Source organism: Ovis aries, chromosome 24, assembly GCF_016772045.2.
Source record: "Ovis aries strain OAR_USU_Benz2616 breed Rambouillet chromosome 24, ARS-UI_Ramb_v3.0, whole genome shotgun sequence".
Classification (NCBI taxonomy): Eukaryota; Metazoa; Chordata; class Mammalia; order Artiodactyla; family Bovidae; genus Ovis; species Ovis aries.
In genome coordinates, this window is record NC_056077.1 from 33,810,165 (window position 1) to 33,875,364 (window position 65,200).

The 65,200-nt window shown below is 47.2% G+C and overlaps 2 long non-coding RNA genes across 2 annotated transcripts; one reads left to right on the forward strand and one right to left on the reverse strand.

Annotated features, from left to right (window-relative positions):
- Positions 1-5,139: 5,139 nt before the first annotated feature.
- On the reverse strand, positions 5,140-14,729 carry LOC121817874 (uncharacterized). Its single transcript, XR_006057966.1, has 2 exons — positions 14,572-14,729; positions 5,140-5,641 (listed from the first exon to the last, which is right to left on the reverse strand). It is a non-coding gene; the product is annotated as an uncharacterized LOC121817874 (long non-coding RNA).
- A 15,117-nt stretch (positions 14,730-29,846) lies between these two features.
- Positions 29,847-46,774, forward strand: LOC121817875 (uncharacterized). The gene is made up of 3 exons (XR_006057967.1): positions 29,847-30,070; positions 35,230-35,296; positions 44,850-46,774. It is a non-coding gene; the product is annotated as an uncharacterized LOC121817875 (long non-coding RNA).
- The last annotated feature ends 18,426 nt before the right edge of the window (positions 46,775-65,200 follow it).

A 65,200-nucleotide genomic window follows, 5' to 3' on the forward strand; every position in this document is an offset into this window, starting at 1 on the left:
GGCCCCACATAGGCTTCAAGGGGAAAAATACTGCCAGAAGAAAAAGAAAGGCTTGCCTGGAGCCAGTGGCCCGGACACCGCCTGCCAGAGCAAGGGGATGGCATATAGCATCTTAGGACACGGCCTGCCCTGCACACGTGGTGACCATTCTCTCACTCAAATCCAGTGCCCCTCTGGCCAGCGGCTCATCTGCCCCGTGGGACTGCGGGTTCCCAACACGGTTCTCCCGGAGAAACCAGGCAGGGGCTAGATCTCAGAGCTGATGCTGAACACACTCCATCCCACCAGACAGACGTGGGAGGCGCCCCAAAGAGTCCAGCGCTGCTTGAGCGGAGCGGCGATGAGGTGACCTCTGACTCCTTGCCAGCAGGCCACTTAGCGGCAGCCGCCGGCACACCGGAGACAGCCAATCCATCAGCACCGGCCATGTGAGGGGCCGGCATCCAGCCACGCCGTGAGGGGAGCCATCGGTGGGGGACCAGACGCAGCTCAGGGCCCTGCCTCGGAACTGGGAGGGAGCCGAGGTGGCCAGCCTGAGGGAGCCACCTTGCTCGGTGACAGGCTCAGGGTGCTCAGAGCCAGCTTGAGCCCCACTCCGCTCGCCACTTACCCACTGTGCGTGGCTGCAGGCGGGACCCCTCACCACTGACCTTTATGTTCTTTCTCCTTGAAATGGTCTAGGTTGTACTTTAGAATCCCCGAGGAGCTGTGGAAAAATTCCAGGGCCAAGTGGAATCCTTCCTCAGAGATTCTATCGGTCTAGTGATGGGGTCCAGGTGTCAGGATGTTTAAAAAACTTTCCAAGTTTTCATTCTAATATGAAACGCACATTGCGAACCCCTGGGAGAGAGGCTGGGGACTCCCCGGTCCTGCCTGTCTCTACACGTTGGCCCCCAAGCACCACAGACTCAGCACCCCCAGGTCTGAACGCACCTTCCCCTCCCCATTGGGATGTGTACCCCAGGAGCATTTGCTTGAGCTGGAAACATAGTGGTTGTTTTTGGTTCCTCAACCTCTCTCGCCTCAGTCATCCTCAGGTCTGGCCAAGTGCCTTTTAAACGCCTCTTGAGACGAGCCAGTTTTCTCTGCCCCAGCGCCTCCTATGACTTGGGCAACGCAGATCTCAATTCTCCCTTTATGGGACTTAGAGTTTAGCGCAAGAGGAATAGTCCTGTATTTACTACTCCACCCACAGTCCTGGACATTACCCCAGACCTCTCTGGTTGCCCACCGTAATTTGCATGTTTGTTTACAGCTTTATTGAGGTTCAGCTGACATAGATCAACATTAATAATCTGCAACGTTCAGTTTCAGTATGTCTTGACGCAGGTATGCACCCACAGAATCGTCATCACATTTAAGATAATGGACACACACATCCATCACCCGCCAAAGTCTCCTCCTGCCTCTTTGCAATCTCTCCCTCCAGCTTCCCACCACGTCCTTGAGCAACTCAGTATAGATTTATTTTCATTTTCTAGAATCTTATACCCTCTTTTTTGGCCTGGCTTCTTTCATTCAAATAATTATTTTGAGATGCGTCCATGTTGTAGTGTGTTTATGTCTCAATTTGCTTGTTCACTCATTCACCCATTAATGAACATTTGGGTCATTTTCAGTTTGGGGTGCAAACAAATTCACAGCTCCTGCTATGAATACGCCTGTATAATTTTTGTGTGTGTGGATAGATTCTTTCATTTCTCTTGGAGAATTCCTAGGAGGGGAGCAGCTGGGTCATGAGGTACATGGATGGTTAGCATTCTAAGGAACTGCCACTCTGTTTTCCAAAGTGGTCATTCCATTTTACAGCCCCACCAGGGTTCCAGTTTGGGCCTGTCTTTTTTTTTTTTTTTTTGTCTGCTTCGCATGGCATTGGGATTCTAGCTCCCCAACCAGGGATCAAACTCACGCCCCTTGCATTGGAAGCACAGAGTCGGAACCCACTGGACTGCCAGGGAAGTCCCAGGCCCATTTTTTGAGCTGGATATTTATCTTACTACTTAGTGGTAAATTTTCTGCGTATATCCTTTGTTGGCTATGTGCTTTACAAAAACTTTCTTAAGCGTATCTCAGGGTTCCCCTGGTGGCTCAGTTGTACAGAATCCCCCTGCCAGTGCAGGAGGCCGGGGTTCGATCCCTGGTCCAGAAAGATCCCACGTGCAGCAAAGCTCATACACCACAACTATTGAGCCTGCGCGTTAGAGCCTGTGTCCACAAGAGAAGCTGCCACAACGTGAAGCCCACACATTATTTGCCACAGCTAGAGAAAAGCCAAGCAGCAACGAAGACCCAGCACAGCCAAAAAACAAATAATTTTTAAAAAAATGATAGAAGAGCTAATCTTTTGCATTTTATTTGTTGCAGCTTATTCCTCCTTTCATTGTTTGTACTTTTTGTATGGCATTTCAGAAGTGTTTTCCAAGTCCAAGGCAATTTAAAAAATTTCCCCTATGTTTTCTTCTAGAGGTTTCATAGTTTTTGTTCTTACTAGTAGGTCTATGATCCACTTTGACTTAATTTCTGTATATGGTATGAAGTAGGGTGACCTCTACCAGTCTGACTCCCCTCGTTGAAGGATGGTTTTGCCAAAATTCAAACCTTACCATGTTACTCCTCCGCTTAAACTCAGCCTCTTACGGCAGAAACCAACATAATTATTAATTATAATTATTATTATAACATAGTACAGTCCACGGGGTGACAAAGAGTCGGACATGACTGAAGCCACTGAGCACACTCGCCACTTCTCTAGGACACGGCTGCTGAAAATCAGTCCGGCCTTCATCTGCATCCCCGGTGGCACAGAGGAGGCCCGGAGTGGCTGTGGAGGGAACCACCCTGGGCATTACCTTCACAAAATGTTACCTGCACCTGGACGTGTTGCTTAAGGATGCACCAACCTCAGGTCTGTTCCCTTGAGAGCATCCCTGGGGATGGAGGAGCTTGGCTGGGGAGGGAGAGAGGAGAGGAAGCAGAAGCTGAGGGTTTGGCAACGCAGATAGGGGAAGGTGAGGACAAATGGGCCTCAGGATAGAGTGGGGTGTGGGGCCCAAGTCAGGGCACAGGGGGCAGCCCCGGTCAGGGTCCCCCAGGAGCTCCTGCATGAGGCCGCAGGGCCCCTGGGCAGCTACAGGCCTGTTGCACGGTCCTCCCTGCTCTGGCCAGGCGAGGGGGTGAGCCTGAGGTCACCCCAAGCCTCTTGCTGCGCTCTCAAACAGCTGCCTGCCCCAGGAGACCTGGGAAGCCAAGTCAATAACGTGAAACCATAAAACCTCAAAGGCGTTGAACGCTTGGACGGAGGAGCAGACGCGGCACATGGGGCCTTTTCCCAGGCAGCTTGAGTGGAACCAGCAAAACAGATTTATGAGGCTTGTGGGGGCGGGGGCTCGTCTGAGACGTGGATGTTTCTAGAGCACAGGAAGGATGATAAATGGAAATTAATCGCACGGTCCTCATGGCCATGATTTAAGATGCGTGAATGCTGCCTCTTTCTGTCATTTGGAGGAACATAAATGCATTTATTGGCTCTTTTACGGGCTCTCCCAAGACCTTCAAACCCCAATCCTCTGTTCTCCGAAAGGCGGGCGATCAGGGATGCTGGCCTGTGTGTGTGTATGGGTGGGTGGGCCGCGAGCCCATCCTTGGCCTGGACTGTGGACTCCCAGATGGAGCCGCATGGCCTGCCTCAGAGTCACAGGGTGCGTCTGTCTATGGAGTCTCTAGACAGACCCTGAGGCTTCGGGTATAAGAGCATTCACACAAGTGCACAACAGCCTTTCCCAAGCGCGAGGGTTGGCCACAGCGACAGTTAAGGAGCTTGGCTCTCCAGGACCATGCCTCCCCGCAGCCTGGATCTTGGGGGACTGGACCATTTTGGGGCACAAGGGGCCTGCTGGGAAGCCTCTGATCCTCCCTGTACCTTCCCTCACCATCCAGAAAGATGCTGTGTCAATTCCTCAGGCATCCCATGATGGGTGTGAGACAAGCGGAAGGGTCTTAGGGTCTGAGGCAGCCCAGGGTGGGTGATGGGAACAGAGATTGCCCAGGCCTGGTCACTGAAGGCTCTGAGGGCTCCCAGGGGAGCACCCTGCCCACTCAGGTTAGTGGACATGGCTTGTAGAAGATTTGTTGTGTAAATTTGCAGCAGCCTTTTGCCTGAATAGAATAGAAATAGAATGGCAGCTCAGTCGCGTCTGACTGACTGCGACCCCATGGACTGTAGACTGTCAGGCTCCTTTGTCCATGGAATTCTATAGGCAAGAATACTGGAGTGGGTCGCTATTCCCTTCTCCAGGGCATCTTCCCAACCCAGGGATCAAACCCGCCTCTCTTGCATCTCCAGCAATTGGCAGGTGGGTTCTTTACCAAGGTCAAAAGGCTCAGAAGACCCCAGCCCCCTTAGGGGCTCCTCATTCTCGAAGTAACCTCTCTGTCCTTTCCAGGGCACCCCTGAACCCCCTGCCTCAGCTACAACCACCCCAGCTGCAGTTCCTCATTCAGCCCCAGAGGGCTTGGGCCGGTGTCCAGTCTCCAGTGACAGGGGAGCCCCGGGGGCTGCAGGAACGTAGCTATGGTTCCGAGGAAGGGAGACCCTGGGAATCCAGCACTATGGCTGGCAGGCATCCCAGGCAGATGGCCTGGGGAACTGATCTCTGCAAGAACTTTACAGACCTCCCCAGCCTGCCCTTGGGAGCCCCAGGCCTTGGTCCCCTGACCACCGCTGTCTCTAGAGCTCCAGTCCTAAGGGACAAGGGGGCGCCTGGGAAGTGTTACACAGCGCCGCCCAGCTGTCAGCACTCGCTAAGGAACCAGCAAGATCAATAACGCTCGGCCATCCTGCACACCACGTGGCCCTGCCGCCTGGCCGCATCCTGCCCTTGAGTCCACTCCCTGGTCCGGGGAGCTGCAGGCCTCTGGCCACAGTCTCCCCGGGTCACTCTAGCCAGGGGGCTGGCAGGGGGCCTCAACCCAGGATCACACAGCTACGTGAGCACTCCCCTAGTTTCTAGAGTTAGGGGCACCAACCTTTGTTATCATACAGCGTCAAGGTATGAGCTCAGGTGATCTGCTGCACCCGGCCTCGGGGTGTCTGAGACCTGCTCCCTTATTTTGCTTCTTAATGGGCAGAGGAGACAGGTCTGGGACATCGCAGTGATTACCACCTTTATTGCATCTGGGATGGAAAACTCTAGGCCTCCGGGGGGTTTTCTGTCCCGTCTCAAAGAGGTTTTTCACTGGAGAGTTGAGGGGGGTACTTCAGGGGACTTACTGAATTTTACCAGGTGTGTTTTCCTGGGAAGAGCCTCAAAGATTAACAACGGTAGCCAAGGGCGAGAGGGGCAGAGGGACAGACAGGCGGTAGGACTGTAGCCAGAGGCCAGCACAGCCCTTCTAGACACCCAAAGGCAGGCTGCAAGGCTGGGGTCAACAGAGCCTCCTTCTTTTTTTTACTGTTTCTTTATCAATCTGTGGCAGCGCTGGTCTTCGTGGCTCTGTGCGAGCTTTCTCCAGGAGCAGCGGGCGGGGCCGCTCTCCAGGCGTGGCGCTCCCGCTTCTCCATGGCCCTGTCTTCTCTTGATGAGGAGCGTGGGCTCTGGGGCGTGTGGGCTTCAGTAGTTGCAGCACGAATACAGCCTTCCTTCTACCCGAAAGGAAAAACCGAGACCCAGACAGGTGAGTGACTTGGCCGGTGAAGGAGAGAACGGGCAAGGAGGTCTGTCAGCATCCCCGGCCTTAGCTCTCCAGGCCGTGTCGCTGCAGCAGAGATGGGGCAACAGTTGACGAGCTCAGGCAGGGTGTGTGTGTGTGCTTGGGTCTGTGTCCGCGCCTTCCCCAGGCCCGCAACACACACACACACGCATCCCACACATGCATGCCTCCTGCCCTGCTCACCCAGGGCCCCTCGCTCAGTCTCCAGTGGGTGACAAGCCCTCCCAGCAAGCCGGTTGCCGGCGGGTGAAATCCAGTGAAATGACAGACGAGGAGCCCAGGGGCCCAGGGCCCGGGCGACGAGAGAGGTCTCAGCAGGATGGCATGCAGGCCCTGTCCAGACTGGGGCGTCACCCAGACTGCAATGAGGCAAATACAGCGAGGCTGTAAACACGGGCAGACAATGGGGGAGACAGGCCCCGGGGTTCCATAAAGAGCGACAGGCCGGGCCAGAGCTCAGGGCCTGCTTGGCTCAGGGGCGGCGGAGAGGGCGCGGGCGGGGGGCTGCTCCGGGCTTGGCTGGGATGGCCGTCTCGGGCCACGGCTTGGCCGGTCCAGCTCCGAGTTGGCTGGGAGGCCTGGCCTCCACACAATAAACAACACACAGAGAGATAAATCACAAATGTGTCTGGAACTGGTGGGGAAAGGGGAGAAATACACGCGGGTCACCAGGGGGCCCGTCTCCTTCCTCGGCCACTGCCCCCCGGGGAGGAGGGCCCGGTGATCCTGGGGAGCCCCCGTCCTGGAGCCCACAGGACAGCTGGGGTTCAGGGGTGGTGGGACCAGAGACGAGACGGGTTGTCTTATGTGGGGCCAGAGGGCCTCTGAGGTGAATTTCCACCTGGAAAATTCCAAAGGCCTGCGAGGGCTTGGTGTGGAGTGGGAGGGCTGGAGGCAGAGGCGGGTGGCCTCAGGCCAGGGCAGTGGGGTGTCAGGGAACCCACAGAGCCCCCCTGAGCACCAGCTGCCTTGGGACCCCCACATTCCAGGCAGAACGTGCTGCCCCTCCTCCAGCAGAGGACACGGGCGTTGCCGGAGGGGCTTTCTCTCTTTTTTTTTTTTTTTTTGTGGTGGCAGGGGTGGGATTCGGAGGGGCTTTCTCGTCCCTGCCTCCTCTCTGCATCCTCCTGCCCAGCCCCGAAACCTCTCCCTCTCCCTGGCCTCTCACGGGCACGGCACCTCCACCTGCTGCCCGGCTGCTTGGACTCGAGCTCCCCCCAGGGCTGTGCTCTGGGCACGGCCACCTGCGCGCCTCCAGGCCCTCGCCCCCCTGCTGTGGGCCTGCCTCCACTGCCCAAGCCGGGCTCGGGGGCCTGGGCCTGACGCCCCCATCGTCCCCCCGCCAGCAGGCCCATCGATTCCTCCTTCCCAAACGGCCCCCTCCTCACGCTCTCCCACCCACCCACCACCCCTCGGCACCCAGGCTTATCTCCTGTGGTCCACACGGCAGCCAGGATCTGTGGGACTCACCCGCCTGACCCTCCTGCTTCCTCGCCGGCGCCTCTCCACCTTCAGGAAAAAGCCCAGCCTTAGGGAGCCACGGACCCACCATCTTTCATCCGTTGTTTTCCCTCCTCTACCACTTGACACCCAGCACACATGGGGCCACTCACTGGGCCTTGGATTCACCATGCTTCCCCTACCACCAGGTCCTTCTAGAATGCTCTTGCAACCACCCTCTCTGTCTGAGCAAGAGTCATGGCTCTGCCCGTGAAGCTGGTGCAAGAGAGGAGACACGGACTCACCCTAAAACGTAAGTCAGTCTGAAGGGGGAGACGTAGCCCTGCTCAGAAAGCCCAGTCTGAGGAGGGTGGTGGGCAAGGCCCTGCTCTGAAAAGCCCCCCGTCAGGGGAGGAAGGTGTCGCCCTGCCCCGGTTGCTGTGACCTGAGGGTAGATGGGGCCCTTCTCTGACTAGCCTCCATTCATCAGGCCTTCCCTGGGAGGGTCAGTGGGTGGGGGGCTGGCCCCAGGCACCTTCAGCCCCAGGGAGGGCCTGTCAGCACAGGGCACACACCAGCATCCGTCTGCAGGAAGCAAGTGCCCAAGCAATGCCAGAGGGATGCCAGGCACGGGGCCAGGCCTGATGACGGTTTGGCCCTGCCAGCCACTGTGGGGCCAATGCTGGGCGTACCCAGTACCAGCCCTGCCAAGCAGTGCAGAGGCCAGAGGCCATGGCAGTGTGTAGGCAAGAAGGGCAGGCGGGCACCCATGTGCCCGTGACTCGGGAGGCCCCTCCTCCCAAGGCAGAGACCTCTGGGACCATTCTGCCATGCTCACCTCCCACAGGGCCACCTCAGACTGGCTTCTACAGGGCTGAGGCATCCCAACTCCCCAATTCTTCAAGAAGAGATTCCAGGTGTCTCACACCAACACGAGGCTCCCCAAAGAAGGAAGGAGTGGAGAGCAACCATCTACCAAGCACCCACAATTGAGGGCAGGAGGAGAAGGGGGCGACAGAGGACGGGATGGTTGGATGGCATCACTGACTCAATGGACATGAGTTTGAGCAAACTCAGGGAGATAGTGAGGGAGAGAAGCCTGGTGTGCTGTAGTCCATGGGTCACAATGAGTCGTACATGACTCAGCGACTGAACACCACCACCACCTCATTGCCTATGAAACACCAAGGGAAAATATCACTGTAGGCTCAGAGCAGGTAATCAACTGTCCCATGAGACTCAGCTAGGAAGTAGGAGAGCTTAAAATGAAAAGGCGGGGCAGGGTGGGGGCTTCCCTGGTAGTCCAATGGCTAAGAATTCACCTGTCAATGTGGGGAACACGAGTTCCATCCCTTATCCGGGAAATCCCACGTGCTGCAGAGCAACTACTGAGCCTGCGCTTTAGAGCCTCTGCTCCACAACAAGAGAAGCCACCGCAACGAGGAGCCCGCACGCTGCAACGAAGAGCAGCCCATGCTCTCTGCAACTAGAGAAAGCCTGCGTGCAGCTATGAAGACCCAGCACAGCCAAAGGAAAATTTTAAAAAATTTAAATTAAGATATATATACATATACATATAGCTGATTCACTTTATTGTATAGTGGAAACTAATACAATATTGCAAAGCAACTATATTCCAATTAAAAAAAAATTAAACCCAAGCTGTCCCACGCATCAGGCTACTGCAAAACAGGTCTCGCTGGGCCAGGGGCCGGGCCTCCCCCCTTAGACACCAGTTACCTGCACCTCCCCTCGCCTCTCAGGTCATTCCGGTCAGCTGCCTCCAAACCTGTGGTTTTGAGCATGGCTGCCCTTGGCTGTCCTGCTTGAGAAAGCTGTGCAATATTCCAAGAACACCTCAAGTGTAGGGAATGGATGGATGGATGCATGGATGGATGAATGTACTTCCTGCATGCCCTCTCTCTGGGGCAGACCCTGTGCTGAGTGCTGAGGCCGCAGAGAGAAGGAAACAGGATTTATTACTGCCTCTAGGAGCTTTTATTATAGTGGGGAAGGCAGGCTGAGACCCAAATCAGAGCCGCTGAATGTAGTGGTGCACATGGGTACACCATGCCAATTCCCCCAGGCCAAAGGAATCAGCAGGAATGCTTCATGAAGGGGCCGTAGTTAAGGCAAATCTTGTGGGAAGAACTTTCGAGGCCTGGGACTAGAGGTGCTGTCAAGCAGCCCAGACTTTCCAGGCACCAGAGATGTTTAGCTAGGAGGGAAACTGGGGCCTGGAGAGCATGGATGCCTTGGGACACCAGGGGGCTTGACAATTGGCTAAGGAGCTGGAACTTTCTCTGCAGTCACTGGGGAGCCAGGGAAGATGTAAGGCTCAGGGTGACATGGCCCCCATATGCCTCTTTTACAAGCCCACCCTGACTGTTGATGGGGCAGGCTGGCAGGCCTGGGGGTAGGGGGCAGGCCTCTGGCAAAGGCTGGTGAACGATTGCGTAAGGGATGGAGAAGTCTGTCCTGGAGCAACGACCATGTGGCTGTCATTAGAGGGCTGCCAGGACACTGCTGGGGAGTGAGGGGCTGGCAGGTTCACCCACTGAGACAGGACCTACAGAGGAGGGGCGGGGGAAGGCAGCTGATGGGCAGCCACCTGGGGCCCTCCAGGGGCAGACAGTTCAGTGTCTGGGTCTCAAATGGGTCCTCTACCCTGGAAATTCCCTCCTAAAATGCCCAGTCACTCCTCACCTCCCACCCCAGATAGCTTGCCCTAGATGGGTGGTGGGCAGAGGGGCAGTCCTTTGCCTGGGTGTCCAGGAGCCCAACCATGGCCAGAGGCAGACCCAGAGGCCTGGTGCCCCCCATTCAGCAGGGCTGTCTATCCACCAGCAGACCCTGGGGCTGGCCATGCTAGGCGGCAGACTGGTGCTCGCTGGCAGATGGCGGTCTGGGCATCCAGGCCCACTGGTGTGGGATGCTGTGCCAGGGTCACGAGGGGAGAGGGTGGCGGCCCCAGGAGCTTGGGCGTTCCGGCCGCCTGCAATGCAGCAGGCAACAGGCCCTGGCAGAGAGTGGGCTGGACCGTGGGTGGCAGGGCGCCCTGGCCCGCAGGCAGCTGGCTGCGGCCACAGCTGCTCATCTTGTTTTCCACTCCTCCCTGAATCACCGTCCAGCTCATCCCAGACCCCCAGAGGCTCTGGTCAAGTACATGGAGGAGGGAGTCTTGCAAGGGGGCCATCGGACGGCCCTTGTGTCCAGCCCCAGTCCTGTTCTAGTAAAGCAACTTGGGCTGGTGACTTGACTTCTCTGAGCCTCAGTTTCCCTACAATGACATGAGGGTCTTAATTTGACATGATACCCGGGCTCTAGCTGGACTCTCTGAAGGGCAACTCTTGTTGACAATGGACAGGCAGTGACCGCTCCCAGAAAGATCGTGAATAGGACGAAAACTCTCCTGACAGCTTGGTGGCAAGAAATTCTAACATTGGGTTGGGTCCCTCTCTTGGCTGGTCTCCTGAAGTCTCCCCCTGGAGACTGGTACCAGATAGGACCCTGGTACCAGAACAAGGAGGACAGGACAGGAAAGAAGTCCAGGACTGCAGCCAGCACTGGGCCACCAGACGTCGTGATGTTGGGCAGCTGTGCCGATGGTCAGAACGACCCCTCCAGCCCAGGGCAGGGGGGAGGAGGGGGTCCAGTGGCAGCCCTGGCTCCACCCTTGCCTGGCCCGCCTCTGGCTTAGTCTCTCCTTTGTCCTTGCTTTTTGTTTGTTCTGCTTGTTTTTGCTTGTTTGCTTTTGGCTTTTTGCCTCAAGGCATGCAGGATCTCAGTTCCCAGATAAGGGATAGAACCTGTGGCCTCTGCAGTGGAAATGCAGAGCCTTAACCACTGGACTGCCGGGGAAGTCCCTTTGCTTCTCCTTTGAACCAGGTGGGCACAGTGATGACTTCCAAGGACCATTTAGCATTCAGCTTTCAGGACCCAGGATCCTCTATACCCACTGGCCAGGCATCCACCCTTTTGGACTCACACATGCCATGCCCCCACTAGTCTCCAACATTTGCTCAGTTTCCCTTGACTGTAATGCCACCTTTCTCCTCTCTGGTGACCTAAGCCCCCATGGCTTCCAAGGACCCGCCCTACCCAGCCTTTCTGAGGTCCTTGCCCTGAGTCCCCGCAGAATGTCATGCTGAGCCCCCACAGGCAGGCCTGGAAAAGCACACTCTTTCTCAGCCCAACTCTGCTGCCAGGGGCCCAGTCCTCTCCCTTCCTTGGCCCAGGCCATGGGCTCCAGGGCAGGAGCCAGGCCTCAGCGTCCCTGTGTGCCCCTCGCAAGCTCCCAAGTCAACAGGAACTCAGAAAAGAAACCAGAAGGCTCGTGGCCTGGCTCCCAACCCTTGCTCTGTCACTCCTGAGCGGATGACCTCAGCAATTCTCCCTGCTGATCCCCACCCCGTCCCCACAACCGACCAGACAGCTCTGTGTCCCCCTCTGCAAAGTGCAGGCCTGGGGCACCACTAACAATCTGAGCTAAGTGCTATCGATGGATGATGTCAGTGAATCCTCACTGCAGGCTTAAGAGGTACCCCCTGTTTATAGATGAGGAAATAGAAGGTTTGTAGAAAGAATGAGTGACTTCCTCAAGATCTCAGAGCTGGTAAGAGGTGGAAGCCGGAAACGCACCCGGCCGGCTGATGGGCTACCCCGCCGAGCAGCACACCCTCAGGGGAGTGGAGGCTGCAGACACGCTTTGCACCTGTCAGGAACTCTCTGTGGAGAAATGGAGGTTTGTTCTTGGAAGAGGGGGCACCCAGAGAGAAGTGGTAACTTTTGGAGGCCGCACTGAGTCCGTGGCACTCTGGCTGACTTCTACTTTGGGTTCTTCCCCTACCCTATCTCCTGCCTTCTTTGAGGTCATGTGTGAGGACAAGCTCCTTGGCCCCTTAACTCCTGACTGGAAGCTCCCCCCAGATGGTCAGGCATTGCCTGTGTGAACTCTAAACCAGTCACTCCAACACTGGGCCACTAATACCATTCCCAAATCATGGATAGACGTGAGCCAAGAGGCAGCGGGGACCTGCAATTCTGGCTACATGCCACATCCAGAGTCAACTCTTCAAGCAGATACAGGACTGGTTGTTAAGAAATATCTAGTGATATTAGGGGCTCAACCTGGGAGCTGGGCGGGTGGCAGTGGTGGTGATGGTAGAGGTGGTAAAGTTGGTGGAGGTAAGAATGGAGGCAAAGATGGAGGTTAGGATAGAGATGAAGGTGAAGGTGAAGATGGAGGTGAGGGTGGAGGTGAGGGTGGAGGTGAGGGTGGAGGTAAAGATGGAGGTGAGGGTGGAGGTGAGGATGGAGGTGAGGGTGGAGGTGAGGATGGAGGTGAGGGTGGAGGTGAGGGTGGAGGTGAGGGTGGAGGTGAGGACGGGGGTGAGGGTGGAGGTGAGGATGGAGGTGAGGGTGGAGGTGAGGATGGAGGTGAGGGTGGAGGTGAGGGTGGAGGTGAGGGTGGAGGTGAGGGTGGAGGTGAGGACAGGGGTGAGGGTGGAGGTGAGGATGGAGGTGAGGGTGGAGATGAGGGTGGAGGTGAGGATGGAGGTGAGGGTGGAGGTGAGGGTGGAGGTGAGGACGGGGGTGAGGGTGGAGGTGAGGGTGGAGGTGAGGGTGGAGGTGAGGGTGGAGGTGAGGGTGAAGGTGAGGACGGGGGTGAGGGTGGAGGTGAGGGTGGGGGTGAGGGTGGAGGTGAGGGTGGGGGTGAGGGTGGAGGTGAGGGTGGAGGTGAGGATGGAGGTGAGGGTGGAGGTGAGGGTGGAGGTGAGGATGGAGGTGAGGGTGGAGGTGAGGGTGGAGGTGAGGGTGGAGGTGAGGGTGGAGGTGAGGACGGGGGTGAGGGTGGAGGTGAGGGTGGAGGTGAGGGTGGAGGTGAGGGTGGAGGTGAGGACGGGGGTGAGGGTGGAGGTGAGGGTGGGGGTGAGGGTGGGGGTGAGGGTGGGGGTGAGGGTGGAGGTGAGGGTGGGGGTGAGGGTGGGGGTGAGGGTGGGGGTGAGGGTGGAGGTGAGGGTGGAGGTGAGGGTGGAGGTGAGGATGGAGGTGAGGACGGGGGTGAGGGTGGAGGTGAGGGTGGGGGTGAGGGTGGAGGAAATTACAGGGATGATGGAGACAGCGGCAGTGACAATGGCGGTGGTGATGGTAGCTGGTGGCGCTGGTGGGGACGGTCTGGGGTGACAGTGATGGTGCAAGTGGCGGACAGGCTGGAGGTGACGATGGAGGACACGACGGAAACGATGGCGATGCTGGTGGCAGCGATGGTGGTGGTGATGGGGCTGCTGCTGCAGCTGGTGAAACTAGAGGCCACAATAACACTGAGACTAACGGCCAGAGAACCGCTGGGAGCAGCTCTTGACTCAGAGCCCTCTCCACCGGGCACCGACGCTCCTCCAGCCGTGACTTTCAGTCAGAGAAGCCCCTCTGGCCAGTCAGTGTCACCGATGAGCATCTCGCTCCAGATAACGTCACGGGCAGGAAGGGGACCCAGCTGCCTCCCAAGCATTAGCTAATGTGAGTGGAGCATCAGCCGTGAGTCAGGCAGCTGACAGGGTAGGGGCTTCCAACTCAGTGAGAGGCCTAGAGCCTGGGGTGCCAGACAGTCGGGAGGTGGCCTGGGGATAGGCCCTCCTGTTTTAGGAAGGAAGCAAGTCCCTGGCCACAGTCAGGCAGGAGAACAAAGGCTCTACTGGGTGGATGAAGAGCAGATCTGAGCCCCTGGGGCCAGCAAGGTGGGGAGACAGAGCCCAGGAGAGGGTCTGCTGAGAGGGACACTGAGCAGGGAGAGGGCCCCGCTGGGTACCAGGGCTAGGTAGGCTTCTGGCCTGGAGGCAGCTGCCAGGGGTGGGATGGCTGATGGAGGTGTCTGAGGCAGCGGGTTGGGGTCTTGCTGGCAGCAAGGGTAGAACAATGACAGCAAGAAGATTCCAGGAGTGGTCCAAGCACAGGCTCCAGGGCGGCTACTGGAAGTCCGCATCTTTGGCAAACGGTCACAAATTCCCCCTCCACTGTTGACATCCACACACGAATGCTGCAGGCCCGCCATGACCGATGTTCCAGCTTTTCCATCACCCGCAGGCTGTCTGCTCCCACACACCCCCCCACCCCCCGGCGCGCCCACTTCGGGCCTCTGCCAGGACCCTGGCGAGGTGCTGGCCTGGAAGAGCCTAGTCGGGGTGCCGGCCAGGCTCCCCTGCGTGCTGCCCGGGCAGTGGGCCTTGCCAGGTGTCAGACTCAATTTCCCGGTCCTTCTTGCTCAGAGAACCAAACATCTTCTCCCTCCACCCAAGCTGGGTCCTCCCAGGCCGCGTCCTTGGCAGCAAGGAGACCCTTGGGGCTGCAGTCAGACTCACCAGGCCAGGCGAAGCGGGGAGGGGGCAGAAAGCAGAAAGGTCATTCATCCAATTTGTCACCCACCTCTCAGAAGGCCACTGGCCTAAGGGTACGCTGCAGTGGATGGAGCAGCCAGATGCAGGCCAAGTGACTGGAGATGGCCCGGGGTGGGGCGGGGGGCAACGCGCCACCAGAGAGTCCGGAGACCTAGGTATAAGCCCTTGCCTCACCCTCTCCCTGTACCCCACTGGTAAACAAGGTGGGTGAGTAAAAGAACATCTGAGGCCCAGCCCACCGTCCGTGAGTCAGCAAGGTTCCCTCCCTCTGCCAACACTATGTCCCTTGCACAACTTTGCACTCACTGTTTTTTAAAAAAAATAACAGTTTGATTGTGATAGAATTCACATACCCTACAATTCAGCCATTTAAGGCGTACAACTCAATGGTCTTTAGCATATTCACAAAGTCGTACACACATTTCCACTGTCCATTTTAGACCATTTTATCACCCCAAAAAGAAAGCCTTGGTCTATCACCCCCTAATTCCTAATCCTTCCAGACTCCATCTCTACTCCCACCAGCCCTACTCTCTATCGCTACAGACTTGCCAGTTCTGGACATTTCTTGTAAGCACTGCTTTTTCAGAGAAGGAGGACACTGGGTAAACTGGATCTGCCTGCTGTCCTCAAACCAGCCCCTCCCTAGGGTCCCTCCTGCCCCAGGCCCGGGGCTCCAGGCTGCCAGCGCTTTGGGGTACAGACTCTCCAACCAGCCACAAGTCTTGTCTCTCTCCCTCAGTTTCCTCCCAGATGACCCCCTCTCCCATAGTCCACTGTGACACTCTCTGCTTCTCACCGCCCCTGGGACTGTTCTAAAGTGAAAATGTAATCAAGTCACCTTGAAAGGCCCAACAGGTCTCTGTTACCCATAGAGTTCCATCCAGAACCTCGGCCCCAGGCGTTTTCATCTGGATTCCCAAGAAGGCAGTGCCTGAACTAGACCATGCATTTGGTAGAGGATTTCAAGAGACAGGATGGAGGAGAAAGGAAAGCATGAAGGCAACTTAAGGATGCTCTCTGCCATAGGCAGCAGGGGCTCAGCTCCACCGGAACCTCCAGGCTTACACAGAATGTCATCCCGACTGGTCTGTCTGAGTGACAGGAGATGGGTGTTTTCTTACTGGCTGAGGGTTGCTGCTAGGAAAGTGAACCCCACCCCAACATCCCAGGTTGCACTCGTTGTCAGGCAGAGAGGACCCCTGCTTAGAAGACTCTGAGACAGAGAAAGATGCCTCCATGAAGACCATGCAGGACTCCATCCAGATGCCCTTTGCTGGTTGTGCACCTTCTGTGAACATGGGCAGCTCCCGACCGCCCCTTCTCCCGAGAATAGCCCTGAGCTGATAGGAGCTATTAGTCTGGATGTTGAGCAGCCTACAATCAATGGCCAGCTGAAATGGGGACTCCCTTCCTCCAGGAAAGCCAACTTGTGGTGCAATTTATGCCCTAGAGTCTTCCCTGTGAATCAGGCCAAGAACACACTTTCCCTGAGGCCACATTCTGCTTCCTTACCTCATGAAATCACAGCATCTACTTCTAATACAGACTTAGGCTCTGTTTCTGGGGAACCCCAAAGGAAAATGTGTCCCATAACCAAGAAAAAAATCAGTGAAATAGATCAAGAAATGACAAAGATAATCCAATCAGCTGACAAGACTTGAAAACAGCTATGATAAAAGTATTCAAGATCTTAAAGGAAAAATAAATGTAATGAGGAGAGAAATAGAAGATATAAAAGAGAACCAATATAACTTCTAGAGCTGAAAATACAATGTCTGAAATGAAAAATTCATTGGATGAGCTCAGCTGCAGCTTGGAGGGGAAAAAAAAATTAAAAAGGATGTTAATATAGACTCAGAGACCTACAGAACAGCACCGATTCATCTATTACATGTATAATTGGTTAGAATTTTTAGCAATAAATTTCTTTCTTTAAAAAAGAAAGAAAAATAAAGGTATTTTCTGACAAACAAAAGATGAGAAAATTCATTGCCAGCGTGCCCTGCCCTACAAAAAAATTTAAAGAAAGTATTTCAGGCTGAAGGAAAAAGATGTGTAAATATGATTTACCTGACAATGAAGAATACCAGAAATGACAAATAGGCAAATATGTGGACTAATATAAAACAGATTTTCTCTCATTTTTATTTCCTTCAAAGATAATGGACTTTTCTGTACACCTGAAACTAACAGAACATTGTAAATCAACTCGGTTTCAGTGAAAAGCCGTTTGGTTTGAAAAGAAATTTAAAACATTTTTTTAAAGGTAACTGACTTTTAAAGAAAAAAAAAACACTGTATTGTGGGGTCTAGAACCTTCACAGAAGTCAAATGAAGGACGGCCACAGCACTAAGGATGAAGTGGGAGTATACTGTTGTAAGGGTCTTATATTATTCACAAAGTATTAGTTAATACTTTAAAGATAGACTGGATCTTTAACTTGGATAAGTTAAAAATCCAAAGTACAAACTCTAGGGCAATTACACACACACACACACACACACACACACACACACAGAAGTAGCTAATAGGCCAAAAGTGATCAAAATGGAAGGCTAAAACCAAAAGACAAATCCTCAGTCCAAAGGAAGGAAGGGGACTTCCTGGTGGTCCAGGGGCTAAGTTGCCATGCTCCCAATGTCGGGGGCCCAGGTTTGATCCCTGGTCAGGGAACTAGATGTGGCATGCTGCAACTGAGTTCACATGCCAGAACTAAAGATCCCACATGCCACAACTAAGACCTGGCAAGGCCAAATAAATGTAAACCAACAACCAGCAAAAGAAGGGAAAGAGGCAAAGGTGAACAGAGCTGCGGGAACAAATAGAAAACAAACAGCAGGACAGCAGCGTTAAACCCAAGCAGATCACTCCGAGTCTAGTCACATGGAGTAACAGGGACTGCATCTGCTCTCCCACCTTAGCAAGGAGAAAACCAAATAAAACATAGGACACAGCGGTTCTTCAACATGGACAAGAAGCAGCACGGAAATGTGATCCCTAAGAGAAGAGGAAAAAAGGGGAATTCTAAAACCTGGAAATTTTCTTAGATCTTAGGAAATTAACATACTTCTAAATAACCCATAGGTCAAAGAAGAAAACCACATGAGAGATTAGAAAGCATTTTGTACCAAATGGAAATGAGAACACAATACACCGACATTTGTGGGCCTCTAAAAGCAATGACTTAGAGGGAAATTATAGCTTTAACTGCTGTAGAAGAGATTAAAAGTTGATAATCGATGAGTAAAGGGTCTGTCTTAAGAACCTAAGAAATGAAAAAGCAAATTCAACCTGAGATAGAAAAATGTGAATAATAAAGATAAGAACATAAGTCAATGAAATAGGAAGTGGACAAACAATACAGAAATGCTGATACCAAAAGCAGTTAATTTGAAAGGTCCAATCATAAAAATATTTGTTATCTATTGTTATATAACAATAGTACCATCAACATAGTGGCTTTAAACAGTATGTGTTAATTTTTTCCTAGTTTTGTGGGGCAGAGGTCTAGGCACAGATCAACTGGGTCCTCTGCTTTAGGACTTGACGAAACCACAGTTAAGGTGTCTTGCCTATGGCTCAGCTCAGGAGGAGACCACTTCCAACTTATACAGTTTTTGACAGAATCTAGTTCCTTATGGGATGCTAGGCTTAGAGCCTCAGTTTGTTGTCAGCTAGAGGCCACCTGCAGCTCCTGGTGACATGGCCCTTTCCAAATGGCAGCTTGCAACATGGCAGTTTAATCCCTCAAAGCCATGGTGGAGGGGGGCCATCTCCTAGCGATGTGAAGTATTAACTCATACAAAATAATCGCATATACATAATCATGTACACTCCTTTACCTTTCCTATATTCTACTGATTAGAATACTTTGGCTACCTGATTCGAAGAGCCACCTCATTGGAAAAGACCCTGATGCTGGGAAAGATTTAAGGCAGGAGGAGAAGGGGGTGACAGAGGATGAGATGATTAGATGGCATCCCCGATTCAATGGACGAGTTTGAACAAACTCCAGGAGACAGGGAAGCCTGGCGTGCTTCAGCCCATGTGGTCACAAGAGTCGGGACTGAGCGACTGAACACTGACGACTGATTAAAAGCAAGTCGCACGTCACATCTGCACTTGAGCAGAGCAGCCCACCTGAGCGAGTGAACCCCAGAAGGTGGAGTCCATAGGGCTGCTCTACACCTTTTGTCACAACTGGGAAAACTCAGACTGGATTCTCCAACCAAAAAATAGAGACTATTCAGTTCAGTTCAGTCACTCAGTCATGTCTGACTCTTTGCGACCCCATGAATCGCAGCATGCCAGGCCTCCCTGTCCATCACCATCTCCTGGAGTTCACTCAGACTCACGTCCATCGAGTCCGTGATGCCATCCAGCCATCTCATCCTCGGTCGTCCCCTTCCCCTCCTGCCCCCAATCCCTCCCACCATCAGAGTCTTTTCCAATGAGTCAACTCTTCACATGAGGTGGCCAAAGTACTGGAGCTTCAGCTTTAGCATCATTCCTTCCAAAGAAATCCCAGGGCTGATCTCCTTCAGAATGGACTGGTTGGATCTCCTTGCAGTCCAAGGGACTCTCAAGAGTCTTCTCCAACACCACAGTTCAAAAGCATCAATGCTTCGGCACTCAGCCTTCTTCACAGTCCAACTCTCACATCCATACATGACCACAGGAAAAACCACAGCCTTAACTAGACGGACCTTAGTCGGCAAAGTAATGTCTCTGCTTTTGAATATGCTGTCTAGGTTGGTCATAACTTTTCTTCCAAGGAGGAAGCGTCTTTTAATTTCATGGCTGCAGTCACCATCTGCAGTGATTTTGGAGCCCCCAGAAATAAAGTCTGACACTGTTTCCACTGTTTCCCCATCTATTTCCCATGAAGTGATGGGACCGGATGCCATGATCTTTGTTTTCTGAATGTTGAGCTTTAAGCCAACTTTTTCACTCTCCTCTTTCACTTTCATCAAGAGGCTTTTTAGCTCCTCTTCACTTTCTGCCATCAGGGTGGTGTCATCTGCATACCTGAGGTTATTGATATTTCTCCTGGCAATCTTGATTCCAGCTTGTGCTTCTTCCAGTCCAGCGTTTCTCATGGTGTACTCTGCATAGAAGTTAAATAAGCAGAGTGACAATATATAGCCTTGACATACTCCTTTTCCTATTTGGAACCAGTCTGTTGTTCCATGTCCAGTTCTAACTGTTGCTTCCTGAGCTGCATACAGGTTTCTCAAGAGGCAGGTCAGGTGGTCTGGTATTCCCATCTCTTTCAGAATTTTCCACAGTTTATTGTGATCCACACCGTCAAAGGCTTTGGCATAGTCAAGAAAGCAGAAATAGATGTTTTTCTGGAACTCTCTTGCTTTTTCCATGATCCAGCGGATGTTGGCAATTTGATCTCTGGTTCCTCTGCCTTTTCTAAAACCAGCTTGAACATCAGGGAGTTCATGGTTCACGTATTGCTGAAGTCTGGCTTGGAGAATTTTGAGCATTACTTTACCAGCATGTGAGATGAGTGCAATTGTGCAGTAGTTTGAGCATTCTTTTGCATTGCCTTTCTTTGGGATTGGAATGAAAACTGACCTTTTCCAGTTCTGTGGCCATTGCTGAGTTTTTCATATTTGCTGGCATATTGAGTGCAGCACTTTCACAGCATCATCTTTCAGGATTTGAAACAGCTCAACTGAAATTCCATCACCTCCACTAGCTTTGTTCATAGTGATGCTTTCTAAGGCCCACTTGACTTCATATTCCAAGATGTCTGGCTCTAGATTAGTGATCACATCATCATGATTATCTGGGTCGTGAAGATCTTTTTTGTGCAGTTCTTCCGTGTATTCTTGCCACCTCTTCTTAATATCTTCTGCTTCTGTTAGGTCCATACCATTTCTGTCCTTTATCGAGCCCATCTTTGCATGAAATGTTCCCTTGGTATCTCTAATTTTCTTGAAGAGATCTCTAGTCTTTCCCATTCTGTTGTTTTCCTCTATTTCTTTGCATTGATGGCTGAAACTATTACGTGACCAATAGTATTAGAGAGAGAAGGAGGATCGCTAGAGATTATATACACACTAAGTAGATAACATGGGACGAGTATGAACAATATCTTGTCAACATAGTCAATAACTGAAATGGAAATGGACATATTCCTTAAGGACACAAACTATCAAAACTAGCATAGGGAGAAACAGAAGCTAACAGGGCAAATTATAGCTGAGTGAAAAAGAAAAGATAAAAGGGAAATACATGAAATAGAAAAATGATAGAGAAAATGAAAGAAACCAAAATCTGGGTCTTTGAAATGGTAACAAAATTCGCAAATCTTTAGCACGCCTGAATGAGAAAAAGAGCAGTCTCAAATTATTAAAATTGAGAATGAAAAAATAGACATTACTACTAACTTTACAGAAGTAAGAAGAGCTATAGGGCAATACTATGAACAGCTGTATACCAACAAAGTAGATAACCTAGATTAAATGGACATGTTTAGAAATATTTAAATACTAAAATGGACTTAAAAAGAGACCGAAAAGCTCTATAACATGTAAAGAGACTGAATTAATAATAATAATAGTAAACGTCCTCTGTCCTAAGTTGCTTCAGTCATGTCCAACTCTTGTGATCCCACAGGCTGTAGCCCCCCAGGCTCCTCTGTCCATGGGATTCTCCAGGCAAGAATACTGGAGTGGGTTGCCATGCCCTCCTCCAGGGGATCTTCCTGACCCAGGGATTGAACCCACGTCTCTTATGTCTCCTGCACTGGCAGGTGGGTTCTAACTTCTCGCAAAGAAAAGTCCAAGACACAATGGCTTTACGGGTGAATTTTGCCAAATGTTTCAAGAAGAACTGATACTAGAGGAGTGATACCAGCAAGATGGCAGACCAGGAGTTTTCTGTCATCGTCCCCGCCCACAGGACACCAGCTGTGGCTATCGCTGATGAGTGACAGTACCTTTGTGGGAGTCCAGGAATCCAGCAGAGAAGTTCCATCACTGTCAGAGAAGAGAAAATCTGAGAACAGATGCATCGAAGACAGTAGATGAATACTTGCCCTTTGCCCATGCTGCCCCTCTCAAGGTGACATAGCTCAGTGCCAACAGAGACCCTCTTGGCCCGTAATTTCTCCCAGGGTTAAATGAGAGAGCAGTAAGTCAACACCTGGCTTCCCAGTCAAAGTGGATGGTGCCCAAGAGGCTCACTTATTGTAACCCACCCAGGTTAGTCAGCTCAGCTGAGGGGTTGAGAGAGGCGGCTGCTGCTGCTGCTGCTGCTGCTGCCAAGTCACTTCATTCGTGTCCAACTCTGTGTGACTCCATAGCCGGCAGCCCACCAGGCTCCCCCATCCCTGGGATTCTCCAGGTAAGAACACTGGAGTGGGTTGCCATTTCCTTCTCCAATGCATGAAAGTGAAAGTGAAAGGGAAGTCGCTCAGTCGTGTTGGACTCTTTGCAACCCCATGGACTGCAGCCCACCAGGCTCCCCCGTCCATGGGATTCTCCAGGCAAGAGGACTGGAGTGGGGTGCCATAGGATCACAAAAACTAGGGCTCAGAACTTATCCAAGGGAATTCCCTGGTGGTCCAGTAGTTAAGACCATGTTCTCACTGCAGGGGGCATGGGTTCAATCCCTGGTCCAGGAACTAAGATCCCTCCTGCCAATTTAAAAGACAAAACAAAAGGCTGCAGACCCTACAGACCACTTTGTAGACTCCACCAGGAAGTCCACCCATGAATCCCTTAGCATGCCTCACCTGCAGATCCCTCAGCTGGTCCAAGTGTATCTCCAGTGCTCTGCACACCTCACTGACCTCCTCTGGCCAGCTCCCTGCACACACCCCCATGGACAGGGAGTATGAATCTTGGCAGACAACTGACAAGCACAAGCAGAGAGCTGGCGTGACTCTGGGACTGATAGAAGGCACCCAAACTTGAGCATTCTCAGGGCACAAGCCTAGGGAAACCAAACAGTAGGCTCTCAGCTTCTAGCCTTGCTATACAGAATCAACAGAAGGCATACGGTCTTGAGAATTTCCCTCCAAGGAACCTCCCTCGTGGTCCAGGGCTAAGACTCTGAGCTCCCAAGACACGGTGCCCAGGTTCAATCATATGCCGCAGCTGAGAGTTCGCAAGCCACAACTAAAGATTCCACGCGCTATAACAAAAGTCCCGCGTGACAGAATGAAAATTGAAGGTCCATGTGCCATAACTAAGACCAAATAAATAAATATGCAGCCAAATAAATAAATGTTTTAAATAAATAAGTAAATAAATACTTTAAAAAAATTTCCCTCCAAGAGGGCACAAGGGGTATGGAGGGGCCACAACCATAGGAAAGGTCTGAACCTCCGAATTCCCAGCTGGGCTGACTGGTGACAGCATTTCTCTCCCAAAGTTAGTCAGTCAAGACGGAGAAAGTGACCACTTTTTCAAATGCAAAGACAACAATGCAAGACTTTGAGGAACACAAAAAAATTAAGGAAACATGATACCACCACAAGAACACAGAAATTTTTCAGCAACTGAACCCCTCACATATGCCAGTTTATGAATTGCCTGACGAATAATTCAAAGTCAAAATTTTAAGGAAGCTCAGGGATCTACAAGAGAACACAGCTTTCTTAACACGATAAAAGGCATTTATGAAAAATCCACTGCTAACGTCATACATAATGGTGAGAACTGAAAGCTTTCCTGCTAAGACCAAGAATAAGACAAAGATATCAGGGTATTTAGGCAAGAAGGAGAAGCAAAATCACTCAGGTTGAAAAACATGAAATATTAACTATCTCTATGTGTAGACAACAGGGTGTTGTTCACAGAAAACAATAAGAAATTCAAACACATATGCACACACACACACACCTGTTAGAACTAGTAAGCAAACTCAGCATGGCTTTAGGATATAAGAGAAATACTCAAAAATCAATTGAATTATTACATAAACTAGCAATGAATCATTCTAAAGGAAAAGTAATGAAACTATTCCTCTCACCATATACAAACATTAACTCAGAAGATCAAAGACCTAAATCAAAGAGCTAAAGCTCTAAAACTCTTAGAAGAAGATATAGTAAATCTTTGTGATCTTAGACCAAGCAATGGTTTCTCAGATAAGACGTGAAAAGCACAAGCAAGAAGAGAAAAAAATAAGTAATTCGGATTTGCTCAAAATTTTAAGCATTCACATTTCAAAGCGCCATCCAGAAAGTGAAAATCAACCCATGGAACGGAGGAAAATATTTGCAAATCATTTTTCTGATAAGGGACTAATTTCCAGAATATATAAAGAACTCTTACAACAGCAATAAAGAGGTAACTAATTCATCCTTTAAATGTGAAAAGGATTTTAATAGACATTTCCCAAGAGAAGATATACATGCAAATGGCCAATAAGCACATGAAATAAAGTTCAACATCATTAGTCACTAAGAAAATGAAAATCAAAACCACACCATGATGTATCAAAACCACTATAATGGATGTAATAAAAAGAAAGACAATAAAAAGTGTTGACAAGAATGTGGAGAAATTGGAACCTTCGGACATTGCTGGCAGAAATATAAAACGGTGCAGTCACTTTGGAAAAGAGTTTGGCAGTATCTCAAAAGTTAAAATTGAGTTGCCAAAGGAGCGATTCTACACTTATGTATATACCCACAAGAGAACTGATAGGACAGAGGAGCCTGGCGGGCTACAGTCCATACCATCAGAAAAAGTCGGACATACCAGAAGCACCTGAGCATGCACACAAAAGAGAACTGAAGATGTATATCCACGTAAAAACATTACATAAATGCTCATTGCAACGTTATCCACAGTGGCCCCAAAGTGGAATCAATCCTCATATCCACCACTGATGATGGGTAAGCATAATGTGGTATACCCATACAATGGAGTAATCTTCGACTACAAAAAAATGAATGAAGTACTCACAAATACTACAACATGGATGAATTTTGAAAACATTTTGCTAAGTGAAAGAAGTCAGCCACAAAAGGTCATGTATCATATGATTTCATTTATATGAAATGTCCAGAATAAGCAAATCCATAGAGACAGAAAGCGTTTGCCAGGGGCTGGGACGAAGCAAGAATGAGTGTAAACTAATGGGAATGGAGTTTTTCAAGGGGAGATGAAAATGTTTATGAAATGAGAAGATGGTTGCACAACTTTGTGAATACACTTAAAACAAGTGAATTGTTCCCTGTTTTAAAAAAAGTGAATTTTATGGTATGTGATTTATACCTCTGTAAAAAAGAAGAAAATAGAAAAATCTGAATGAGTCTATATCTACTAAAATTTATGTTTTATGGTTCAAAACTTTCCAGCAAGGAAAAAAATTCCAGGCCCAGATGGCTTCACCGGTAAATTCTAGCAAGCAATTAAGAATGAGGTAATTCCAATCTCACAAAAACTTCTAGAGAACATAGAGAGAATATTTCCCAACTAATTTTATGAGGCCAGTGTTACTCTGATACCAAAACCAGACAAAAACATTACAAGGGGGAAAAAAAACCCTAACAAACGCCAAAGTCAGCCTGCAATCTGTTTATGTAAATAATGTCTTAAGAAAACACAGCCACACCCATTCATGTGTGTATTGCCCATTGCTGCTTTCACGTTACAGTGGCAGAGTTGAGTAGTTGTGACACAGATTACATGGTCTGCAAAGCCTCAAATATTTACTACCTGACTCTTCACAGAAAAACTTTGTTGATTCCTTGCTGTGGACAAAGAACTTTCCTGAATAAAGATGCACAAATCCATTAGCAGGATCAGCAAATCAACCAAGAAACACATAAAGACAGATAAAAGTCAAGTCAACTTGAAATTTATCCCAGAAATGCAATATTAGTTTACCAAAAAAAAAAAAAAATCAGTCAATGTAATAAAACATATCAATGAATAAAGGTTAAAAACGACATAGTCTTCTCAATAACGGCAGAAAGAGAGTATCTGACAAAATTCAACATACAGTCATGATAAAAACACTTTTCAGCAAGCTAAAAATAGAAGGAAACATTTCCCATCCAACATGGAAGAAGTTTGGAAGTCATCCCTCTGTCCTAACAATAAGTAAAAGGCTGAATGAACTGAAGTATCAATAACTTCAGATCCATCAGAGAAGCAAGGTCATGAGGAAAATCAGTGCCCCCTCCCCACCCAAACTGTAGAGACAGGCAGGTGAACACGGAGAACTACAGCTTATCCATGCAAAAGAGCAGAACCGGATGGGGAAACCTCAATTACAACCAACAAACTGCTGGAGGCTGAGCTTGGACAAGTCTCATTGACAAAAACTCCAAAGGGAGGCAACAGAGGGTGACCTGCCCCCCCACACACACAGACACACTTGCGTGAGTTTTACCTCCTGAAGAGCTACCAGGTTCTCATAATGAATATCAGAGAAAAACCCCCCAGTGCTTCTGGCAGGTGCAGAAGTAAACAAACCATTACGAAACATGTAGGAGTACTCTGTTCTTAACAAAGCCTGCATTCAGGGGAAATGACCTAACCAGAGGCTTACTTGCAGAGGGGTTTAACAGAGCCAATTGTCTTGGAGGAAGGGAAATACCCAGCTCCATCCCATTCTAGCCATCCTGTTCCACCTAAGGCGGGAAAAACAATCAGCACTTGTGAAGCTCATGGTCCAGGAGCATCTATTCACGAAAAGACTAAGATCTAATCCTAGGACTATGGAATGCTCCCCTACACCCTCTTTATCACAACATCCCTAAAGGGTAATTTATAGTCATTCCTACCACCCCGTACATCATGTCCAACTATCAAGGGAAAAAAAAAAAACTACAAGGCATACTAAAAGGCAAGAAAACAGTCTGAAGAGGCAGAGCAAGTAACAGAACCAGACTCAGATAAGACAGGGATGTTGGGATTATTAATATAAAAGCGAGGAATTTAAAGCGACTATAATCACTATGCTAAGGGTGTTCATGGATAAGACAGACAGCATGCGAGAACAGACGAGCAACGTAAGCAGAGATGGAAATTCTAAGAACCAAACAGAAACTCTGGAGATCAAAAGCACTGTAACATAAATGAAGAATGCCTTTGATGGGCTTATTAGCAGACTGGACACAGCTGAGGAAAGAATCTTTGAGCTTGAGGATATCTCAACAGAAATCTCCAAAATGGAAAAGCAAACAGAAAAAAAGCCTGGGAGAAAAAAATAGCAGAGCAGAACAGAACTGGGAGACAGCTACCAAAGGTGTAACATATGCTTAATGGGAATACCAGAAGGAGAAGAGAGAGACAGGAAGAGAGGAAATTTTTGAAACAATAATTTGTTTGACTGAGAATTTCCCCCAAATTAATGTCAGACACCAGACCACAGATCCAGGAAGCTTAGAGAACATCAATCAGGATGAATGCCGAAAACCACACCCAGGCATATTATATCCAAACTACCAAAAATCAAAGATAAAGAAAAATTCCTGAAAGAAGCCAGGGAAAAATGAAGAGAAAAGATGAGAATTACGTCCAACTTCTCAGAAACTATGCAAACAAGGAGAGAGTGGAGTGAAATACTTAAAGTATTAAGAAGGTAAACAAAAAATCCCGCCAATTTAGAATTCTAGGTGGAAAATATCCTTCAGAAGTGAATGAGAAATACTTTCTCAAACAAAAATTGAGAGCATTTGTTGCCTTGCAAAAAAATAAAATGGTTTCTTTAAAAAATATTTATTTATCTGGCTGTGTCAGGAGGGTCTCAGTTACAGCACACAAGATCTTTGCTGTGTCATACGAGATCTTTTGTTGTGGCTGGAACACTTGGCTTGGTTGCCTTGCTGCACGTGGGATGCTAGTTTTCTGACTGGGGATCGAACCTGCATCCCTCACACTGCAAGCTGAATTCCCAACCACAGGGAAGTCCCACAAACAATGCTTTTTAAAAATTCCTTAAGAGAAGGAAAATAATAAAGTTCAGAAACCCACTTTCACATAAAGAAAGAGCATGCACGGGAGAAAGAATAAGTGAAGGCTATTTAAAAACTTATTTTTCTTATCCTCAATTGATCTAAGATAATAGCTTGTTCAACCTAATAATACCAACAAAGTACCATGTATAATTATTTGTGTGTGTGTACTTACGTATAAGTGAAATGAATGATGACAACAGGGACAGGAGGGAGGAATCAGAGTTAGTTTGCTGAAGTACCTGTACTGCTTGTGAAGTGGTAAAGTATTATTTGAAAATGAACTTGGCCTGGTTGTAAATATATACTGCAAATTCTAGGGCAATCACTAAAAAAAGAAGTATTAACTGATATGCTAAGAAAGGGGAGAATATAGAATAAAAATGCTCAATTAAAACCACAAAAGGCAGAAATGATAAAAGAGTCATTTCTCCAAGAAGACATAACAATCCTTTACATATACATGCCTAATAACAGAACATGGAAATATGTGAGGCAAAAACTGATAGGCCTGCAAGGAGAAATAGATGAACCCACCACAATATTTGGAGATTTCAATACCCCTCTATCAGAAGTGCATGAATCCAGCAGGCAGAAAAATCAGTAAGGCCATAGCTGAACTCAACAACATCAAACAACTGGATATAAGCAATATCTATTGACTGCTTCATCCAATAATGGCAGGATACAGATTCTCAAGTTCACATGGGACATTGGCTGAGATAGACTATAATACATTTGGGGTCATAAAACACATCTTAATGAATTTAAAAGAATGGAAAGCACACAACGTCTATATCAGACCACAGTGGAATTAACCTGGAAATCAACAACAGAAAGATAGCTGGAAAATCCCGAAATCCTTGGAGATGAAATAATACACTTCTAAATAGCACTCAGATCAAGGAAGAAATACCAAAAATTTTTTTAAATACTCTGAATGAAATGAAAATTAAAACACAACTTATCAAAATGTGTGGGACGCAGCAAAAGCAGATCTTAGAGGGAAATTTATAGCTTTCAGTATGTTAAAAAAGAAGAAAGGTCCCCTCAATCAGCTAAGCTTCCACCTTAGGAAGCTAGAAAAAGAAGAGCAATTTAAACCCAAAGTAAGCAGAAGGGGTTCCCAAAAGGCATTAGTCCAAAAGAATCTGCCTGACAATGCAAGAGACACAAGAGATGCAGGTTCAATCCCTGGGTTGGGAAGATGCAGAAGGAAATGGCAACTGACTCCAGTATATTCTTGCCTAGGAAATCTCATGGTCAGAGGAGCCTGGCGGGCTAGATTCCGTGGGTCACAAAGAGTCGGACACGACTGGTCACATACACACACACACACACTCCACAAGCAGAAGAAAAGATACAATAAAAATGAATGGAAAGTGGCAAAACCAATATAGTATTGTAAAGTAAAATAAAGTAAAAATAAAAATTAAAAAAAAATTAAAAAAAAAAAGCTCCTGCCAAATGCAAAAAAAAAAAAAAAAAAAAAAGAATGGAAATCAATGGACTTGAAGATAGAAAATCAATAGAGAAAACCAATGAAACCAAAATCTGGTTCTTTGATAAGATCAATAAAATTCATAAGCTTCTTACCAGTCTAAGAAGACGACTCAAGATTACTATTATCAGAAATTAAACAGGAGGCAGCCTTAAAGATCCCAGAGACATTAAAAGGATAATAAATATTATGAACAACTCTGCCTACAAATCTGATAACCTAGATGAAACAGATCCATTCCTTGAAAGACACAATCTGCAATACTCACGCAAGAAGGAAGAGAAAATTCGAATAGGCCTTTATCCATTAAAGAAATTGAGTCAATAATTATTAACTCTAAATAATTATCAACCTTTCAAAATAGACAGCAGCAGACCCAGATGGGTTCACTGGTTGATTCTAGCTATAAATTTAATTTCTTCAGTAACTATGGAGCTATTCAGGTTAACTCTTAACTCACTTCACAAGTTTGTTGTTACTGAGGAATGGATCCTGTGGGCTTCACTGGGAGGTCTCACGTCATTACCAGAAAGTTGCTTGGGGCAGTGGCATGAGATTCGAGAGGAAAAAAAAGAAAAAGAGTGTCTCTCCTCTCTCTAGGCTTTAGGAGGTCCCTTTCCTGTTCCTCCAGCGGGAATCAGAAGGTTCCTCCTGGGCTTCTCTCTGTTCCTGCCAACACTAGTTCTTGGTTTCAGGCTGACTTGCGCTCAGACTAGAGGACACTGTAGGAAAAAATAATGGGTAGACTCACCACTGGTTCGGTGGTGCTCCAACTTGTCTTTTTTTTTTTTTTTCCAATGTTCCTACTAATATTGACTTTTCAGAGTCCTCAGATAGCTGTTCCATGTATTCTGTCCAGGTTTTACAGCTGTATTCAGTAGGAGAGACAGGGTGGAGTGCACTTACTCCATTTTACCCAGAACCAGAGCCTAAAGATTTCTTTAGACATATGAAATTGAAAGAATTAATCACCAGCAGATCTTCACTTCAAAAAAAAAATGTTAAAGGAAGTCTTTCAGACAGGAGAAAAATGATGCCAGATGGAAACATGGATGGACATAAAGAAAAGGAGAGCATCCGAAATGGTAAGTGTGTGGATAAACATGGAAAAGTATTTTTCTTCCTTTTTAAATCTTTTCAAAAGGGAACTGACTACTTAAAGCAGAAATAGTAACAATGTATTGCGGCAGTCATAACATGTAGAAGCAAAATATTTGCCCACAGAAGCACAAAGGTGAAGGGGGAAAATAGAAGCACAATATTGCAAGGTTCTCAGACTATATTTTTAAGTGTATAATGTTACTTGAGGGTAGATTAATAAGTTAAAGATGTACATGCTGTCATAAAACATCACTAAATAATAAAAAACTGAGAGTTATACCTAATAAACTAATGAATGAGATCAAATAAAATCATAAAAAATGTTCGATTAATTCAAAAGAAGGCTGAAAAAGAGGGAACAGGGGGCAAAGAACAAATGGGTCAAATACAAAACAAATATCAGGAGAGCAGATTTAAGTCCCACCATATCAATAATTATATAAAATGTAAATGGTTTGTAGGACGAGTGGCAAACTATGACCTCCAGGCCAAAGCTGGCCTGCAGCACGTTCTTACCTGGCCCTCAAGCTAAAAATGGTTTGTCCATTTACAAAGCATCGTGGACAAGAAAGCAAAGAAGAAAGAAAAAGGAAGCGAAGGAGTGTGTAGCAAAGGCCATATGCAGCCCACAAAGCCTAATTTATTTATTGCCAGTCCTTTACAGAAAATGCTCTTCAATGTTCTTTTCAACCCCAGTTAAAAGTTAGAAGGCAGAGGCAGAATTAAAAGGCGTCTTCCCCCCGGCAAGAGGCACTGTGGTCCCAAGGGGACCGGGGGCACCCTTGTTGCCTTCTCTCGACCTCCTTGCCGTTTGACACTGAAGGAAGAAGCTATCACGAATAGGGTGTTGCAGAGCAGAGAAACTAAAGCCCGGCTTTCTAATCAGGGACAAGGAAGAGGAGTAGTCACGAGCTGGAACGTGTTGGTGCGATTGCTGAGAAAAAGGAACTCAAGAAAACAATCTGGGGGAATTCCCGGGCAGTCCAGTGGTTAGGCTATGAGCTTCCACTGATGAGGGCCCAGGGTTCAATTCCTGGTCAGGGGACTAAGATCCCACTAGGGGTGTGGTGCGGCCAAAAAGAAGAAGAAAACAACTTGGTAAAGTTGTATGAACCCCTGGGCTCACGGCTGAGCTTTGTGTACGGATCTGGCCCTAGATAGCATAGGCTTTGAGGAATAAATCACGGGGGACAGACCACTGCCACTCACAGAAACCAACTGAGTATTATCCCAGCAACATGGGACTGTTTTAATATTTGAGTATTAATTAATGCAATCTAAAAAAGAAAGCACATATGATCATATCAATGTATGTATTTGACAAGATTCAATATCCATTCTGGATAAAGTGAAAGCGAAAGTGTGTCCAACTCTTTGCAACCCCATGGACTGTAGCCCACCAGACTCCTCCATCTATGGAATTTTCTAGGTAAGAGTACTGGAGTGCGTTACCATTTCCTTCTCCAGGGGGTCTTCCCAACCCGGGTATCAAACCCGGGTCTCCCACATTGCAGGCAGACACTTTACCATCTGAGCCACCAGGGAATCCCTATCCATTCTGGATAAATTCTCATCAAAGTAGGAGTAGCGGACTTGCCTGTGGTCCAGTGTTTAAGGCTCCACACTTCCAAAGCTGGGGAATCAGGTTTGATTGGGAAACTAAGATTCTCACATACTACAATGTGTGGCATGGCCAAAAAATTTAATTTAAAAAAAAATTTAAATATGTTCTTAAGTCTTTAAAAAAAAAAAAAAAGGTAGGAATAGAAAGGAACTTCCTCAACCTGATAAAGAGCATCTATAAATTACTCAACATTCAGAAAACGAAGATCATGGCATCCGGTCCCATCATTCCATGGGAAATAGATGGGGAAACAGTGGAAACAGTGTCAGACTTTATTTTTTTGGGCTCCAAAATCACTGCAGATGGTGACTGCAGCCATGAAATTAAAAGACACTTATTCCTTGGAAGAAAAGTTATGACCAACCTGGATAGCATATTCAAAAGCAGAGACATTACTTTGCCAACTAAGGTCTGTCTAGTCAAGGCTATGGCTTTTCCAGTGGTCATGTATGGATGTGAGAGTTGGACTGTGAAGAAAGCTGAGCGCCGAAGAATTGTTGCTTTTGAACTGTGGTGTTGGAGAAGACTCCTGAGAGTCCCTTGGACTGCAAGGAGATCCAACCACTCCATTCTGAAGGAGATCAACCCTGGGATTTCTTTGGAAGGGATGATGCTAAAGCTGAAGCTCCAGTACTTTGGCCACCTCATGCGAAGAGTTGACACATTGGAAAAGACTCTGATGGTGGGAGGGATTGGGGGCAGGAGGAGAAGGGGACGACCGAGGATGAGATGGCTGGATGGCATCACTGACTCGATGGACATGAGTCTGGCTGAACTCTGGGAGTTGGTGATGGACAGGGAGGCCTGGCGTGCTGCTATTCATGGGGTCGCAAAGAGTCGGACACGATTGAGCGACTGAACTGAACTGAACTGAAAATCATACTTGGGGCTTCCCTGGTGGCTCAGACAATAAAGAATCCGCCTGCAAAGCAGGAGACCTGGGTTCGATCCCTGGGTTGGGAAGATCCCATTGAGAAGGGAATGGCAAGACCCACTCTAGTATTCTTGCCTGGGAAATTCCACGGACAGAGGAGCCTGGCAAGCTACAGTCCGTGCAGTCACAAACAGTCGGACACGACTGATGAGCGACAGCAAAATTATACTTACTGGTAAAGGATTGAATACTTTCCCTAAATTCAAGAACAAGATAAGAATGTTTACTCTTACCACTTCTATTCAACATTGTGTTGGAAGACCAAGGCAAGATAATAAAAAAAGAAAAAAAATAAAATAAAGGGCACTTTGGGAAGGAAGAATTTAAACTGTCCCTATTTACGGAACACATGATTGTCTCCAAAGAAAATTCCAAGAAATCCACCCCTCAAAAGCTCCTAAAACTATAAATAAATTTATAAAGATGGAAACATATAATTTAAAGTCTATGCACTAGCAGCAAACCATTGGAAACTGAAATCTCAAAAACAGTACCAATTATAACAGGACCCAAACAAGAAACCCTATCTCTAATAAAGCTATAGTTTAAAAAGACATCATTGTTTGGAAAAGGAAAAGGTAGACCATAGAATGGAAGGAAATCTTCACAGTATCTATAGATGACAGTGGACTTCTACTCGGCTCAGTAAGAGAGAGAAAAACAATCTTTTAAAAAATGGGCAAAATGCTTGGATACCTCTCAAAAGAAGATGTATAAAAGGCAAATCAGCATATAAAAGATGCTCAACCTCATTAGTCATTCAGTTCAGTTCAGTTCAGTCACTCAGTCGTGTCCGACTCCTTTCATGGCTGCAGTCACCATCTGCAGTGATTCTGGAGCTCCAAAAATAAAGTCCGACACTGTTTCCCCATCTATTTCCCATGAAATGATGGGACCGGATGCCGTGATTTTGGTTTTCTGAATGTTGAGCTTTAAGCCAAATTCTTCACTCTCCTCTTTCACTTTCATCAAGAGGCTTTTTAGCTCCTCTTCACTTTCTTCCATAAGGGTGGTGTCATCTGCATATCTGAGGTTATTGATATTTCTCCCGGCAATCTTGATTCCAGCTTGCGCTTCATCCAGCCCAGCGTTTCTCATGATGTACTCTGCATAGAAGTTAAATAAGCAGGGTGACAATACCCAGCCTTGACGTACTCCTTTTCCTATTTGGAACCAGTCTGTTGTTCCATGTCCAGTTCTAACTGTTGCTTCCTGAGCTGCATACAGATTTCTCAAGAGGCAGGTCAGGTGGTCTGATATTCCCATCTCTTTCAGAATTTTCCAGTTTATTGTGATCCACACAGTCAAAGGCTTTGGCATAGTCAATAAAGCAGAGATAGATGTTTTTCTGGAACTCTCTTGCTTTTTCCATGATCCATCGGATATTGGCAATTTGATCTCTGGGAAGTCCATATTAAGACAAAAATGCATTAACCATTAAAACTGTTAATCTTTTGTAAACTGACCGCATCTACTATTAGCGCATATGGAGCAACGGGAACCATCACGCTGGCGGGAATGTAAATAGCACAGCCACACTGTAAAACACTTTGACTCTTTCTTTTCTTTTTTTCTTTTTATTAAGGATAAGTTGTTTATTTTTTGATGTGGATTTTTTAAAAGTCTTTATTGCATTTGTTGCAATATTGCTTCTGTCTTATGTTTTGGTTAACTCCCTGACCAGGGATTGAACCCACATCCCCTGCATTGGAAGGCAAAGTTTTAACCACTGGCTCACACAGGAAGTCCATGACTATTTCTTACTAAATTAAACAAATAGTCAACAAGTTTCATTCCTGGGCAGGTATCCAAGAGAAAAGAAAGCATATATTTGAACACAGCCTTATAGATAAACGTATACAGTAAATTTATTATAAAAGCTTGAAACCACAAAGAACCTAAACATCCATTTAAAAATGAATGAACTAAGAATTATGACGTATCTTTACAGTGGAATACTACCCACCAGTAAAAAGGAAGAAATTCCTGATTTATGCAATGATACGCATGACTCTCAAGCACACCACGCTACTGGAAGAGTCACGTCAGTGTGGCAGAGCAAGGAACTCCAAAATTCCAGCCCCAATAAAAGCAGTAAAATAAGGCAAAAATGTCAGAATCGCTTTTATGCAATTGTGGAAATTAAACAAAGGAGCACTTATTCAAGAAACCTGGGAGCACTTATTAAAGAAAAACAGCTGAATTTCAGCAAGACAGTAAGCTTTGTGGTGTATAATCTTAGCCCAGTCTCATCTACTCTCCAGCTCAGTGGTAGTTTTGAAAATAATAACCCATATTGATGGTGGTGGAGGGAGCAGAACAGACCTCATTCACACACACACAAAAAAGTAATTATTTGTTTTGACCAATCTTGTGGTTCCCTGTAAGATCAACTCAGAAGGCGTGTCTTCATTTTGCCTAACAAAGAACTGGCCCAGGGGTAGAGAGCTGGGGTGTGGGTGGGGGGTGTTTATTAAAAACATTTATAGGCAAATGTTTTAGTCACTGCTGCCTGAGGCACTGGATAAAAGTTGAGGCAAACAATAGCCTAACCAAAAGTCTATTTTTTTTTTTTTTCTTCTTAGGAAAGGCTGGGGAATGAGATGTCTACATGGATTTGAAAGTTCTGATCTGTTTCTGGGGATCGAGCAGGTAATGTACATACCAGGGAGGATGCATACCAAAGATAGACTTGAAAAGAAATAATTACAAATCTATTAATATGTTGATGGACACACAATGGATAAAAACGCAGTCTGAACAAGAACCACATAAGTGGAGGGTAATGAAGCTAGATAGGAGCAAAAATTTTGTATACTATTGAAATTAAGTTAGCATTAATGGAAACTAGGTTATTACAAATTAAAATGTTCATTTTAATCTCCATGGCAACCCCAAATAACTGAAATAATATGTATTTAAAGGAACAACAAGAAATTAAAGTGATACACAGGACACTCCATAAACACAAAGGAAGGTAGGAATGGAGGAACCCAGGGACAAAAAGACATAAAGAAAACAAATAGCAAAACAGCAGAAGCAAGACCTTCCTTATCAATAAATACATTAAGCTAAATGGATTATACTCTCCTATTAAGAGACATAAGATTGGCAGAATAGATATAAAAATAAATACATAGCTTTAAAGAGCATGGAAAAGGATATTCCATGCAAACAGTAACCAAAAGGGAGATGGAGTTCCTACACTAAATTCAGACAAAATAGACTTTAAGAGAAAAAAAAAAAATTGTTCAGACTTCCCTGGTGGTCCAGTGACTAAGATTCTGTGCTCCCCATGTAAGGGCCCAGGGTTTGACCCCTGGTCAGGACCCTGAGCAGCCAAATAAATAAATAAATAAATACTTTTTAAGAGAAAAAAATGTTACTAAAGACATAGAAGGACATTACAGAATGATGAACAGGTTGATGCATTAAAAAGCTATAATAATTATTAGTATATATACCTAAAAACAGAGCCCCACACAAAGCAAAGCAAAAATGGAAAGAACTGATGGAAAAAATAAGCAGCCCAACTATGATATTTAGGTATTTCTTTCTTTCTTGTTTTCCCTTTTTTTTTTTTTGCCACACATCTTTCAGGATCTTAGTTCCCTGATCAGGGATTGAACCCAGGCCTTGGCAGTTGCCAGGGAATTCCCTCATTAGATATCTCAATATTCCACTTTTAATCATGGAGAGGACACTAGACAGAAGGTCATCAGGATACAGAATATACACCAACTAGATCTAATGGACATCCATAGAACATCTACCTAACAGCAGCAAGATACAGATTCTTCTCAAGAGCACATGGAGTGCTCTCCAGGATAATTGGTATGTTAGACCATAAATACATTTTAATAGACTGAAATAATGCAAGTAGGTTTTCCGACCATAATGGGATGAAATTAGAAGTTCATAACATTTGGAAAATTGACAAATACACAGAAATTCAACAACACACTCTTAAATAAAGCAGATCAAAGGAGAAATCACAAAGAGAGCTAGACAATGTTGTGAGATTAATGAAAACGAAAACAACGTGCCAAAACTTTGGAGATGGAGCGAAAGGAGCATTATAAATGAGGGAAACTGATAGCTACACACGCCCAAATTAAAAAGGAGAAAAGATCCCAAATCAACAGTATTCTACATAAAGAAGCGGGTGGAGGGCACTTTCCTGGCAGTCCAGTGGTTAAGACTCCAAGCTTCCACTGGAGGGGGGTGTGGGTAGGATCCCTTGTTGGGGAGCTAAGATCTGGCATGCCACGCAGCCCAACCCAAAAAGGAAAAAAGAAACTAGAGGGAGAAAGAGCAAACTAAACCCAAAGGATTCAGAAGGAAGGAAATAAATATTAGCATGGAAATACATGAAACAGAAGCAAGAAAATCAATAGAGAAAATGAACAAAGCCCAAAATTGGTCATTTGAAATGATCAACAAAATTGACAAACCTTTAGCCAGAAAGATGAAGGAAAAAAGGAAGACGATTCAAATTATTGAACTCAGGAATAAAAGAAGAGACACTAATACAGATCTTACAAAAATAAAGAGGATTATAAGAAAATACTTGGAGAAGGTAATGGCACCCCACTCCAGTACTCTTGCCTGGAAAATCCCATGGATGGAGGAGCCCGGTAGGCTGCAGTCCATGGGGTCGCAAATAGTCGGACACGACTGAGCGACTTTATTTTCACTTTTCACTTTCATACTTTGGAGAAGGAAATGGCAACCCACTCCAGTGTTCTTGCCTGGAGAATCCCAGGGACGTCGGAGCCTGGTCCCTGGGACCAGGCCTCTATGGGGTCCCACAGAGTCGGACAAGACTGAAGCGACTTAGCAGCAGCATAAGAAAATACTATGACAACAAATTAGATAACCTAGATGAAACGGAAAAGTTCCTAGAAATGCACAAACTCCCAAGAGAGACTGAAAAAGATAAAGCAAATCTGAAAAAACATGGAACAAGAAACTGAGTTAGTAATCAAAACACTTTCAACACAGAAAAGGCCAGGACGAGATGGTTACATTGTTTAATTTCACCAAATGTTTAAAAAGAATTAGCGTCAATCTCTCACAAAGTTTTCCCATAAAAGAGGAGAGGAGAACATTTCCTAAGCCATTCTGTGAGGCCAGTATTTTGCAGATACCAAAGCCAGACCAAACTCTCACAAGGAAAGAAAATTATAGACCAGTATTCCTTATGAAAATAGAAGGAAAATCCTCAATAAAATATTAGAAAACTGAATTTAGCAGCATACAAAAATGATTATATGCAGTGATCAGGTGGGATTTATCCCAGGAGTGCAAACTTAGTTCAGTACACAAAAACCAACCTGTGAAATATTCCATATTAACAAAATAAAGGGGAAAGCACAAACTAATCTCAATAAATGTAAAAAAAAAAAAAAATCCAACACCCCTTCCTCATAAAAACATTCAACCAACTAGAAATAGAACTGAATTTCCTCAATCTGATGAAAGCCATCTATGAGAAACCCAGAGGCAACATAATATTTCATTGTGAAAGACTAAAATTTTTTCTTTCCTAAGATCAGCAACAAGACAGGAGTATCTGTTCTTACCACTTCTGTTTAACATTGCATTAGAGGTCCTAGCCAGGACAGCAAGGCAAGAAAAAGATGCACAGGCTTCCGGATTAGAAAAGAAGTAAAGAAAAAGAAAAGAAGCAAAACCACATCTGTTTACAGATGACATGACCTCATTCACAGAATGGATGAGAACTTATTTCTTCAGTGTGGATGAACCTTGAAAATGCTATGCTAATTGAAATGAGCTAGACACAAGAGACCACATACTGTATGATTCTGTTAATATGAAATACCCAAAATAGTCAAATCCATGGGGACCAATAGTAGATTAATGGTTGCCAGAGGCTGGAAAATGGGAGAATGTGGAATGACAGTTTAATGGGTATTGAGTTTCCTTTTGGACTGATGAAAATGAAATTAGACAGTGGTGGCCATTGCACAATACTGCGAATGTACTAAACGCCACTGAATTTTAAAATGGTTAAGATGGTAGATTGTACGTTCTGTGTATTTTATCACATTAAAAAAGTTAGCAAGGGAGTTCCCTGGTGGTCCAGTAGCTAAGACTCGACACTCCCAATACAGGGGCTGGGCTTTGATCCCTGGTCAGGGAACTAGATCCCACCTGCTGCAACAAAGATGGAAGACTTTGTGTGCCACAACTAAGACCCAGCACAACGAAGTTAAAAAAAAAAAAAATTAAGTGACCCGTAAGAAAAGAAATCACAGTAAAAAAGTGAGACTGAAAAAGTTGGCTTAAAATTCAACATTCAGAAAACAAAGATCATGGCATCCGGTCCCATCACTTCATGGCAAATAGATGGGGAAACAATGGAAACAGTGTCAAAACTTTATTTTGGGGGGTTCCAAAATCACGGCAGATGGTGACTGCAGCCATGAAATTAAAAGACGCTTGCTCCTGGGAAGGAAAGTTATGACCAACCTAGACAGCATATTAAAAAGCAGAGACATTACCTTGCCAACAAAGGTCGGTCTAGTCAAAGCTGTGGTTTTTCCAGTAGTCATGTATGGATATGAGAGTTGGACTACAGAGAAAGCTGAGCGCCAAAGAATTGATGCTTTTGAACTGTGGTGTTGGAGAAGACTCTCGAGAGTCCGTTGGACTGCAAGGAGATCCAACCAGTCCATCCTAAAGGAAATCAGTCCTGAATATTCACTGGAAGGACTGACGCTGAAGCTGAAACTCCAGTACTTTGGCTACCTGATGCGAGGAACTGACTCACTGGAAAAGACTGTGATGCTGGGAAAGACTGAAGGCAAGAGGAGAAGGGGACGACAGAGAATGAGATGGTTGGATGATGGCATCACTGACTCGACAGGCATGAGTTTGACTGAGCTCTGGGAGTTGGTGATGGACAGGGAAGCCTGGCATGCTGCAGTCCATGGGGGTCGCAAGGAGTCCGACACGACTGAGAGACTGAACTAAACAACTGAGCTGAAGAAAAGAAATAGACAAGTTATAGACTTGAAAAAAAAATACTTGCAAGACAGAGATCTGACAAGCAGCTTGTATCCAGAATATATAAATAACTCCAAACAAATCAAAAAATTAAAACTCAGTTTAAAAAACAGGCAAAATATACCTAAACCTTAGACACTTCTTAAGTGAAGTTTTATAAATGGTAACAAGTTGAACGTAATTGTCTGCAGGAAAATGCATTAAAATCAAGAGATACCACTATATCTCTATTAGAATGACCAAACTGAAAAAGAATATGTGAATATATGTATACATATCCTTATGTGTGGGTATATGTGTGTGTGTGTGTGTGTGTGTGTGTACACACACACATATAGCCCCCTGGTGGCTCAGATGGTAAAGCATCTGCCTGCAATGTGGGAGACCCAAGTTTGATCCCTGCGTTGGGAAGATCCTCGGAGAAGGAAATGGCAACCCAATCCAGTACTCTTGCCTGGAAAATCCCATGGACGGAGGAGCCTGGTAGGCTGCAGTCCATGTGGTAGCAAAGAGTCCGACATGACTGAGCAACTTCACTTTCTTTCTTTCTGTACACACACACACACACACACACACGCACACACACAGACACACACACTATATGCTTCCACTTCTAAAGGATGAAATTTAAACCCTGACAGTACCACTCTTCTTTATTGTTAGGGAGAACATGAAAAATAGGAAAACTGTGAAGAAAGTTCTGACCATTTATTGTTTGGTTGAACATATGCTTTTCTCATCGCCCAGCCAATTCTGTTTCTAGTTGCTCTAGAGAATATTCTAAAATGACAGAAATTGTCTCTACTTTGACTGATGTTATGTACTGAATGTTTATGTCTCTCCAAACTTCATTTGTTGAAGCCATACCCCCCAAGGTGCTGGCATTTAGAGATGAGGCTTTGGGGAGGTAATTAGAAGAGGTCATGATGGTGGGGCCACCAGAATGGGATTAGCAACCTTATAAGAAGAACAAGACCGGAGTGCTCTCTCTGCCTAATGAGGACACAGCAAGAAGATGGCCATCTGCACACCAGGAAGATAAACCTCCTTAAGAACCAAATCCACTGGCACTCTGATCTTGGACTTCCAGCCTCCAGACCATGAGAAATAAATGCCTAATATGTAAGCCACCCCAGCTATGGTATGGCTTATCAAGACAGTTGGCCTGTGAGTCATACAAGTGTATGTATTTGTTAAAGCTCATCAAATCACAAGCTTAAGATGTGTGCATTTTCTGTATTGAATTTTATTTTAAGGAAATGTAAAGGCATATTGAACACCAATTAATAGGTTTTCCTGTTAAGGGGGTATGGGTTAGAAATCTAAAACGATTTCTATGAGCAAATAAATACAAAATAGGAGGCAGTATTTCTTCATTGTTGGAGGGGAGCGCACATACATGGAAAGGAGAAGTCTAGAAGTTTGGTTTAACCAAACTAGGCTGCTGGACAGGAACGGAGTGCATCAGTATGAACTCACAGTTTTTAATGTGTGTATCTGTGTTTGCGTATTTATCTGTGTGTATGTGTCTCTGTAGCTGGAGATTACATGATAAGCAAAAGGGGTAAAATAAAGCAATGACTCCAGGTTAAGAAAAAATATATCTTGCAGAGGAGTTTCTTGTACTTCTTTCAGCTTTTCCGTAAGTTTTAAATTATTTCTAAGTAAAAAGTCTCAAAAACCAATAAAGAAAACGGGCGAGAGTAGCCTATAGGGATGCAGAGAGTGCAGATGCTTTGGAGAACACCGCCACCACCACCCAAGGATGCTCGGGAAGGGAAATCCACTTCAGACGTGAAGCTCTGTGAGCATCCACACGCTCACTGCATCATCCCTTCCAGAATCAAGAAGAAATGCCACGTGGATTTTCCCACTTGGAAGAGGCAGCGGCAGCGGCGGCCTGACAGAAAGAAAAGAGGGCAGGCCGGGAGCCAGGGTACCTGGACCCGTGTTCCAGCTCGCCGTGGCCTCAGAGGATGGCCCCAGTCCCCTGGACCTCACCGCCCTGTCCACACCGCGAGGTGGCCAGACTATCCAGTCACTCTGTTTTCACCACTCTGGTTGGTCCCAAAGCCAGAGTGGCGCGCGCCAGCAGCTCAAAGACCCGCTGCAGCCCCCATGGGGGTTTCGACTTTCCAAGAATGAGTCTCTCCTCTTGCACAGGCCGCCTCTTGGAACGCCAGGCCCTTAGCAATTTCCCTGCCTTGTCCTGAGGCCAGCCTCGAGCTCGTGATGTGATTTTCCAGGCCAAAGCATCTCCTTACCCTCAGAGCCTCCAGCTCCAACTCACCCCTGTCGCAGTCTCAGGACGGCCTGCCCTAGCTCAACAAACATGCGGCTGTGGGGCTTTCTGACCTCCAGGCTGCTGGCCACAGAGAAATGAGTGACCCCAAGGCCCAGGACTCATCAGGCTACATGATTGGGGAACAGGATTCACCTGCTGGCCTCGTCTGCTCACACCCAGGAGGCCCACAGGCTCGCTTTGCAGGCTCCAGCCTTCCCAGGCCAGAGAGAACATTCCTTTTGCTCATTGAACACATTTTTATGGGGTGTTCTGGGTTGGGTGAGCACACACAGACCCAGAGAGCTTACATTCCAAACAGGCAGGAAAGTACACTTGGGCGTGGGGAGAGGTGGTCTGCAGCAGGGGAGGTAGGAGCTACTCATGTTTTCCTAGGCCGAATAGGAAAAAGGAGTTTTGGTCCCTGAGAACAGGAAATGCAAAGGCCCTGAGGCCATGTCAAGCTCAAAGGATGGAAAGAGGTCAGTTAGCAGGGGTTAGCAGGGGCTGGATGTGCAAAAGGTCAGATGCGCTTGTCACTCAAGGGGTGACGTGAGTATACATTTGCATTTGCCAAGGTCCCCTGACTACAGAGCGGAGGGGGTACAGAGGAGAGAGGGTGCCTCCCCACCTTAGGAGCTAGTATAGATAAGCAGGTGATGGAAGTGGGAGCTCAGACAGGTGAGTTCTCCCCATAGCAGCAACAGAAGGTGGCATCTGCAGGTGGTTCCATTAGGCTCTCACCTGCCTGGGGACACTCTGGGGACCATTTGGGCCATAGTAGCCTCTACTCCTCTATAGGGGCCCAGCCAGCCCACAGGAGAGGCTTATGCCTCAGTCTCCTTGCCAAGCACTCCTGATTGGTGACCTGTCCCAATAACACCCTTAAAAACAACAACGAAAAGGCTTTATTAAGGTATAATTCACATACCCGGCAACTCGCCCATTCAGAGTGTACCATTTGATGGATTTTAGTATACTGACAGATAAGTGTAACCACTTTAGGATCTTTTCATCACCTCTAAAAGAAACCCCGTATCCTTTAGCCATCATCCCCAGCCTCCCTCCCAGTCCCCCACCAGCCCTGGGCAACGACTAATCTACTTTCTTTTAACTCTTTTTTTTTTTTTTTTTAGTATAAGTGCTTTAAAACGTCGTGTTACTTTCTACTGTTAATGGACTTTCTGTCCCTGTAGGAATGGCATGCTCTTTGCCCCCTGCATCTGGGGACTGACTCCTACCCTAGTGCCCCAGGTACTGGCCAACTCTATCATGTTGACCAGTAGGGTCAGAGTTCAAGGGCCACCATCGAGTCTTCCCTGGCCTTGGATGCTAGCTATGACCCCCTGCCTGACTCTGGAACAGCCCTTGCAGCTGGCAGCTTCTCCTGCCAGCTCCGCTTAGCTCCTCCTTTGCAGCCCGACACGGGTAGTGTCTGCTCTTCTACCTGCCCCATAAGCCAGTGTCTCAGGAGCAGTGTCTCCAAACCCCAAGGCCAGACCCCAGGGCCTTCCATGTAGGGCCTGCTTCTGCCCTGTCTCAGATCCCAGACAGGCTCCAGCTACCTAGCCAAAGCCTGTCCCTCTTCTCTCCATCTCTCCAGGGTAGGCCCTCTGTTTTCCCCATTCCCCTTCCTAGGATCCACCCTGACCTTCCTAGAGGCCTTGGGAAGCAGAGCATCCCTATCTCAGAAACACAAGGGGAGGCCAGGTGGCCACCCAACAGGTGGGAAGGATGTCCATGGTTGTCAACCCAGACTTTCCTCCTTTTCTTTCATGTCAGTTGCTCAGTGATGTCCAACTCTTTATGGCCCCATGGACTGTAGCCCACCAGGCTCCTCTGTCCATGGGATCCTCCAGGCAAGAAAACTGGAGTGGGTAGCCATTCCTTTCTTCAGGGGATCTTCCTAGCCCAAAGGGGTCAACCCTGGGTCTCCCGTATTACATGCAGATTCTTGCAGTAGTTGAAACTTTTTCCCATGGAGAAGTCATTTCATCTGGTTTGGAGGGGCTGATCCTTCCCAAACCTCCCTCCTAGAAGTAGTCTTGTGGCTCAGGCCTGAGTGAAATACATAGAGAAAGGGAGGGAGAGAGAGATTTGGGAGTGGATGACACCGGCTGGATGACATGTCCCCTGAACGACCAGGTCAGGGATGGACATGTGACCCCAGCAGGATAACTGGTCTTCTCTGAGATCTGATATTTGGCAGCTGCGAGGAAGACTGTCCTTCTTCCTTGTGTACTGAGAAATTGAAGGATAGTGCTTGGGGCTGTCAGACGCCAGCCTTTCCGAGGGAGACCAGCACATGAGGGGAGCCACAGTCAAAAGTTGGAGAGAGAGAAACCTGGTCGTGTAATTTCCACTCCAACACCTGGCCACGCCCTTAGACTTCCCAGCGACCAGGGTCAAAGACTTCATTTCCTGCTGAAGTCATTTGAGTAGAGTTGTTTCCCAGGGGGCTCAGTGGTAAAGAACCCGTCTGCCAATGCAGATGTGAGTTCAGTCCCTGGGTTGGGAAGATCCCCTGGAGAAGGGAAAGGCAACCTACTCCAGTATTCTTGCCTGGAAAATCCTATGGACAGAGGAGCCTGGAGGGCTACAGTCCATGGAGTTGCAAAGAGTCGACACAGCTTAGCAGCTAAACAACAACAAGAAATCACTTGTGACCGATGCTTGCTGGCATCCATGGGAAACTGGGTCAGGTGGACTGTAAGTCTCCTCCCAGGGACTTCCAGGGGATCCAAAGGCCAAGTCTCCAAATTCTCAATGCAGAGGGTAACCCACGTTTGATTCCTGGTCAGGGAAGTAGATCCAGCAAGCCACAACGAAGAGCGAAGATCTCACGTGTCATAACTAAGACCCAGCGTGGCCAAATAAACCTTTTTTTTTAAGGTCCCTCCCAGCCAGGAACTTGGACAGTCAGTGTTGCCCAGAGCCCACCCTCCGCTCTCCTCTTCTGGCTCTGCCGTCTCCAGGGCCAACCCATCCATGCCAGCTTTGATGATGGTCAACTTGCTGTGGACTCGGGGAGCAGACGGTATGATTCATCTTCCCCAATGCGGAACCCTGGGACGACTCTGCGTACCTGGACTTGGTAGGCTCTCCTGTTCAACAACTGGCTCTTGGCCCCTTTTTGGAGGACAGCCCTTGGCCTGCTGGAGGCTTCCCTGCACTTGCAGAGAGTTAGACGCCAAGCAACCTTCCCATCCCTCGCTACCACAATCCCTAACCGCTGGCTGACACCAGCAGAAACCATCACTCTCAGAAACAAACACTTTTGATGCCAGCCTCAGGCCAAGAAGCCTAAGTACACTCCCGAGTCCCCTCAGGAGCGGGGTGCTGGGCCTCTGCCTGAGACCACACTTTTTTATTGCTTGATTCCTTCTCCTGTGTTGTCCTACATCCCCCACCACCCCTTCCCAGGCTCCTCTGGGAGCACCTCCTTAATAAGTCATTCACACAGAAATCTGCATCTCAGGGTCTGCTTCTAAGAAACCCAACCTCAAACAGCTCCCAAGCCTGAAACTCCAGATCTAGATGTTTACTGCAAACCTCAGTCGGTTTATCCAAACTCCTCTGGGCATGTCCAGCTGGCCAGTCCCCCAAACTCCATAAACCCCATCCTTTTTGATCCCTCACCTACTCCTATTTGCTACCTACTCTGTCTCCGGCTCCCAAAGTGGGAGGGTCATCATCAAGCCTCATCCCCACTCTCCATCTATGATATCCAGTCAGTTCCCCTCCATTCTGTCAATCTTCTTCACCACAGTTCAAGTTCAAATATCTGGACTTGATATCTGTGATAGCCCCCCTCCCTCCATGGCTCCCCATGATTAAAGATAACAACTTCTGGCCATGGTGTCTGAGACCCTCCAGGTCTCCCTGATGTCTGCTGCTCTGAACCCTGCCTCTGGCTGGGTACAGGGAACACAGAGGGGATGGAGCTGGGTCCAGCCCAGGCATGACCCTGGGAAGACATCCTCCCCCGGCCTAGCCCTCTCTTCGGCTCCCCACCGCAGCCGGCAGCCTCTCTCCTTCATTTAGGAAAAAAGAATTTTCATAATTCAATTATTCAGAATTTTCTGGCACCCTGTTTCACAAGCCGATCTCTGTGGCTCTGTTTACCACTGTGTGTTTGTATTTTGACGGTTTCTAGCTGGGCTTTGGGCAACTCAACATTTCAACCATCAGATGTGTCCTCTTGTGTCCTCTGGTTGTGTCTCCTTGGACCTCTTCTTAGAGCCTTCATGTCTGGCAATGGGCTTCCTGGGTAACATCGTCAAACAACCATCTGGATGTCTTTAGACAGGGACCAGGGCCGGAAATCAATCCACGGGGTTGCCACTGCCGCCTCCCCCAGCCAGCACTCCTGTGGGCCATCTGAGTCACGGCAGGCCAGCGTTCCTGGCTTGTTCCCACCCGGACACATGGGCCTCCCCATGTGGGGTCCAGAAGGACCACTCACCGGGCACCTGCCTGGTACCACATCCTCCCGGCTCCATCACCCTGGCTCAGGTCTTTCTCACAGGAAACGTACATCAAACTAGAAACAGAAAGAAGCAACGTGACCAAGTGCTTTTTATAGTCCACAAAGTGCTTTCGCATGTCTGCAGCCCATCATGCCTGTAAGAAGTCCAGGAGGTAGGCGTGATTATAACCATCTCCACTCAGAAATGAGGAACTTGGGGGCTTGCAGAGAGGCTGCAGGCTGCTTCCCCATCTCAGCTAGACAGCAGTGGGGGTGCAGGAACTCCAACTCAACCTTTGGCCTCCAAGTGCTATGCTTTTTTCTGAAATAAACAGATAGATAAATACAACCAGGTGTGCCTAGTGAGTGCTGAATTGCAGACTGCAGTACCGACCTGGCATCCTTGGGGTTACTGTGGTCCAGGGAGGTTTCCTAGGAGGGTGGCCCAGAGTGGGACCACACATTGGCAAGGAACTGGAGGAGCAGAGGGGTGGCTCAGACCTGGAGACAGGCAAGCGTGATGGCGATGACTCACACGTGTGCCTTCCCGCATCTCCTATGGAGGGGCTTCCGCCCCCCTCACACAGGTCACTTTCATTCTCTCCATTTGCCCTTCTGGGAAACCGAGGCTCAGAGATGCAAGGACGTGGGTCAGGTCACCCAGGCCGTGGAGGGGAAGAGCCAGGCCAGGAATCCAGCAAGTGGGAAGAAGCTGGGCCCTTTCGGTCTGGCCTGGGTGCCAGTCAGACCTCTACGGAGGGGACGGGGCACAAGAAGGAGAGGTGGGGCCCCGGGACTGGGCCGAAGCCTGCAGAGCAGGGACCTTACTGACGAGGGGCAGCAGGCAGGCGGCAGCACTGCCGAGTGGGCATGTGGCTTCGGCTCAATTCCAACACTGGCTTTGCCACACCCTCTCTGAAGCCTTTCTGGTGAGCCAGCAGGATGAACAGATAGACAGGGAGTTCAGCTTTGGAGAGATGGCCTAAGCTGGCTCCCATCCTTCCAAGAGGAAGTGGCGGCTCTGCTCACCACAGGGAGTGGGGTCCCAAGCCCCTCAGCCATTCGGTCCTGCTTCATTCTGCATTAATTTTTTGGCCTCTGAAACTGTTGGGGGAGGGGCGGAGAAGGAAGGTTTGTTTCCAATTGGTTTCAGAAGGCTGGAGTGAGACCTCTGTTTTCCCGAGGCACAACAGAGATGGTCTGCATTAGGGCAAGGAGCGTGAAATCCTCTCTAAGAGGTTCCGTGTGTCACCGGATGGAGCTGGGCCTCACCAGCACCATCTCATTCAGGTCGTTTCCCCGGACCAGAATGGAGAACTCCATCCTGCCAAGCGACCCCGGCCCCAAAGGGGCAGCACGATGGCCCAGGACAGACCACAGGGACGCCTGCTGCCAATCCCACAGAGCTTGACATTTTTGGAGCCAGCTGGAACTAGCCTGGGCTTGTCACTTTGACCCTTCCTCCCCCAGGGAGCCTGCCCTGATTGCCGCCACCCACAGGATCTCACAGTATGGCACGCACTGGCCCTGGTTTGGGGAAGCATCATTGCCATTTATGCCTGGTCAGACACTTCACTCGGAGAAGGCAATGGCAACCCACTCCAGTACTCTGGCCTGGAAAATCCCATGGATGGAGGAGCCTGGTAGGCTGCAGTCCATGGGGTCGCTAGGAGTCTGACACGACTGAGCGACTTGACTTTTCATTTTCATTTATTGGAGAAGGAAATGGCAACCCACTCCAGTGTTCTTGCCTGGAGAATCCGAGGGACGGGGGAGCCTGGTGGGCTGCCGTCTATGGGGTCGCACAGAGTTGGACATGACTGAAGCGACTTAGCAGCAGCAGCAGCAGACACTTCACTGTAGCTGCCATAGTGTAGAATTTTATAACTGTCTTCCATTATGTTTTCTTATCATGTGTCATTAACTCTTTCAATTACCCATCCAACACACACTCATCAGATGGTTATTTGGGGCTAGCCACGGGGGTCTGGTGCAGAAGGGAATGGCTACCCATTCCAGTATTCTTGCCTGGAAAATCCCATGGACAGAGGAGCCTGGCAGGCAACAGTCCGTGGGGTCACAAAGAGTCAGACACGACTGAGCGACTAAACCACCAACACCAGGAGGGTCTGGGGTGTTAGGAACAAAGACATGGTTTAGGCTTAGGCTTGCCCTCAAGTTGCTCACCGGCTGATGAGAAGGCCAGACAGCTAAAGAGATGTTTAAACTTAAAAGGTGCAAGTGCTGGGACTTCCCTGGTGGTCTAGCGGCTAAGACTCTGAGCTCCCAATGCAGGGGGCCCAAGGTTCGATCCCTGGCCAGGGAACTAGAGCCTACATGCTGTAACTAGGAGTTCACATGTGGCAACTAAAGATCCCACGTGCAACTGAAGATAGAAGATCCCACGTGCTGCAACTAACACCTGGTGCAGCCAAATAAATAAATAAAAATAATTTTTTTAAAGCTCAAAAAATAAAATGTGCAAGTGTTGATGCAACAGAAAAAAAGGATCTGGGCGTTGGGGGAGGTTTCCCAGAAGAGATGATTTTTGAGGTGGGTTGGAAGGAGTAAGAGCTCCCCAGCATAGACAGAGAGGAGCAAAATGATGGAGGGAGGGTGTGGAAGGGTGGGCTGGAATAAGTATAGTAATAATGACATGAATATCTGAGTATCTACTAGGTGTCAGGTCCTGTCCTCAATGCTTCATTTGTACTAAATGTATTTAATGATCATGAATATCAGATAAAGTAGGTAGATGGGTGCTAATTATTATTATCACCATGTTATGGATGAGGAGATAGAGGAACAGAGAGGTTAAGTAACTTGCCTAAGGTCACACAGCTAGCAAGTGATGGAGCTAGATGTTGACCTCAGGGGAGGCTGGCTCCAGAGACCTGCTCTTAACTGTGATCAGGTACTGTCTCACTGAGATGTACCGCTGTGGTTCTTCCAGAGGGTTGTGGACATACTGTGCCATGTTCAGTCACTCAGTCATGTCTGACTCTGTGACCCCATAGACTGTAGCCTGCCAGGCTCCTCGGTCTATGGGATTTTTCAGGCAAGGATACTGGAGTGGATTGCCATTTCCTCCTCCAGGGGATCCTCCCCACCCAAAGATCAAACTTGTCTCTTGCATCTCCAGCACTGGCAGGTGAATTATTTACCACTGAGCCACCTGGACACATTAAAGCACAAATAAATTAGCTTTCCAGTCTCAAATGATCAATACCATCTCCCTCCCCCCCCCCCCCACACACACGTCATGCCAATCTTCACTCACTGTCTCCTTATGAATCTCCTTTCCCCAACAAGGGCACAAGTCCATCATAACAATGTCTCTCTCTCAAGGTACCCACCTCCCCAGCCCTGCCTTTGTGACCCATCTAGAGGTGAACCTAGCCTTGCAGTACTTGCCGGAGGAAAAGGTTGACTAAGGCCTCCCCACAAGTCACCTGAGCTGCCAAACACCCAGAGGCCAGCCAAGCAGTGAGCCTGAGTGTGAAATTTTCCAACCCACCACCCCCGCTGGCTTAGCCCTGAGTCCGGCTGCCCCAGGGAAGATGAGCTCACACAGGGTCTACCCGGCACCTCACCGACTCTGAACTGCAACCAGTGCTGGGGTCCCTTCCAAATCTCTTAACTCAAAAAACCTGTCTGTGAGCCCCAACCACGAAGCGTGTCCGCCACGCACGATCGGTGCTAAGGAATGGCGCCTGGGGCTGGCTCGGCTGCAGCCCAGGCCCTGAAGCAGGGCCCAGGAGTGTGGCCTCGCAGCTGAGGCAGACACAGCCAGGGCCAGCCATGGGGACCATGGAGGGAGCCTCAGGCCAAGGCTAGGGGATGGAAGCCCAGCAACAATACTGAAAGGAGATGCTCGGGTTCAGGCCTGAACTGGGGCAGTGGCCATGAGGCTAGAGAGGAGCGGGGTGCCTCCCCGCCAAAGACACTGGAAAGACCTTGTGGATGGTGCTAGGGTTCTCCAGCCTGGTTGCTGGGGAAAAGGAAAGGGACAGACTGAAGGGAGTGGGGACTCAGGCTTGTGCAGCTAAAGGAAAAAAGGAGCAGTTCTTGAGGTGTGTACCAGAGAGGAGAGAGAATGAGCTGAGGGGTACCAGAGAGGAGAGCGAGCGAGCTGAGGGGCGGCGGAAAGGGAAACTGGGAAAGCGTGTTGTGAGGGGTCTGGGGCCCCCCAAGCAGAGATGCCCAACAAGCAGTTGCCCACTGGCCCACTTTTAGAAGGGAAGACAGAGATGAAGGTCAAGTCTTGGATTCCGTATTCATTGAGAGTCAGGCTTTGGAAGAAAATGAGAGAGCCAAGGTGAACAGCCAAACCCAATGGAAAAAGGGGTCCAGAAGGGTTTTGGAGAGGACGTGTTCCAGCTGGGGATTAGGAAGAGTTAAAGGACTAACAAATGAAAGTCAAGTGGGATGGAGAGAAGCCAGCAGAGAAAAGTCACAGAATTCTTGGGAGTTGTGGGGTTCAAGAAGCAGAAGGCCAAACCAGAGTTCAGACGGGGTGGGCACAGAGAAAAGGCCACTGGGTATACAGAGCAGGGCATTCCCCTCTACAAGAGTCCAGTGACCGAGAGAATCTTCTCTCAGACGAACGCCAAAGAGAAAAAAGTCCATGCATCACATTAACCAAAATATGCATACAAGAATGTTCATAGCAGCTCTATTCATAACAGCTCCAAGCTGGAAACAACCCAGATGCCCATCAATTGATGAATGGATAAACAAATCATGATATAGTCACACAGTGGAATTGTTTCAGTAATGAAAAAGGAATGAACTTCAGCTAGAAGCAATAACATGGATGAATCCCAAAAACATTAGGCTGAGCAAGAATAACCAGACTCAGAGGAGTACCTACTGCTTGACTCCACTTATAAGAAGTTCTACAATAGGCAACACTAACTTCCAGTGACAAAGGTCATAATGACAGTTATCTGAGAGAATGGGTAAGTCTCCTGGAAGGAATATGAAGGCGACTCCTAAGGAACTGAAAATATTCTAGGTCTTCATCTGAGTGGCAGCTGTATGAGCGTATACATATGCAAAATCCATCAAGCTGTATACAGCTTTAAAATTTACAGCTGTAAATTTTAAAAATATTTTTATTTATGCATTCGATTGTGCCAGGTCTTAGTTGCAGCATGCACACTCTTAGTTGTGGCATGTGGGCTCTTTGTTCCCTGACCAGGAATCAAACCCAGGCCCCCCTGCATTGGAAGCATGAAGTCTTAACCATTGGACCACCAGGGAAGTCCCTGTAAATTTTACCTGAATAAAAATGTAAAATTAAGAAAAGGCAGAGACCAGGTGAAATCACAGAAAATGATGGAGTGGACCAGTTAAAGAATCAGTCCTTCTACTGAAACAACCATAACTTGGCAGAAATGGACTTAATCAGCTTTTGGAGGCCTCTGGAATCTAATCCAAAATTTACAGCTACCGGGAAGATGCTTAATGAAGAGAAAGGAAAACTGAATTTCAGCAAGAGAACACTGTGACATTTTCACCCACCTGACTCTCATTTCTCATTCTCCAGCATGGTAGCAGCTGTGGGGATGACATGATAGCTGGCACTCCTGGTGTAACTGACTGATGATGGGGGCTAATATAGAACCTTGTTCTTAAAAACTGGAATTGCATGTTTTGACCTGACTGGTGGGTCCCTGAGGAATGACTCAGAAGCTGACTCTTCTTATGCTCTCCCTCGTCAACACACACACCCCTGGAGTGACTTTCCAAGCAGCAGCAGCATCTGTGGAAGGATTTAAAGTCATATATACTTCTTCCGTCTAGTCAAGGCTATGGTTTTTCCAGTGGTCATGTATAGATGAGAGAGTTGGACTGTGAAGAAAGCTGAGCGCCAAAGAATTGATGCTTTTGAACTGTGGTGTTGGAGAAGACTCTTGAGTGTCCCTTGGACTGCAAGGAGATCCAACCAATCCATTCTAAAGGAGATCAGCCCTGGGTGTTCTTTGGAAGGAATGATGCTAAAGCTGAAATTCCAGTACTTTGGCCACCTCATGCGAAGAGCTGACTCGTTGGAAAAGACTCTGATGCCAGGAGGGACTGCAGACAGGAGGAGAAGGGGACAACAGAGGATGAGATGGCTGGATGGCATCACTGACTCGATGGACGTGAGTCTGAGTGAACTCCGGGAGTTGGTGATGGACAGGGAGGTCTGGCATGCTGCGATTCATGGGGTCACAAAGAGTCAGACATGACTGAGCAACTGAACTGAACTGAACTGATACTTCATGTCCTCCTGGGGCAAAGGGACAAGTGGGACAAGTGGCTGACAGACCCCCCAAAATAAAACTGGGAAGGAGGAGAGAGAGAAGGATGGTTACTAGGGCAATAACAGCTGAGAAGGGCCACTGCACACACTGGGAAAAGAGTGCAGTGTGCATGCCCAGGATGTAATGAACACTCAGAAAAGATCTGAGATGTAGGGACTCCCCTGGTGGTCCAGCAGCTAAGACTCCAAGCTTCCAATGCAGGGGGTCCAGGTTCATCCCTGATGAGGGAACTAGATCCCACCTGCAACAACTAAGAATTTGCATGCTGCAACTGAGTTCACGTGCTGCCAACTAAAGATCCTGAATGCTGCAACTAAAACCCAGCACAGCCAAAAATGTCATTAAGTTCCATCTCTGATAACTCTGTGGGCTCTGCACAAGCAGAAGGTGAGGGCTAAGGTGGAGGTGTAAGCAGCGTGGCTTAGTGCTGAAGGAATGCCTCAGCTCAGAGTAAAGCACAAAGACCAAGGGAGTACTACTTTTTTTCCTTTTCAGTCCCAGGCACTTAAGGAAATCTCAATCATGTCACCCGCTGACTACTGAGACAGTAACATAGAGACTTTAGAGACCACACACAACAAGGAATATAGTATTTACAAAAATAGTTTAGATAAGTCACTAAACAAATGGACCAAAGTAAACCCTGGGGAAGAGAGAAAATCTGCTTTCCAGAGTTACTACATTATAATATTCAAAATGTCCAGTTTTTACCAAAAGTTATCAGGCATACAAAGAATCAGGAAAGTACAGCTCATTCATAGGAAAAAAATTAATCAACAGAAACTATACCTGAGGAAGTCTGATCATTAGACTATTAGCTAAAGATTTAAAATACAGTGTTTTAAATATAATCAAAGAACTAAAGGAAACTATAAACAAAGAACTGAGGATATTGGAAGAGAATACATAATAAGAACATAACAAAGAGACAGAAAAAAAATTTTAAGGAACTAAATAGACATTCTAGAGCTGACGTGTGTGTGTGTGTGTGTGTGTGTGTGTGCATACTTAAAGCTCCAAAAGAGAAAATTAATGAAGAATTTTATACCCAGTAAAACTATCTTTCAAAAAAATTTAGGCAAAATTAAGACATTCCCAGATAAACAAAACCTGAAGAAGTTCATTGCTAGCAGCCCTGCTCTATTAGAACATTAAAGGGAGTACTTCTGGTTGAAATGCAAGGACATTAGATGTAATTTGTGGCCATATGAAGAAACAAAAAATTTTAGTAAAGGTAACTACCTGAGCAAATATAAAAGCCAATACTTTTACAATTCAATATTTTTAGACTCAAGGACACAAGTAAAAGGAAGGAAAAGAAAAAAAAATTTTTTTAAGGCAAACTGTAATTAAAAGAGTTGAAATGGTTAAACTAATATGAAATTTTAAAAATTTAAGTCAAAAACTGTTACACAGACAAAGACATTAATTATTAATGAGAGGGTCAATTCATCAAGAAGATATAACAATTAAAAACATTTATTAGCAAAATGGAAGACATTCAAAATATATAAACCAAATATTGACAGAACTGAACAGAAAAATAGACAATTCTATATTAAAGTTGGAGACTTTAATAGTACACTTTCAATAATGGATAGACTGGGATTTTCCTGGTGGTCCAGTGGTGAGAATCTGCCTGCCAATACAGGGGACATGGGTTTGATCCCTGATCTGAGAAGATTCCACATGCCACAGGGCAACTAACTCTGTGTGGCTGCACTGTAGAACCTGTGAGCCATAGCTACTGAGCTTGAGTGCCACAGCTACTGAAGCCTGTGTGCCCTACAGTCTATGATCTGCAACAAGAGAAGCCACCTCTATGAGAAACCCATGCACCGCAACTAGAGAAAGCCTGCAGGCAGCAGTGAAGACCCAGAAGGGAAGGAAGGGAAGGGAAAGTTGCTCAGTCATGTCCGACTCTTTGCGACCCCATGGACTGTAGCCTACCAGGCTTCTCAGTCCCAGAGCAGCCAAAAATAAATAAAGAGCCACATGTTGGCTCTTAAAAAAAAAAAATGTCTAGACTATCTAGACAGAAGATCAATAAGGAAAAAGAGGACACGAACACTACAAAACAATCAGACTTAATTAGACCTACACAGAACACTCCAGTAAACAGCCAGAATACACATTCTTCTCTAGGGCACAGAGAACATCCCTCAAGATAGACCATATGTTGGGCCCAATGTGAGTTTCCCTAAATTTTAAAAGATTGAAACCATATCTTCTCTCACCACCACAGAATGAAGCTAGAAATCAGTAACAGAAGGAAAAGGGAACAAGCCACATATGTGGGAATTTATACAATCGTAAATAACCAATAGGTCAAAGAAGAAATCAAAAGGCCAATCAGAAAATACTTACAGATTATCCACGTGGGGATGTCCCAATCTCTCTGGCTGGGCCTAGGATGTGCCAGACAAGGAACGGGGGTTCCTGACAACCTGGGGCTACCCTTCTCACTCTGCCCGCCAGGCCTCGGGGCTCCTGCCCACCCGCTGGCGGTGTGTGGAGGGCAGGCGTGGGGCACCAGCCGGCCCTCGATCCTCAGTCTCCAGCCCCTGCCTCACAGGTGTCTGCTGACGCCACGGCACTCTCACCTCACCTTCTCGGCGTGTCTCGTGAGAGGCCCTCCCCGTGGCGGGTGGTGGGAGATCCCGCAAGTGAGCATGTCCCACCTGGCCCTCTTAGGTGCCCCTGGAGCATCTGGGTCGCCCCTCAGCTGCCCAAGGGCGAGTGATAGCATCCTTTCCCTTTCCCAGCAATCTCCTCAGGTCCCCACCATGGTGGCGTGTCAGGTGAAGAGCTCTGTTGTGGGGGTGCTGTGGTCGGTAAGGAAGGCAGGTGCCTGTGCCCCCTTGCTGGGCAATGTGAAGGGAGCCGGCACTCTTGTCCGATGAGGCCCCTCCCTTGTGAGGCCCTATGCTTACCCACACCGCTGACCCCGTCTCCCGCCAGTTCCCTCTGCTGACCGGAAAGGGAGGTGACGGGTGGGCGACTCTGCGCCCTGCATGAGAAAAGCCTTTTCTGGTGACACACGAGGAAGCCTTGAGGTACCAGACTCCCCCAGCCGCCCTCCCCCAGAATGCGAAGTGGCTGCCGTGGTGGCTGCCGCAATGTGTGGACAGACCCCGCCCCCCTCCCCAAGACAGACGAAAGGAGCGCACAGCATACTGAATCACACGAGATGTAGCGAAAGCAGTGTTGCGAGGGAAATTGACGGCAGCTAATGCCTACATTAAAAAGGAAGAAAAATCTCAAGGCAACAATCTAACTCTATACCTTAAGGAACTAGGAAAAAAAAAAAAAAGAGCTAACTAAACCCAAAGCTAGCAGAAGGAAGTAAATATAGGAAATAGAGCAGAGATTAATGAAATAGAGATGGAAAAACAATAGAATCATGACAAAATTGACATAGCTTTAGCTTGACTAAGAGAAAAAGAGTTTAGTTCAGTTCAGTTCAGTTCAGTCGCTTGGTCGTGTCTGACTCTTTGCGACCCCGTGAACCACAGCTCACCAGGCCTACCTGTCCATCACCAACTCCCGGAGTCCACCCAAACCCATGTCCATTGAGTCAGTGATGCCATCCAGCCATCTCATCCTCTGTCATCCCCTCCTCCTCCTGCCCTCAATCTTTCCCAGCATCAGGGTCTTTTCAATGAGTCAGCTCTCCACATCAGGTGGCCAAAGGATTGGAATTTCAGCTTCAACATCAGTCCCTCCAGGGAACACCCAGGACTAATCTCCTTTAGGATGGACTGGTTGGATCTCCTTGCAGTCCAAGGGACTCTCAAGAGTCTTCTCCAACACCACAGTTCAAAAGCATCAATTCTTCTGAGCGCAGCTTTCTTCATAGTCCAACTCTCACATCCATACATGACTACTGGAAAAACCACAGCTTTGACTAGACAGACCTTTGTTGGCAAAGTAATGTCTCTGCTTTTTAATATGCTGTCTAGGTTGGTCATAACTTTCCTTCCAAGGAGCAAGTGTCTTTTAATTTCATGGCTGCAATCACCATCCACAGTGATTTTGGAGCCCAGAAAAATAAAGTCAGCTTCCACTGTTTCCCCATCTATTTCCCATGAAGTGATGGGACCGGATGCCATGATCTTTGTTTTCTGAATGTTGAGCTTTAAGTCAACTTTTTCACTCTCTTCTTTCACTTTCTTCAAGAGGCTCTTTAGTTCTTCTTCACTCTCTGCCATGAAGGTGGTGTCATCTGCATATCTGAGGTTATTGATATTTCTCCTGACAATCTTGATTCCAACTTGTGCTTCTTCCAGTCCAGCGTTTCTCATGATGTACTCTGCATATAAGCTAAATAAGCAGGGTGACAATATACAGCCTTGACGTACTCCTTTTCCTATTTGGAACCAGTCTGTTGTTCCATGTCCAGTTCTAACTGTTGCTTCCTGACCTGTATACAGGTTTCTCAAGAGGCAGTTCAGCTTGACTGAGAGAAAAAGAGTAGGGAAGAAAAATTACTAAAATCAGAAAGGAAAGAGGGGACATTACAGCTGAATTTACACAAATAAAATAAAAGGGAGGTTATAAGGCAATACTGTGAACAACTATATGCCAACAAATCAGAAAACCTATCTGAAATGGTTAGAAATTCCTAGAAACACACAAACTAACAACTGACTCAAGCAGAACTAGAAAATCTGAATAGACCTGCAGTAAGTCAAGGCTACGGTTTCCCTGTGTTCATGTGTGGATGTGAGAGCTGGATTGTGAAGAAGGCTGAGTGCCGAAGAATTGACGCTTTTGAACTGTGGTGTTGGAGAAGACTCTTGAGAGTCCCTTGGACTGCAAGGAGATCCAACCAGTCCATTCTGAAGGAGATCAGCCCTGGGATTTCTTTGGAAGGAATGATGCTAAAGCTGAAACTCCAGTACTTTGGCCACCTCAAGCGCAGAGTTGACTCATTGGAAAAGACTGATGCTGGAAGGGATTGGGGGCAGGAGGAGAAGGGGACGACCGAGGATGAGATAGCTGGATGGCATTACTGACTCGATGGACATGAGTCTGAGTGAACTCCGGGAGATGGTGATGGACAGGGAGGCCTGGTGTGCTGCGATTCATGGGGTCGCAAAGAGTCGGACACAACTGAGCGACTGAACTGAACTGAACAGTAAGTAAGGAGATTGAATTATTTATTGAAAACCTCCCAACGAAGAAGAGCCCACCACATGGCTTCACTGGTGGTCAACCACATATTTATGGAAGTTCAGTTCAGTTCAGTCGCTTAGTCATGTCTGACTCTTTGCAACCCCATGGACTGCAGCACGCCATGCTTCCCTGTCCATCACCAACTCCTGGAGCTTGCTCAAACTCATGTCCATCGAGTCAGTGATGCTATCCAACCATCTCATCATCTGTCATCCCCTTCTCCTCCTGCCATCAATCAAAGGAAGATTTCATGCCAATTCTTCTCACACTTTTCCCCAAAAATTGAAGCAGAGGAAATACTTGCTAACTCACTCTATGAGGCCAGTATTACCTTGATACCAAGGCCATAGACATTAAACGAAACTGTAGACTAATATCCTTTATGGAAATAAATGCAAAATAACCTCAACAAAATACTAGCAAACTGAATTCAGCAGCTTATTAAAAAACTATACACCATGACCAAATGTGGTTTCTCCCCAGGATGCAAGTGGTTCAACATATGAAAAATGAAGCTATGTAAAATACCACATTAATAGAACGCATTTTTAAAGCATAATTATTTCAATTGATGCAGAAAGAGCATTTGACAAAATCCAACACCTTTTATGGTTAAAAAAAAAAAAAAAGCTCAATAAACTAGAAATAGAACTTCCCCAACAAAATAAAGGCATGTATGTAAAACTCAAAGCAAACATCACACTCTGTGGTGAAGGGCTGAAAGCTTTTTCTCTAAGACTGGGAATAGACAAGGATGCCCATTTTGCTACCTGATAGCACAATACTAGAAAATCAAGCCAAAACAATTAGGTAGGAAGATGAAATAACAGGTATTCAAGTTGGGAAGAAAAGTAAAACTATCTCCAGTCACAGATGATATGGTCTTATATGAAAAAAAAAAAACAAAACAAAACCCTAATGAATTCACACACAAACACATAAACTATAAAAGCTATAAATTCAGCAAAATTGCAGGATATAAAATCAACTCACAAAGACCAGTTGTCTTTCTATACACTAGCAATGAACAATACAAAAGACTTTTAAAGAACAATTCCGTTTACAATAACATCAAAAAAAAAAAACAACTAAAAACCTCTCGGTGATACACTTAATCAAGGAGGTGCAACTCCTTAATCAAGGAGGTACAGGTTCCTGGACACTGTAAAATACAAAACATTGCTGGAAGAATTTTAAAGGACCAAAATAAATGGAAAGATAGCCTGTGTTCATGGATTGGAAGACTGACTTAGTACCCAAAACAGATTCAGTGCAATCTCTATCAAAGTCCCAATTATGATGTGATTTACAGAAATGGAAAACTGCATCCTAAATTTCATATAGAAATTCAAGGGCCACAAACAGTCAGAACACTCTTGAAAAAGGAAAACAAGATAGGCAGCCACATACTTCCCAATTTCAAAACTTATCACAAAGTTACAATTAAAAAAAAAGTAACACTGGCATAAAGACAGACATAAAGACAGATGGAGATAGAGAGCCCAGAATTAAACCCTCTCAGTGATAGTCAGTTGATTTTTGACAAGGGTGCCAACACTGTTCAATAAGGAAAGAACAGTTTTTTCACCAAAAGGTGATGGGAAAACTGATTTTCCTCATGCAAAAGAACAAAATTGAGCCCTTATCTTACAGCATATACAAAAACTCACTCAAAATTGATTAAAGATCTAAATTTAATAACTAAAACTATAAGACTTTTAGAAGAAAACATAGGAAAGAATCTTCATGACCTGTTTGGGCAATGGTTTCTTTAAAAAAGCTTTTCAAATGGTGCTGGGATAATCAGATATCTGCGTGGGGAAGAAAATGAACCTTTATTCTCTCTAAACGGTACACAAAAATTAATTTGAGATGGATTCTAGACCTGGAAGTAAAAGGTAAAATTACAAAGTTTAGAAGAAACCGAGAAAATAGCTTTTCAATCTGGAGGTAGGCAAGCGTTTCTTAAAAATTTTTCTTAAAGTTTTTAAGAAAAAATTTGTATTTTAATATTTTTAAAATAAAAAATTTAAGTTACACTTTATCAAAATTAAAAATATGTTCTTCAAAAGACACCAACAAGAAAAAAAAAGACACTGACAAGAAAATAAATAGAATAACCACAAAATTGGGAGAAAATCTTCACAAAACATACATATATTCTGTGTTTAAAAGACTTGAACATAGAATATATAAAGAATTCCTGCAAATCAGTAAGAAGACAAGGCAATTAAAAATGGACAAAAGACTTGAAAAGACATTTCACAGAGGAAAGTACAAAAATAGTCAAAACACACTGAAAAGTGATCAGCATCACTAATCACTGGGGAAATGCTTAAAATCCTAATGATATACTACTATCTACCCTTTTAGGAAAGTTAAAATGGAAAAGATTGATAATGTTAAATGTTACAGAGGATATGGAGCCATTGAAACTCTCATATGTTACTGGCTGAAATGTAAATTGGAAGATGGTTTGACAATTTCTTAGAGTTAAACATACACCTGCCATACATTCCAAAAACTCTACCTATTCTTGAGGATTTACCCAAGAGAAATGGGTATATCCACACAAAGGCTTGAATACAAATGCTCAGAGCAACTTTATTTCTAATAGCCCCAAACTATTAAACCCCAAATGTCCCTCTACAGGAGAATGGATAAACAAACCGGTATGTCCATACAGTGGGGTAGTATTTGCAACAAAGTACAAGCAACATCATGGATAAATCTCAAAAATATTATGCTGGGAATTAATTCCCTGAGGGTCCAGTGATTAGGACTCAGCACTTCCACTGCCATGACCCAGGTTCAATCTCTGGTTGGCAAGGAACTAAGATTCCTGCGCATGATTAACAACAACAACAACAAAATCATGCCAAATGAAAGATAAAATTCTAGAACAGGCAGACTCAACTTATGGTGATAGAAGACAATGAAAAGAGTATAAGAGAAGGTGTTAGATGCCCAATCATGTCTGATTTTTTGCAACCCATGAACTTTAGCCCATCAGGCTCCTCTGTCCATGGAATTCCCCAGGCAAGAATACTGGAGTGGGTCGCCAGTCCCTTCTCCTGAGGATCAAACCCAGGTCTCCCGCATTGCAGGGAGATTCTTTACTGCCTGAGCCACCAAGGGAGCCTGATAGAAATCAGACCAACAGTTGATTCTGAGGGGTTGCTGCTGCTGCTGCTAAGTCGCTCCAGTCATGTCCGACTCTGTGCAACCTCATAGATGGCAGCCCACCAGGATCCCCTGTCCCTGGGATTCTCCAGGCAAGAACACTGGAGTGGGTTGCCATTTCCTTCTCCAATGCATGAAAGTGAAAAGTGAAAGTGAAGTGGCTCAGTCTTGTCCGACTCTTTGCAACCCCATGGACTGCAGCCTACCAGGCTCCTCCGTCCATGGCATTTTTCAGGCCAGAGTACTGGAGTGGGTTACCATTGCCTTCTTCGTCTGAGGGGTTGGGACTTGTGAAATGAGCACAGAAAGTTTCACAGGTGATGGGAACGTTCTGAGTTTTGATATGCCTTTGTCAAAACTGATTGAATGATATACTTAAGACTGCGTCATTTCACTGTAGGCAAATTATACCACAATGAAAAAGAAAATGTTTTAAAGACTTGCTAATATCAAATGTCAGGGAGTATTTAGAGCTTTCTTTCATCTGTTACAGATGAGAAAGTAAAATGGTGCTGTTGCTTTGGAAAACAGTTTGGCAGTTTGAGCAGATTCATGTTGATGTATGGCAGAAACCAACGCAACATTGTAAAGCAATTATCCTCCAATTAAAAATAAAATTTTTAAAAACTTGAACATACCCTTACCATATGGCCCAGTGATCCCACTTCTAAGCAGATTTCCAAGAGAAATGGAAACATGTGCTCACAAAAAGGATTGTACACCTATGTTTAGAACATATTATTTATTCAAACTAGTCAAAATCTGGAAATTCCCCTGATGTCCATCAACAAGTGAGCAGATAAACAAATGGTGTACCCAGTGATATTCTACTCAGCGAGGAAAGGGAATTAATTATTGATATACTCAGCAATGGGCTTCCCTGATGGCTGAGTGGTAAAGAACCCGCCTGGCGAAGCAAGAGATTCGATCCCTGGATGGGGAAGATCCCCGGGAGGAGGGCCCGGCAACCCACTCCAGTATTCCTGCCTGGAGAATCCCATGGACAGAGGAGCCTGGCAGGCAGCGGCCTGGCAGAAAGAGCTGGACATGATTTGAAGTGACTTAGCATGCACACACGCCCATGCAACTTGAAATGGATACAGTTTATTGTGTGTTGATTAGACCTTAATAAAGTTGAGCTTTTTTAAAAATAAAAAATATTTTTAATAAACTAATTTAAAAAGAGAGACAGTCGACCAACAGGCTGGCGTATAGGTGGGGAGTTCAGGCCACGTGGGAAGTCCGTGTGTGAAACCCACAATGGAGTTTGGGCCGCATATGAAGACTTCCTTGGGCTCACCATGACACACAGCTCCCCAGATCCTCCACCCTGGCTCCTGGAGATGCCTGGGACCCATCTGCCACTACCAACTGCTCACTGGGTATGAGGGCCTTGGCCACAAGAAATGGCATTTCCCATACATTCATTCGTGTGTTTATTCAATAAAGATTTGTTGTCTGCTGGATGCTAAGTCCCTCCTGGCACTTGGATCCTCTATTAAGTAAACAGAAACAGATCCTTCTTCCCCAAAAAGGAATATTAATAAAATAATTTTAAAACATGATTTGAAGGCATTGAAACAGAATAATAATGGGATGGATCAATCAGTTTTCCAAAGGTCTGAGGGCTCCTCTGAAGAGGTGACATTTACATCAACACCCACAGAAGAGAAGTGCCAGGAGGGAACCTCCTCACATCCGGTTCTGGAGGGCCCATCACTGGTCTAGCCCTGAGCAGATGCTGGATACATATTTAGGAATACAAAGATGCCTTGCTTTGGACTTCGCTGGCGGTCCAGTGATTACAAATCCGCCTGCCAATGCAAGGGACATGGGTTCAATCCCTGCTCCAGGAAGATGCCTCATGCCTTGGAGCAACTAAGACTGTGCGCTGTGCTCTAGAGCCGGAGAGCCACGGCTACTGAAGCCCACGCGCCCTAGAGCCTGTGCTCGGCAACAAGAGAAGCCACCGCAGCGAGAAGCTCGCGCGCCACAGCCAGAAACTGGCCCCCGCTCACCACGACTAGAGGCAAGCCCGCGCACAGCAACAAAGACCCAGCACAGCCAAAAAACTGTTTAAATTTTAATTTTAAAAAAGCACAAAGACGCTTGGTTAGTAAATGAACTTTTAGGTAATGTATCAGTCAGGGTTCCCCAGAGAAACAAGACCAATCGAACAGAGATTGATTTGAAGGATTGGCTCGCGGGGTACACGGTCCGTGGGTCACTCTGGGGAGAACGCAGCCATGGCCGGAGCAGAAAGCGGCTTTACTTGGCTCAGCCACAGCTATGGGCCCCGACAGCCCTGCTGAGGGCCCCTCAGATGGAGCAGATCCCAGAGGAAACGGACCTGCCCTCTTCCCTGCCCAGCAGACTCCCCAAGGCTGAAAGGAAGGGGGTGGGTCAGAGGCCGCAGCATCCTGGGTTGTCAGCAATCTGTCCACGAGATGTGTCCGTGGGCACCCTACCTAGACCCCTCAGCCCACCCGAGTTTACCAGCTGCTGGCTTGTTTCTGGTATGAAGATGGCGTCAAGCTACTGCCTCTGTCTTTTTCCTTGTTTGCCTGAGGGCTCTCTGACACCAGAAAACTGGTTGGGCTGGGTGTTGCCAAGAGCTGTAGGGGATTGATGCCCCCTAAGAGCAGGTCAGTATCCCGGCCTCCCCAGGAATGCCTACAGTTGTCGTTCAGTCACTCAGTCGTGTCCAACTCTGCGATCCCATGGACTGTAGCCCGCCAGTCTCCATGGGATTCTCCAGGCAAGAATACTGGAGTGGGTTGCCATTCCCTTCTCCAGGGGATCTTCCCAACGCAGGGATCGAAACCGGGGCTCCAGCGTTGCAGGCAGATGGTTCACCATCTGAGCCAGCGGAAATACATTTCTTGAGTTGCACTAGTCACCCAGTACCTCACATGCGGCCGGTGGCTGCCATACCGGTCAGGATAGATTTAGAACATCCCCAGCACACAGAGTGTTCTGTTGGGCAGTGCTGGATGTCCTGGGGGAATGGAGCCCTGGGCTGCCTGCTCACGTTGGCCTTTCTCCCTTCCCTGCCTGTCCTCCCATCACCTTACCTGTGGTTCCTGGGGCTTTCTCCCAAATAAAAGACCTGCAGCCAACACCTTTTCTCAAGGTCTGCTTTCTGGAGATCCTAAATCAATGCACCTGTGACACCTCTATGACAGCAACCAGGGGTGACCCAGCCCCCATCACCCGAGAGCCCCGGAAGAAGCTGGGGGGCCATGTTCCTGAGCCCGGTGCTGCCCCTACGCCCTCTCCAAACATGGCACATGGAGAGATATACAGAAACCAACGTGCAAGGAGATCAACAGCCCTGAGATCTGGGGGTGAGCATCCCAGACCCTCACGCTCTAAGTGCCGGAAAGGGGGGTCAGAGCCCCTGGTAGTTTCACCCAAAGGTCGCCTGCCCTGCCCGAAGCCAGGCACTCAGGCACCAGAACATTCCTAGTGAGGACCCAGAAGCTCAGAGAGAGGAGGTGACTCTGAGAAGGTCACTCAGCTGCTAAACAGCTGAGCTGGCTCCCAGAGCCAGGTCTCCTGAGACCCTGGTCCTCGCTGTACCCTCCCCACGGGTCTCTGGGGGCAGACACAGGGATCATCAGAGTTTGGGTGATTCAGGCTCAAGGCAGAAGAGGCTGGCCCTTCCCAGCTGGGGGTCTTCATCAGAGCCCCAGGCCCACCCCCGGAAAGCATGTGCAGTGAGCAGCTGGTCTCCACTTCCCTGGTGAGCTGCCTTCATTCGGCTTGAAGGCACGTGGCTCTCGAAACACTGAGCAGGCTGCTTCATGGAGGGAGGGGTCCACACAGTGACCAGGAGCAGGGGGGACAGCCTGGGACGGGGAGTCCCGACCGTCTCACCCTTCACCACCCACATTCCCTTCCTGGAGTCTCCAGAGCAGGGCTGGACAGGGTGGCAGTCAGTGAGCTCTGAGCCATGAGCGCTATCCCCAGGGCACTGTCAAAATTAAATTAACATTTTTTCCATTTCCCTGTTATTGCAAACATATTGAAGCCTGTTGCACAAACTCCAGTTCTCCACTAGCTCCTCCACCCACTGGTCTTTCAGCCTGGGTTTCCAGGGC